Source organism: Procambarus clarkii, chromosome 30 (assembly GCF_040958095.1).
Source record: "Procambarus clarkii isolate CNS0578487 chromosome 30, FALCON_Pclarkii_2.0, whole genome shotgun sequence".
Lineage (NCBI taxonomy): Eukaryota > Metazoa > Arthropoda > Malacostraca > Decapoda > Cambaridae > Procambarus > Procambarus clarkii.
This window is the reverse complement of record NC_091179.1, coordinates 29,092,571-29,164,437: the sequence shown is the minus strand read 5'-3', so window position 1 is coordinate 29,164,437 and position 71,867 is coordinate 29,092,571. Positions and strand designations below refer to the sequence as shown.

Sequence of the window (71,867 nt, the reverse complement as noted above, 5' to 3'; positions counted from 1 at the left end):
AGAAGCAGAGAAAAATTTTGAAAATGATATAGCAAACAAAGCCAAGACCGAACCAAAGCTACTCCACAGTCACATCAGAAGGAAAACAACAGTGAAAGAACAGGTATTGAAACTTAGAACAGGCGAGGACAGGTATACAGAGAATGACAGAGAGGTGTGTGAGGAACTCAACAAGAGGTTCCAGGAGGTCTTCACAATAGAACAGGGTGAGGTCACTGTGCTAGGAGAAAGGGAGGTAAACCAGGCGGCCTTGGAGGAGTTCGAAATTACGAGAGAGGAGGTCAAGAGACACCTGCTGGATCTGGATGTTAGAAAGGCTGTTGGTCCAGATGGGATCTCACCATGGGTACTGAAAGAGTGTGCAGAGGCACTTTGCCTGCCACTCTCCATAGTGTATAGTAAGTCACTAGAGACGGGAGACCTACCAGAAATATGGAAGACGGCGAATGTGGTCCCAATATACAAAAAGGGCGACAGACAAGAGGCACTGAACTACAGGCCAGTGTCCTTGACTTGTATACCATGCAAGGTGATGGAGAAGATCGTGAGAAAAAACCTGGTAACACATCTGGAGAGAAGGGACTTCGCGACAAATCGCCAACATGGATTCAGGGAGGGTAAATCTTGCCTTACAGGCTTGATAGAATTCTACGATCAGGTGACACAGATTAAGCAAGAAAGAGAGGGCTGGGCGGACTGCATTTTCTTGGATTGTCGGAAAGCCTTTGACACAGTACCGCATAAGAGGCTGGTACATAAGCTGGAGAGACAGGCAGGTGTAGCTGGTAAGGTGCTCCAGTGGATAAGGGAGTATCTAAGCAATAGGAAGCAGAGAGTTACGGTGAGGGGTGAGACCTCCGATTGGCGTGAAGTCACCAGTGGAGTCCCACAGGGCTCTGTACTCGGTCCTATCTTGTTTCTGATATATGTAAATGATCTCCCGGAGGGTATCGATTCATTTCTCTCAATGTTTGCGGACGATGCTAAAATTATGAGAAGGATTAAAACAGAAGAGGACTGTTTGAGGCTTCAAGAAGACCTAGACAAGCTGAAGGAATGGTCGAACAAATGGTTGTTAGAGTTTAACCCAACCAAATGTAATGTAATGAAGATAGGTGTAGGGAGCAGGAGGCCAGATACAAGGTATCATCTGGGAGAGGAAATTCTTCAGGAGTCAGAGAAGGAAAAAGACTTGGGGGTTGATATCACGCCAGACCTGTCTCCTGCAGCACATATCAAGCGGATAACATCAGCGGCATATGCCAGGCTGGCCAACATACGAACGGCATTCAGAAACTTGTGTAAAGAATCATTCAGAACTTTGTATACCACATATGTCAGGCCAATCCTGGAGTATGCAGCCCCAGCATGGAGTCCATATCTAGTCAAGGATAAGACTAAACTGGAAAAGGTTCAAAGGTTTGCCACCAGACTAGTACCCGAGCTGAGAGGTATGAGCTACGAGGAGAGACTACGGGAATTAAACCTCACTTCGCTGGAAGACAGAAGAGTTAGGGGGGACATGATCACCACATTCAAGATTCTGAAGGGGATTGATAGGGTAGATAAAGACAGTCTATTTAACACAAGGGGAACACGCACAAGGGGACACAGGTGGAAACTGAGTGCCCAAATGAGCCACAGAGATATTAGAAAGAACTTTTTTAGTGTCAGAGTGGTTGACAAATGGAATGCATTAGGAAGTGATGTGGTGGAGGCTGACTCCATACACAGTTTCAAGTGTAGATATGACAGAGCCCGATAGGCTCATGAATCTGTACACCTGTTGATTGACGATTGAGAGGCGGGACCAAAGACCCAGAGCTCAACCCCCGCAAACACAACTAGGTGAGTAACTAGGTGAGTACATACATGCATACATACATGCATACATACATACATACATACATACATACATACATACATACATACATACATACATACATACATACATACATACATACATACATACATACATGCATACATACATGCATCCATACATATATACATGCATACATACATTCATGAGAGGTATGAGCTACGAGGAGAGGCTACTGGAATTAAACCTCACTTCGCTGGAAGACAGAAGTTAGGGGTTACATGATCACCACATTCAAGATTCTCAAGGAAATTGATAGAGAAGATAAGGACAGGCTATTTAACACAAGGGGCACACGCACTAGGGGACACAGGTAGAAACTGAGTGCCCAAATGAACCACAGAGATATTAGAAAGAACTTTTTTAGTGTCAGAGTGGTTGACAAATGGAATTCAATAGGATGTGATGTAGTGGAGGCTGACTCCATACACAGTTTATAGTGTAGATATGATAGAGCCCAGTAGGCTCAGGAATCTGAACACCTGTTGATTGACAGTTGAGAGGCGGGACCAAAGAGCCAGAGCTCAACCCCTGCAAGCACAATTAGGTGAGTACATACATACATACATACATACATACATACATACATACATACATACATACATACATACATACATACATACATACATACATACATACTGTTATGATCTCAGCCTACAGGAGAAACGAGTCTCCCCCTTGAGAGTTATTCGACAAGCCTGACCTAACTAGAAAATATAGGAAATATAGAGGCGATAACACATACGTAAAATAGTTGGTAAGATTTAAATAACAATTTGAGATTATGGGCAGTAAATAAAAAAGCAGATAAATGACTGGTTAGGATATGAGGATAATTTGCTGGAGACGTGAGGCTCGCTTCTGGAGGGCTTTGACCTCACTTGAGGCCAGATATCGCAGGGGGAAAGCCGCGCTCCGTTTGAGCTCCCGTCAGAAAGGAACCCCTAGTGATATATCTCCAAGAGAAGAGAAGTGTGCAGACGTGCCAGCTGTGGAATTGAGCTGAAAACGTTGTGGTCTTAAGTCCTGGTCGACGAGGAGAGTATTAAGCCGCCCAGAGACATTTTCGTGGGTTGTGAAAGCGCCCTGACCAGGCTCTGTCAGAGGGAGGAGCACCCTCGACGAGACAATCTGTGGTAAGCACGATTTAAGCCAGTTCATAGTGATTGCTTGTAGTTGGTCGTGTGCCCAGCGACAGTAGCAATGTTTATTGATGAGTTAGAAATGTTTTGATAAGGCAGAAAGCCTAAAATAAGAGAGTGGAGAGGGAGGAACATGGAGCGACGTCCGTCTCCTCTGAGTGCTGGCAGGTGACTGAGAGCTGACGGCGGAGGCCCCTCCCGGAGTGAGTGAGGCCCGCCGGGCGAGGTGGAGCATGGACCCGCCCAACGGGGGAGTCCACTCTCACAGTATGTAGAGGACAGATAGAGGTTGGAGGCAAACATATTGTGTGATTATTTTTGTTTATGTGTTAAAGGGGAAACATTTTTATTGGAGTGTCGATGGGTTGCAGGTTTGTCTTTGGGGAAGAAGTTGCTGAGAACTTCGAAGCCAGCACAGATGAAGTAATTGATGAGACTCCAAGGTAGTGGAGGAGAAGACCTCGAGCTGTGAGGAGAAGCAATGAAGAGGAGTGTCACATGCTTCTGTAGAGGTGGTGAAGCACCATAGTTGCTCGAGGGAACTTCATGGTGTAGCAGCCAAGAGAGCTGTGGAGGACCCTAGCAGAAGGGTGAAGCACTGTAGTTGCTCAAGGAAAACTACATGGTGTAGCAGCCTGGAAAAGCTGCAGAGGATCCTGGTAGTAAACCCGGAAGAACCTGAAGAGAGCAGGGTAGTGAACTTCCAGAGGTGGAAGGGAAGTTCTGGTGGATTACTTGTAGGGAGTTGATAGTGTTTGGTTGTCATTAGCGTGCAAGATGCAGTGAGAGGTGAGTGATTGTTTGCATTCTTATGTCAAGGAGTGTTTTATACTGAAGTTTAGAGTTACAAACGTAGGCTGGATTACCCATAGATGTATGTGTTCTAGGACTGATAGAGGGATCGATTGATCATTACTGTGTATCAAGGAACATTTATACTGATATATGTTATTGCATTCAGATGCTGATTTTCTTTGTACACATTTATAGATGCATATATATATTCTCTTGCTGATGGTGCAACAGTGTATGTAGACTTGATCAACTTGAGGAGGTTGATAGTATCAGGTGGCGAACCAGGAGATAGAATACCACTTGATAAGCTGAAGATAGAGTTCTGATGGTGTTGGAGTGCAACCTGATTGTAATAGTATAGAGTATAGGATTCATTATTGTTATATGTGTGTATGTGCTTTGTCCAGTAAATGTATTCCAATTTGCTGGTGTTTGCCCTTGTCCTAGTAAGGCTTTCCAGGAAATAGTAAAGGAAGAGAGAAAGAAAGAACCAAGAACCACCGCTGTGGACAGGGTAGGATAGAAAACTAGTAAGTTAAAGGGGATTGAGGAGATCATATCATATAAGGAGAGAGTGGGGAGTCACAGCGGCTCGAGTGGATGTGTGCACGTGACAATGAGGCTGAGTGTTGGAGCCGCATCCCCTAAACGTGTGACGTTGAGCCACTCTCCAAGAGCCAGAAGCGCCTAGTGTGATCTCCTAGTGAAGTATAAGCACTCTACCGAGTTGTGGGTTGGGTTGTCCATAAAGGAGGAACACGACGACAACACCACCAACCCACACTACAACAAATTGGGGGCCTGTCCGGGATAGTCAACTGACACACCCACACCCTGTCCAAGAGCGGATTGGTACACCCCTTGTTGAAATAGATAAACTGTGTGACCGCAGGTGTATACTCTCTCTCTTGGGAAGACTCACAGGACAAAGATGGATAAGGTGCAAGCGTTTGTGGAGTCAGGCATGCCTGAGGACTTGGAAGGTTGCATGAGGGATCAATTAAAACAAATAGCAGAAAAATGTGGCATTAGATTGAAAGCATCTAAAGTAGCTGGGATGAAGGATGAGATCCTGAGGCAGTTGAGAGCCAGAAGTGAAGCGGCAGAGCAAGGAGCCCAAAAAGAAGCTGAAAGTGGAAAGGAGGATGATGGGCAGGATGAAGTGAGATCCCAGGGATCGAGTAGGAGCAGCAAGAGTAGCCGCAGTAGTAGGAGTAGCCAGAATAGGAGCTTGGAGAGATTCCAGTTAGAGCTCCAGATGCAGCGTGAGGAGAGACAGTTCCAGCTGGAAAAGATGAGATTAGAACTCCAGATGAAAAATGAAGCCGAGAAGGAAAAAGAGAAAACTAGACTGGAAATAGAAAAAGAGAGAACAAAACAAATGCAGATTGAAGCGAATTGAACCTTGGCTGAGCAAAGGATTGAACATGGGTTGCCAGAGAGCACCACCCAGGTATCACACTCACCAGATGTTAGGGTTAGGGAGAAGGACATTCCCTTGTTTGTTCCCGAAGAGGCAGAGAGCTTCTTCGAGCATTTTGAAAAAGTAGCCAGTATCAAGGAGTGGCCACAGGAGGAATGGGCCCAGCTGGTCCAGTTAAGATTGACCGGTGCAGCCAGGGAGGCGTACACCCAATTGTCACTGGAAGAGTGCCAGGATTAGGCCACAGTAAAGAGCAGCATATTGCGCTCGTTTCAGCTAACCCCAGAAGCTTATAGGAAGCGCTTCAGAGAGATGATCAAAGTTGGAGCATGTACCTTTGCTGAGACAGCAAGAGATCTGGAAAGACGATTCCAGAAGTGGATTGAGGCTGCTGGAGTTGGATCTTACGCTGACCTGAAGCAACTGATGGTCATGGAGAAGTTCTTGGAGATGATGCATCCCGAAACGAAGTTCAAGATCCAAGAAGCAGGGATAAAGGAGGTGAAAGATGCCGCAGATAGGGCGGATATGATTACGGAAGCATATAGGAGCTTGAGGGAAAACAGAGTGAGAAGTAAGGCGAGATGTAGCAATGGCAGACCCAGTGGAGTCTGGGGAGGAAGAAATTAAGAAAGGCCAAGAGGAGTCTGGAGTGAGAAGAATTTCGATAAATGGGCAGATAAAAGTAAGTACCCTAAAACTCAGAAGAGTAGGTCGCGCACTTCGTCTGAAATTGAAGATGGAGGAGCTAAACGAGAAACTGATCGTTATCCAGGAAACCAAGAGTCCAGTAATGCCCCACAGAGTGCAGGTAGTGTGCCTGGCTCGAGGAACTCTCATGCGAGTGGACAAAGTCAGAGCCATTCTGGTACAAATAGAAGAGACTATACCCAGGTGAGGTGTTACAATTGTAACGGATTGGGTCACGTGATGCGAGATTGTAGGCAGGGCAAGAGAGTTGTGGCCCTGGCCATGTGTGACCCCCGAAGTAAATATACTAATGTGTTCCAAGACAAACCACAGAGAGCGAACTTAGTGAACGAGAGGTATAGGCCGTTCATGAGCAAAGGTTGGATTAGTACAGGAGGCCAACCTGAGGTAGAAGTTGGTATCTTAAGAGATACCGGAGCTAATCAGAGCTTGATTACGAGAAGCCTGATTGGGAATGATCGACGGTTAGCTGGCAGTGGGAAGATGAAAGTATATGGGTTATTGTCTGAGAGTGACATGTCCGTTTGTACTGTCCAGCTAAGGTCGGAATATGTGTCGGCAGAGGTGATGTTGGGAGTATGCCCCGACATACCTTTTCCAGGAGTCCAAGTGATCCTGGGGAATGACTTGTGCGGGACAAAGGTGTTGCCAAGAGTAATAGCGGAGACTGTGCCAGAGGAGTGCCCAGAGGGCCACGGCACGGGTGGGACACCTGAGAGTGTGAACCTGACTGACATCCGAGGAGATGAGTCAGGAGACCGCCAAGCCATTGAGTACCCTGTCTCGGTAGTGATGAAGGCAGAGATGGCCGACGAGGAAGACACTGGAGAAGGTGAGACAGTGTCGATTCAGCCGGTGGAAGATATCGATGTAGATATAGCGTGGCTGTTTGATGAAGGTCCAGCCCAGGGAAATGAAGTCTCGGTGAGGTCAAAAGTGAAGATGGCCCAGACGAAGAAGAATCATGTGAAGAGAGCGGACCTGAGTAGAATCCAGACCGCTGAAATTAAGAGTCGGAAGGTGAATGCAACTGTGCTGAGTAGGAATGAGGAAAGATGTGGACAGACTGAGGATGGGAGTAGAGCGTCTAGTGGTCCACGAGCACAGAGGCACATGGATAGTGGAGTTAAGTTGTGGGAGATGTCAAGAGTTGGCATGTTTCACAGAAAACGTGGAGGAGAGATAGTAAAGAAGAGTAATAGCCGAGAAAATGAAAGAAGAAGAGGCAGTATGTGTGGAGAGATGCATACGAGCACTCTAAGAGAGGTAAAGCAACATGTACGATCGAGTGCTGTTGGATGTAGTACAGTGCTCGAAGAAACTTTTAGGGAACGAAGAAGAATTGAAGGAGAAGAAATGGAGTTGTATAGAGGTGAGAGATGTGGGAAGAGGATGATGATACAAGCATGGAGGAATAGAAGAAAGCCGAGGACTCGATGGAAGTCAAACAGGATGAGGTCTCGGATAAATGAGGAGATGAAAGGGAGGATCGTTGGTGAAGACGAGGGAGTGAAGTATGATGACAGGAGACGGAAGTATAATGACAGTAGATGGAAGTGTGAAGACGACAGAGGAGGTACAGACAGTAGATGTCTGACTCTGGACGTGAAGAGAAGAAGACGAGGAAACGGACAGTGGAAACAATAAATAGAGTGGACCGATGGAGCGCAGGCGTCCAAGGAGGACAGCCTAGCCAAGAGGTGCCAGAGAGGTCAGAACGTTTATGAGAAGATCATGTTTCTGGCGAGTTGTGAGCCGTATGTTGAAAGGAGCAACGAACTAATTGTAGACTCCTAAGGGATTATATCGGTTGAAGAACGAGACAGTGAGGTGGCGGATGTATTATCCCGAGCTTTGCCACTGGCATAACTCTCAAAAATAAGGGGAGGGGAGTGTTATGATCTCAGCCTACAGGAGAAGCGAGTCTCCCCCTTGAGAGTTATTCGACAAGCCTGACCTAACTAGAAAGTATAGGAAATATAGAGGCGATAACACATACGTAAAATAGTTGGTAGGATTTAAATAACAATTTGAGATTATGGGCAGTAAATAAGAAAGCAGAAAAATGACTGGTTAGGATATGTGGATAATTTGTTGGAGACGTGAGGCTCACTTCTGGAGGGCTTTGACCTCACTTAAGGCCAGACATTGCAGGGGGAAAGCCGCGCTCCGTTTGAGCTCCCGTCAGAAAGGAACCCCTAGTGATATATCTCCAAGAGAAGAGAAGTGTGCAGACGTGCTAGCTGAGGAATTGAGCTGAGAACGTTGTGGTCTCAAGTCCTGGTCGACGAGGAGAGTATTAAGCCGCCCAGAGACAATTTCGTGGGCTGTGGAAGCGCCCTGACCAGGCTCTGTCAGAGGGAGGAGCGCCCTCGACGAGACAATCTGTGGTAAGCACGATTTAAGCCAGTTCATAGTGATTGCTTGTAGTTGGCCATGTGCCCAGCGACAGTAGCAATGTTTATTGATGAGTTAGAAATGTTTTGATAAGGCAGAAAGCCTAAAATAAGAGAGTGGAGAGGGAGGAACACGGAGCGACGTCCGTCCCCTCTGAGCGCTGGCAGGTGACTGAGAGCTGACGACGGAGGCCCCTCCCGGAGTGAGTGAGGCCCACCGGGCGAGGTGGAGCATGGACCCGCCCAACGGGGGAGTCCACTCTCACAGTATGTAGAAGACAGATAGAGGTTGGAGGCAAACATATTGTGTGATTATTTTTGTTTATGTGTTAAAGGGGAAACATTTTTATTGGAGTGTCGATGGGTTGCAGGTTTGTCTTTGGGGAAGAAGTTGCTGAGAACTTCGAAGCCAGCACAGATGAAGTAATTGATGAGACTCCAAGGTAGTGGAGGAGAAGACCTCGAGCTGTGAGGAGAAGCAGTGAAGAGGAGTGTCACGTGCTTCTGTAGAGGTGGTGAAGCACCATAGTTGCTCGAGGGAACTTCATGGTGTAGCAGCCAAGAGAGCTGTGGAGGACCCTAGCAGAAGGGTGAAGCACCGTAGTTGCTCAAGGAAAACTACATGGTGTAGCAGCCTGGAAACGCTGCAGAGGATCCTGGTAGTGAACCCGGAAGAACCTGAAGAGAGCAGGGTAGTGAACTTCCAGAGGTGGAAGGGAAGTTCTGGTGGATTACTTGTAGGGAGTTGATAGTGTTTGGTTGTCATTAGCGTGCAAGATGCAGTGAGAGGTGGGTGATTGTTTGCATTCTTATGTCAAGGAGTGTTTTATACTGAAGTTTAGAGTTACAAACGTAGGCTGGATTACCCATAGATGTATGTGTTCTAGGACTGATAGAGTGATCGATTGATCATTACTGTGTATCAAGGAACATTTATACTGATATATGTTATTGCATTCAGATGCTGATTTTCTTTGTACACATTTATAGATGCATATATATATTCTCTTGCTGATGGTGCAACAGTGTATGTAGACTTGATGAATTTGAGGAGGTTGATAGTATCAGGTGGCGAACCAGGAGATAGGATACCACTTGATAAGCTGAAGATAGAGTTCTGATGGTGTTGGAGTGCAACCTGATTGTAATAGTATAGAGTATAGGATTCATTATTGTTATATGTGTGTATGTGCTTTGTCCAGTAAATGCATTCCAATTTGCTGGTATTTGCCCTTGTCCTAGTGAGGCTTCCCAGGAAATAGTAAAGGAAGAGAGAGAGAGAGAAAGAACCAAGAACCACCGCTGTGGACAGGGTAGGATGGAAAACTAGTAAGTTGAAGGGGATTGAGGAGATCATATCACATAAGGAGAGAGTGGGGAGTCACAGCGGCTCGAGTGGATGTGTGCACGTGACAACGAGGCTAAGTGTTGGAGCCGCATCCCCTAAACGTGTGACGTTGAGCCCCTCTCCAAGTGCCAGAAGCGCCTAGTGTGATCTCCTAGTGAAGTAAAAGCATTCTACCGAGTTGTGGGTTGGGTTGTCCATAAAGGAGGAACACGATGACAACACCACCAACCCACACTACAACAATACATACATACATACACATACATACATACATACATACATACATACATACATACATACATACATACATACATACATACATACATACATACATACATACATACATACATACAAATATGCATACATACATGCATGCATGCATGCATACATACATACATACATACATGCATACATACATACATACATATATACATACATGCATACATACATATATACATACATATATACATACATGCATACATACATACATATATACATACATGCATACATGCATGCATGCATACATACATACATACATACATACATACATACATACATACATACATACATACATACATACATACATACATACATACATACATACATATACGTCCAGTCAGCATATAGCTATTTCGTGACAAAATCCAATACAGCATTGGTGAGACGCCACTGTTTTGAGGAGTTTAAATATCACAGGAACTGTAGGTTAATGCGTGACATAAGTGAGGTTAGATGAGGCATATACAAGCACCAGATGGAGGCTGGGGAAGTGTTGTGGAGGCTTCTGGTACAATGCCCAGATGTTGGAGGGTGTGTTTGACCCCCCACCCTTTCCACGTTGACCGCAGAACGTCTAAGGTTACCTGCCACTCTCGCTTACCAAGGGTATCAACCCCCCCCCCCCACACACATGCATCAACAAATACAAATACAAATATTTATTCAGGTAAAGTACATAAATACAAAGTAAGATATGAACGTTAATGGATTTATAGATAGAGCTAGTACATACAATGCCTAAAGCCACTATTACGCAAACCGTTTCGGGCAGGAACAGCACTAAGACTAAAACTTAATACTAATTGAGATTAAAGTATAAATTGTGTTGAGAAAAAATAAGAAAAAAAATTGAAAAAAGGGGGGGGGAAACATGGCAGAAAAAAAAACAGAAATACAATTTGGTCAACAAACAGCATTGTTTAAAATAGAAGACATGGGTTGACATTTTGGGGGTGAGGTAGTAGGTTACATTGAGTTAATTAGGTAGTACTTAATTTTTAACTTAAACTGGTTGGGAGAGGCACAGTCTTTAACATTATTGGGAAGGTCATTCCACATTAGAGGTCCCTTGATTTGTAAAGCATTTCTAGTTTGACTAAGTCGTACTCTTGGAATATCAAATGTGTTTCTGGTGTGGTTTCTGAATATTTCTGAATAAATATTTGTATTTGTATTTGTATTTGTATATGTTGATGCATGTGTGTGTGTGAGGGTGGAGGTGATACCTCTGGAATTTGTTTCTGGTGTGGTGCTCATGGGATCTGTTACAACCTTCTAGGAAGCTTTTAAGGTCAGGATTGACATTACAGTTCAACGTTTTATATATATAAAATACACATGAGAGTATGTGCAGGGACTTAATATCTAACATATTCAGAGATTTGAGTAAAGGTACCGAGTGATGTCTGGGGCCAGAGTTAGATATTGTCCTAATAGCAGCTTTGTGTTGATTAATTAGAGGACGTAAATGATTTTGGGTAGTAGAACTCCAAGCACAAATACCATATTTGAGATAAGGATAGATGAGAGAATAATAGAGTGTCACCAGGGCAGGGCGAGGTACATAATATCTGATTTTAGAAAGAATGCCAACAGTTTTTGAAACTTTTTTTTGATATATTTAGAATGTGTCCCTGGAAATTCAGCTTGCGGTCAATGAGAACGACAAGGAATTTGCCATCTACTTTGTTACAAATTTGGGTATTGTTAATCCTGAGATTTATTTGATTTGAGGATTTATTGCCAAACAAAATATAGAAAGTTTTGTCAATATTGAGGGTGAGTTTGGTGGCAGTTAGCCAGTGATGGACTTTATTTAGCTCAGTATTCACTGCGACATTTAGAGCAAGGGGGGTCAGGACTGGAGTAAATGAAGGTCGTGTCGTCAGCAAATAGAATTGGTTTGAGATGTTGGGAGGCATTTGGAAGGTCATTAATGTAGATGAGAAAGAGGAGAGGGCCACGTATGCTGCCCTAGGGAACACCAATTTTGATGGGTAGGGAGGGAGAAATTGAATTACTCACAGAAACATACTGGAGCCTGTCAGATTCTTAACTTACAATATTTATGATTTACCAATTTATGTTACTACATAGACTCCCAATTTCACAATATGTATAAACTTGGAACTTAAAATTTGTCAATGTTTCAATAATTGATAACTTTGTGGTAGTGGACCCATACCCATCATGTGGGCGGTAGTGGACTCCATACCCATCATGTGGGTGGTAGTGGACCCCAAACCCATCATGTGGGTGGTAGTGGACCCCATACCCATCTTGTGGGTGGTAGTGGACCATATACCCATCTTGTGGGTGGTAGTGGACCCCATACCCATCATGTGGGTGGTAGTGGACCCCATACCCATCTTGTGGGTGGTAGTGGACCATACACCCATCTTGTGGGTGGTAGTGGACCCCATACCCATCATGTGGGCGGTAGTGGACCCCATACCCATCATGTGGGTGGTAGTGGACCCCATACCCATCTTGTGGGTGGTAGTGGACCATATACCCATCTTGTGGGTGGTAGTGGACCCCATACCCATCTTGTGGGTGGTAGTGGACCCCATACCCATCTTGTGGGTGGTAGTGGACCCCATACCCATCATGTGGGTGGTAGTGGACCCCATACCCATCTTGTGGGTGGTAGTGGACCATATACCCATCATGTGGGTGGTAGTGGACCCCATACCCATCATGTGGGCGGTAGTGGACCCCACACCCATCTTGTGGGTGGTAGTGGACCCCATACCCATCCTGTGGGTGGTAGTGGACCACATACCCCTCATGTCGGTGGTAGTGGACCCCATGCCTATCTTGTGGGTGGTAGTGAACCCCATACCTATCTTGTGGGTGGTAGTGGACCCCATACCCTTCTTGTGGGTGGTAGTGGACCCCATACCCATCTTGTGGGTGGTAGTGGACCCCATACCTATCTTGTAGGAGGTAGTGGACCCCATACCTATCTTGTGGGTAGTAGTGGACCCCATACCTGTCTTGTGGGTCGTTGTGGACCCCCATACCCATCTTGTGGGTGGTAGTGGACCCCATACCTATCTTGTGGGTGGTAGTGGACCCCACTACCAATCTTGTAGGTGGTAGTGGACCCCTTACCCATCCTATGGGTGTTAGTGGACCCCATACCCGTCATGTGGGTGGTAGTGGACCCCATACCAATCTTGTGGGTGGTAGTGGACCCCATACCTATCTTATGGGTGGAAGTGGACCCCATACCCAACTTGTTGGTGGTAGTGGACCCCATGACCATCTTGTGGATGGTAGTGGACCCCATACTCATCTTGTCAGTGGTAGTGGACCCCTTACCCATCCTGTGGTTGGTAGTGGACCCTAAACCCATCCTGTGGGTGGGTAGTGGACCCCATACTCATCTTGTGGGTGGTAGTGGACCCCATACCCATCCTGTGGGTGGTAGTAGTCCCGATACCCATCATGTGTGTGGAAGTGGACCCCATACCCATCTTGTGGGTGGTAGTGGACCCCATATCCATCTTGTGGGTGGTAGTGGACCCCTTACCCACCCTATGGGTGTTAGTGGACCCCATACCCATCATGTCGGTGGTAGTGGACCCCATACCCATCTTGTGGGTGATAGTGGACCCCATACCTATCTTGTGGGTGGAAGTGGACCCCATACCCATCTTGTGGGTGGTAGTGGGCCCCATACCTATCTTGTGGGTGGTATAGTGGACCCCATACCCATCTTGTGGGTGGCGGTGGAACCCATACCCATCTTGTGGGTGGTAGTGGACCCCACACCCATCTTGTGGGTGGTAGTGGACCCCATACCCATCCTGTGGGTGGTAGTGGACCACATACCCCTCATGTCGGTGGTAGTGGACCCCATGCCTATCTTGTGGGTGGTAGTGAACCCCATACCTATCTTGTGGGTGGTACTGGACCCCATACCCTTCTTGTGGGTGGTAGTGGACCCCATACCCATCTTGTGGGTGGTAGTGGACCCCATACCTATCTTGTAGGAGGTAGTGGACCCCATACCTATCTTGTGGGTAGTAGTGGACCACATACCTGTCTTGTGGGTCGTTGTGGACCCCCATACCCATCTTGTGGGTGGTAGTGGACCCCATACCTATCTTGTGGGTGGTAGTGGACCCCACTACCAATCTTGTAGGTGGTAGTGGACCCCTTACCCATCCTATGGGTGTTAGTGGACCCCATACCCGTCATGTGGGTGGTAGTGGACCCCATACCAATCTTGTGGGTGGTAGTGGACCCCATACCTATCTTATGGGTGGAAGTGGACCCCATACCCAACTTGTTGGTGGTAGTGGACCCCATGACCATCTTGTGGATGGTAGTGGACCCCATACTCATCTTGTCAGTGGTAGTGGACCCCTTACCCATCCTGTGGTTGGTAGTGGACCCTAAACCCATCCTGTGGGTGGGTAGTGGACCCCATACTCATCTTGTGGGTGGTAGTGGACCCCATACCCATCCTGTGGGTGGTAGTAGTCCCGATACCCATCATGTGTGTGGAAGTGGACCCCATACCCATCTTGTGGGTGGTAGTGGACCCCATATCCATCTTGTGGGTGGTAGTGGACCCCTTACCCACCCTATGGGTGTTAGTGGACCCCATACCCATCATGTCGGTGGTAGTGGACCCCATACCCATCTTGTGGGTGATAGTGGACCCCATACCTATCTTGTGGGTGGAAGTGGACCCCATACCCATCTTGTGGGTGGTAGTGGGCCCCATACCTATCTTGTGGGTGGTATAGTGGACCCCATACCCATCTTGTGGGTGGCGGTGGAACCCATACCCATCTTGTGGGTGGTAGTGGACCCCATACCCATCTTGTCAGTGGTAGTGGACCCCATACTCTTCCTGTGGGTGGTAGCGGACCCCTTACCCATCCTGTGGTTGGTAGGGGACCCTAAACCCATCCTGTGGGTGGGTAGTGGACCCCATACTCATCTTGTGGGTGGTAGTGGACCCCATACCCATCCTGTGGGTGGTAGTGGACCCCATACCCATCTTGTACGTGGTAGTGGACCCCATACCCATTATGTGTGTGGTAGTTGACCCCACACCCATCTTGTTGGTAGTAGTGGACCCTATACTCATCCTGGGGGTGGTAGTGGACCCCATACCCATGTTGTGGGTGCTAGTGGACCCCCATACCCATCTTGTAGGCGGTAGTGGACCCCGATACTCATCCTGTGGGCATTAGTGGACCCCATACGCATTCTGCAGGCGGTAGTGGAATCATGTTGCAAGGAACTGTTGGAATGATGAGCGGTGTGGCCACTGTGCCGGAAAGCATGCAACGTCTGTGTGTGATGCTAAAAAGGGTGGTGCACTAAAACTGAGGTCTGCAAACTGTCACGTGGAGGGAGTTCCCGCCTGGCATGGGGACTGTGCCTCACTCCCGCCGAGACGGGCTGCCCGGGGTACACCAGCTGGGGGCGCCAGTAACCACCCTGGCTCATCTGCTGTGCCCCCACCAGTCACTCCGTCACACTCCCCTCCCTTACCCAACCACTCCAACGCCACGGCTAGTAGCTCGAGTGACACAGTTGTAGGCCCTACCAATTCATGTTGGTCAGGGGGCCTGGATCAGGCACAGAAAATTAGTAAGCTTATGCACACAGTAGAAAAACAAAACAAAATTGTGGAAAACCTGACCAAGCAGATAACCGAACAAAATAAGGAAATCATGCACCAATAGACGATGATAACCACTCTTCAGGACACTGTGAGAGTATTAATAGCTGAGTGCAGGCCACACCAACCTGGGGTACCACCATGTGCTCCCATGCGGCCAGTACCCCAGGGGAGACCCCAGCAGGGGGTGTCCCAGCCCTCACACCAGCTGGGCTCTCCCACCACGGCTCCCCACACCCCAGCCTCATCAACGCAGTGCGCTATGAACAGAGGTAAACTATTCCACGTAGAAACGCATAGTGCTGTCGATGAGTATTATGGCGCAACTGATCCTGATGATGAACGTAGTGACACTGAGGGTGAGAACTTTAATGGTGATGATGATCAAGATGTTGATACCGGGTCTAATAAACTCTGTTTGAAGGAATACAGTAGTAGAAATGTTGAAAGTGATTGTGGTAAAGAACAAAGTGAAACCAGTGACGCTTGTAGTGATAGTGACGAAGTTCAACTGGACGTGGATGTCCGCCTCGGGCCGCGCACGCCACATCCCAGATGGTTCCGCCGTGACACATTTAAAGAAATGGTGACAGGTGATGTGCTGACTGAAGAGGAAAAAGAAGCTGTAATAAAGCACTACAACCGGTATGTAGACATACTTGCTTTCCTGAAACTGCAGACTGATAAAGTACAAAAGAACAATGGCGGCCTCTGAATCTCATAAAAACAAGTACAGTGTCATACCCACATTTTGCTTCCAGTAGATGAACGACATATGAGATTCAGAAACAAGTAGTGTATTGTGAGGACTAATAATAAACAGAAGCTCCCCTATGACTGTAATATCCCCATTGGCCAAACTATTATGTATTAGCGATAAAACCTACCATTAATGTATGATGACTTACTGTAAATATGTAGCTCTTGTAATAGCACTTTCTCTGTAACTAGCTGACATTGTATCTATAAGGTGTGAAGGATTGAAGAAATTGTTTATGTAATAATCTAAGATGAGGTCTGATAAAGACCTTTTGTGCCCTCTGTAATGCTTTTGCGCTACCGCTCACAGGATGAGTATGGGGTGCACAATAAACTAGCCGCCTTCGGCGGCAACAATCAGGCGGTAGTGGACGCCATACACATCGTGTGTGTGGTAGTTGACCATATACCCATCCTGTAGGCGGTAGTGGACCCCATACCTATCCTATGAGTAGTTATTGGGCCCAGACCCATCCGACAAGTGGTATTGACCCCCTTACCCACCTAACAGGTGGTAGTGGACCTGTAGTTTAGTGTAGTGTTTGCAGTAGTTTTCCCAATAGACATTCCAACGTAACATCGTTTTCTATTGACCTTCCTACAATGCATTCTTTCAAAATTTTAAAGCACAAACTAGTGTATGTAATGTTGATTGGTAAAGCACTATTATTCTATGTAGTAATTTTTAGTGCTTATTATAATTTACTAAGAGCAACTAATATTTCTCAAAACAAAACTTCGAAACTTCAATAGGATGTAGCTGATCTGTAATATTCTATGAGCATGGGCAATAGTAGGTAAATTTCACAACCCATGTGGGACCTGAAAACTACAATTTTCATTATAAGTGAACCAATCACGTCTATTCTGCTGTCTACGGCGATGGACGGGAACTGTGAGACGTAAATTAGTACGTGAGGAAGAGTTTGGGCCTGGAAAAATGTAACTGGGAATATACCACATATGTACTAATTCATATTCAACATATTGACTTTAAGCATTAAGTCATATATGTGCTGTCTTGTGCGAGAGCGGGTTGTACTGTACAGTGGCGAAATTATCCACTCACAGTCGAGGATCCCCTGACGGGACAGAAATAGTTGAACACGTTTCGTTTCATCTGATGCATCTGTTCACCTAGCAGTAAATATGTACCAGGAAGTTAGGCAACTGTTGTGTGGGTATCATCCTGGGGAGGGTCAGTAGTTTGACCATGGTGGGGGGGGGGACTTTTATTCAACCCTTAAGTATATATATATGTATGGTTCCTGATCCTGACAAAACGAATTATTATTATGCTCTTCTATATGTGACTATTGTTATTATTTTCCTGAGGTTCGAGTCTTTTGCTTTATCAAGTTACTAAGCTGTGGATGGCGGGGGCTTCTACAACTTCTTCTTTAAGTGCATTGCACTTATTGACCATCCACCAGTTTTTTAATATTTCTTCGACCCATTTCCGTTTCCACTTTCCACCTATGATCTCTTCTCTCACTTTAAAGTGGCTGTCCCGGCCAACTTTGAAAAATTCCTTTATTATCTAGTATGACGTGATCATGTCTTCTCTGTTGCCTATGCCCACTAGGGTTGTGGGACTAAGCTGATTTACCCTATGCACGTAACTTAGTCCTCTTTTTTCAAGTCTTAATCTTGCCGCAATCAACTCCACATTTCAATTCTTGTGTATTAAGAGGTAAGGGCGCAGCGTACTCTAGATTATCCTCAGAAGAGGCTATATGGATTGATGTGGAAGATCCGTATTTAGTTTTTTTAGTTCTAATGACTATGGCTTCATGTACACTGCTGATGTTATCTTGTCTATGTTTCTCTGGTGATAGCGTTTGACTTCTAGCTTCTCCCATATTTTTGGCCTTTAGAATACGAAGTTGTCTTCTTCCTATTGTGTTGACTTCGTCTGACCTCTTGTCTGCCTGTTCTATCTTCATTACATTACACTTGTTGTAGGTGAACTCTAACCTACATTTCTTTCTGTTCAATCCTGCAGTTTGTAGAGGTCTCCCTATTATTCACAGTCCTTTATCTCAGGATATACATTACACATTACCTTTACGTCCTCTGTAAATTTGAAATTACATTTCAACAGTCCCAGGACCGAGCCTTGATGGACCCCACCTGTCACATCTCTTCAACTCGACTCTGACCTTTAACCTTTGTTTTTAGCCAGTCAGGTACTCGTTTACCTAATCCAGTCTTCACCATACTTCAGTTTTTCATGAGGAAATAGTATAAATATTTTTGGACAATGTACGAAGTTTCAGTTTAACCATCCATCTTTTTTCAGTTTCATTTTAATGAATTTTTCATATTCCTCTAGTAATTAAGATTTTTGTCATGACATTACCGACCTTAACCTGTGTTGATTTTCTGTTTAAAGTTTATCTTTTCCAAGTGATCCATTATTCATATTTTGATTACCTTCTCCAGCGTTTTATAAGGAACTGAGAAATTATAATTTGTCTGTTCCCCCTCTGTTTAATACCTGATACCTCCAGCTTGTATCTCTAGCGTGACAAAATATTCCCTGAGCCTACTCCAGTGTCTCTAACACTGTGTTAGTGTCTCTAACACTGTGTTAGTGTCTCTAACACTGTATTAGTGCCTCTAATACTGTGTTATCAATGCATCTAACACTGCGTTAGTGCCTTCTCCTCCCTGTCTTCCTTCTCCTCCCTGTCTCCTTTCTCCTCTCCGTCTTTCTTCTCCTATAAATCATCTTCTCTTCCTCCTGCTTTTCCTCCACGCCCTCCTCCTCCACCTCCTCCTCCACCTCCTTCTCCTCCACCTCCTCCTACTTCTCCTCCTCCTCACAAAACTAATGGTGTTCGGCCTCCGGAATAATTTGTGAAAGGTTTCGACTTTCATAAATCAAATTACGACAGTTTTGCTATTTTTCTTTGTGTTCTTAATGGCTTTTAATGGGAACTTTCTCCCAGAACGTGTGTTCCTTGACTGATGGCTCCCATGACGTCTCACCTGTTTTGTCGGCTGGTGGCCCATACGCCTCATCTTTCTCATAAATTAGCGCTCCTAACGTTGCTTTTCTCATAAATGATCGCTGTAAACGTTCTCCTTCTCATACATAATCGCTCAAAACGACCCGTTTCTCGTAAGTGATCATTCTGAACGTTCTATTGCTCTTAGATTAATGCTATAAATGTTCTCTTTCTCATAGATGATCGCGCTAAACGATCACTTTCTCATAAATGATCGCTCGAAACGTTCACCTTCTCAAAACTCATCGTTGGAAAGTTAGTGTTGTGAGGTATTTTCCCAGAAGGATGTTGTACTTGTGCATATATTTAAGTATAACTTTATTGAGTTATTAGACTTAATTTAATTTATTATTATTAATTGAAAGTGGACTGTAAGTTCTGTGGTTATCGTGTCAGGTGTTTTCTGTTCACCCGGAAATAAATGGGGATGGTATATGTAAGAAGCCTATTAATCAAATAATTGATTAACATAATAGGTTACAATGTTAGTCTACAGCTAAAATGGATTAGTATAATAATATACATAGCTTATCTGTTAGGGGCATGACGGCTGAGTGAACAGCACTAGGGTTTCGTAGTCTTGAGGTTACGAGTTCGATCCCCGACGGAGGTGGAAATAAATGGGCAGAGTTTCTTTCACCCTGATGGACCTGTTCACCTAGCAGTAAATAACTGCCTGGGAGTTAGACAGCTGCTACTGACTGCTTCCTGGTGATGTGTAACAAAAAGGAGGCCTGGTCGAGGACCGGGCCGCGAGGACGCTAAGTCCCGAAATCATCTCAAGATAGGTTAAGTATAGCCTAGTAATAGGCACTGAACTTTCATGAGTCACGAGTGAGAAACTCGTCGTGTTAAGCCATAATGGTGACCGTGAATGTTTCCTGTTGCACCAGGACGACTTGCTGTGATCTCTTCTTCCCTTGAGCTGCACCCGCCCAGTAATTTGAGTGTAGTGAACGACTACTAAAGTGCACTACATATAGCAGGGGGGAAGGATTATATATTATTGGAACAAGAGCTTCCCCGTTCCGGGTGGTTCTCGGGCATCATTACCGGTTAAAAGATACACATATAATTAATGGCCACTCATATATATAGTAGTAGTAGGCATCCATCAGTCATAGCGCTCCATCAGCGCTCTGGTTGTGGGTCTGGAGTGGCCTCTCCAGGGCGCATAGCCAGAGTAGGTCGATATGGAGGAGAAGCTGTCACCCAAGCAGCAGGTCCCCCCCCCCTCTCCACGACGCGGGAAGTCTCCAATGGAAAAAGAAACGCCAATACGATTGGTTCCAGTGCCCTCGCAGGAACTGTCAGAACGAGGTTGAAGACGACAACGAACTCGAAGTTGGTAAAAGAAGGCACAAGGAAGCATATAACACTATTAATTTGAACAGGGCGCAATACTTCCCAAGATTAGCGAGGTCTTCGGTTGATCGGAGACTCAGTGGTTCCTTTGTCGCAGCGCTTGGGAAGTGTTGGAGATCTGCACGTGTCGACTAGAGAGGGACGCTAGTCTCTGTGTTGTCGTCTGTGAGACCCCTAGACTCAACAATGGCGTGATGTCCCCTTCCCGACGTGGTCATGGACCCTTCCAACACAGCGGTTCTGAATTTGTCAATTTTGACCTAGGGGGGGGGAAGTAGACGTTGGTTGTGATTATGTTCGAATTAAATCCAGTCATGGTGAATACTTTTCTATCATATTTAGTTCCCAGACTGGTGTTTTAAGGACACATGGTGCCGTGTAAATATATATGTTGGTGACCTGGTGAGCCTCCCATTCTCTCTGAGAAGCCACTGAAACTCATTTTCTTCTAATGAAGATATTAGTGGTTAGTGTGTTCATAACATAACTGTTTTGCTAAAAACGGACCCTGGAGGTCCCAGAAAAGGGTTGCTCAAGGCGTTAGGTTCTGCTGATATTAAACACTCAGTCGGGTCTTGATTGTGTGTGTATGGTGAGTAAATTTAAATGTGTGTATGGTGACGCTTCGGTGTTGTGTATGGTGACGCTTCGGTGTTGTGTATGGTGACGCTTCAGAGATCTGTATAGTGACGCTACAGTGATCTGTAGGGTGACGTTTCAGTGACGTGTATGGTGACGCTACAGTGATCTGTATGGTGACGCTAAAATGATGTGTATAGTGACGCTACAGTGATCTGTATGGTTACGCTACAGTGATTTGTATAGTGACGCTCCAGTGATCTGTATGGTTACGGTACTGTGATGTGTATGCTGACGCTGCAGTGATGTGTATGGTGAAGCTACAGTACTGTGTATGGTGACGCTACACTGATGTGTATGGTCGCTAAAGTTATGTGTATAGTGAAGCTACAGTGATGTGTATGGCGATGCTACAGTGACGTGTATGGTGACGTTACAGTGATGTGTTTGGCGACGCTACAGTTATCTGTATGGTGACGCTACAGTGATGTGTATGGTGACGCTACAGTGATGTGTATGGTGACGCTACAGTGATGTGTATGGTGACACTACAGTGATCTGTATGGTGACGCTACAGTGATGTGTATGGTGACGCTACAGTTATCTGTATGGTGACGCTACAGTTATCTGTATGGTGACGCTACAGTTATCTGTATGGTGACGCTACAGTGATGTGTATGGTGACGCAACAGTGATGTGTATGATGACGCTACAGTGATGTATATGGTGACGCTACAGTGATGTGTATGGTGACGCTACAGTGATCTGTATGATGACGCTACAGTGATGTGTATGGTGATGCTACAGTGATGTATATAGTGACGCTACAGTGATCTGTATGATGACGCTACGGTGATCTGTATGGTGGCGCTACAGTGATGTGAATGATGACGCTACAGTGATGTATATAGTGACGCTACAGTGATCTCTATGATGACGGTACAGTGATGTGTATGATGACGCTACAGTGATGTGCATGGTGGCGCTACAGTGATGTGTATGATGACGCTACAGTGATGTGCATGGTGGCGCTACAGTGATGTGTATGGTGGCGCTACAGTGATGTGTATGGTGACGCTACAGTGATGTATATAGTGACGCTACAGTGATCTGTATGATGACGCTACAGTGATCTCTATGATGACGCTACAGTGATGTGTATGATGACGCTACAGTGATGTGCATGGTGGCGCTACAGTGATGTGTATGGTAACGCTACAGTGATGTGTATGGTGTCTGCTCTTCACTGGTTCTATTCTGCATTTTCTTCCATGTCGTTCACTCCAGTACGTTGTTATTTTACTGTGTAGATTTGGGACCTGTCCCTCCAGTATTTTCCATTGTGTATATTATTTGGTATCTCTCTCGTCTCCTTTCTAGTGAGTACATTTGGAGAGCTTCGACACGATTCCAATAATTTAGGTGCTTTATCTCGTCTATGCGTGCCGTATATATTCTCTGTATTCCCTCAATTTCAGCAATCTCTGCTGCTCTGAAGGCGTAAGTGAGCACTGAGCAGTATTCAAGACGGGACAACACAAGTGATTTGAACAGTACAACCATTGTGATGTGATCTCTGGACTTGAAGGTTCTCGTAATCTATCCTATCATTTTTCTGGCTGACGCAATACTTGCTTGGTTATGCTCCCTAAACGTTAGGTCGCCCGACATCATTATTTCCAAATCCTTGACATGCTGTTTTCCTACTATGGGCAGATTCGATTGTGTTTTGTACCCTATATTATGTTTAAGAACCTCATTTTTGCCGTATCTGAGTACCTGGAATTTATCACCGTTAAACATCATGTTCTTTTCTGCTGCCCAATCGAAAACTTTGTTAATATCTGTTTGTAGTTTATCAATGTCTTCAGCAGAGGTAATTTTCATGCTGATTTTTGTATCATCTGCAAAGGATGACACGAAGCTGTGACGTGTTTTTGTCTATATCTGATATGAGAATAAGGAACAGCAGTGGTGCAAGGACTGTACCTTGAGGTACTGAGCTTTTAACTGCGCTCGGACTCGATTTTACTTGATTGACTGTTACTCTTTGTGTTCTGTTCGACAGGAAATTGAGTATCCAGCGTCCTACTTTACCAGTTATACCCATTGACCTCATTTTGTGTGCAATCACTCCATGGTCACATTTGTCGAATGCCTTTGCAAAATCTGTGTATACGACATCTGCATTATGTTCTTCTCCTAATGCCTCAGTGATTTTGTCATAGTGCTTAAGTAGCTGTGAGAGGCATGATCTTCCTGCTCTAAATCCATGTTGGCTTGGATTGTGGAGGTCATTGGTTTCCATGAATCTAGTGACCTGACTCCTGATCACTCTCTCAAATACTTTTATTATGTGGGACGTTAGTGCAACTGGTCTATAATTCTTTGCCAATGCTTTGCTACCACCCTTGTGTAGTGGGGCAATGTCTGCTGCTTTAAGCACATCTGGTATCTCCCCTGTGTCCAAGCTCTTCCTCCACACTATACTGAGTGCCTGTGCTACTGGCACTTTGCATTTCTTTATAAATATTGAATTCCATGAGTCTGGACCCGGGGCTGAGTGCATGGACATATTGTCAATTTCTCTTTCAAAATCTTCCACGCTCGTGTTGATATCAGTTATATTTACAGGTGTTTGAGTATCATTCATAAATAAACTGTCCGAATCTTCCACGTTCATGCTGAGTATCGGAGTGCTAAACATGTCCTTATACTGTTTTTTTTAGGATTTCACTAATTTCTTTGTCATCCTCATTGTATGAACCTTCACTAATACGAATAGGTCCAATACTGGCAGTGGTTTTCGCTTTTGATTTAGCATATGTGAAGAAATATTTTGGGTTTTTCTTTATTTCTTGAAACGCTTTCTGTTCTAGTTGCCTTTCTTCAGTCTGATAGGAATGCTTCAGTCTCTGTTCGATTTCTTCAATCTCCTTGTTTAAATTATTTCTTCTTTGTATGGAGAGTCGCGTCTGCTTAAGCATTTCCGTTAATTTCTTCCTCGTTTTGTAATGTCATGTGCGTTCTTTTTCTACATTGGACCTCTTTCTGACTTTCCTCAAAGGAACATGTTTCAGACAGATTTCATATGCTTCAGAAGTGAGTTTTTCTATTCCTTGTGTAGGATTTTAATTTCTTAGAACATTTTCTCATTGAATGTTTGTAAGTTCCCTGTTTATTTTCTCCCAGTCTATCCTCATATTATTAAAATTGAATTTATTGAATAACCCTTCTCGCTTGTTGTTTGTCTTGGGCCCACTACCCATACTGTTGTGTATGGTCCCCAGCACCACCCATAGTGTTGTTGTATGGTCCCCAGCACTACTTCTAGTGTTGTGTATGGTCACCAGCACCACCCATAGTTTTGTTGTATGGTCCCCAGCACCACCCATAGTGTTGCTGTATGGTCCCCAGCACCACCCATAGTGTTGTGTATGGTCCCCTGTACCACACATACCGTTGTGTATGGTCCCCAGCACCAGCCATAGTGTTGCTGTATGGTCCCCAGCACCACCCATAGTGTTGTTGTATAGTCCCCAGCACCACCCATAGTGTTGCTGTATGGTCCCCAGCACCACGTATAGTGTTGCAGTATGGTCCCCTGTACCACACATAGCGTTGTGTATGGTCCCCAGCACCAGCCATAGTGTTGCTGTATGGTCCCAGCACCACCTAGATTGTTGTTGTATAGTCCCCAGCACCAGCCATAGTGTTGCAGTATGGTCCCCAGCACCACCCATAGTGTGGCAGTATGGTCCCCAGTACCACCCATAGTGTTGCTGTATGGTCCCCAGCACCACGTATAGTGTTGCAGTATGGTCCCCAGCACTACCCATAGTGTTGTGTATGGTCCCCTGTACCACACATAGCGTTGTGTATGGTCCCCAGCACCAGCCATAGTGTTGCTGTATGGTCCCAGCACCACCTAGAGTGTTGCTGTATGGTCACCAGCACCACCCGTAGTGATGTTGTATGGTCCCCAGCACGACCCATGGTGTTGTATGGTCGCCAGCACTACCCATAGTGTTGTGTATGGTCCCCAGCACGACCCATAGTGTTGTTGTATGGTCTCCAGCACCAACCATAGTGTTGTGTATGGTCACCAGCACCAACCATAGTGTTGTGTATGGTCTCTAGCACCAATAATAGTGTTGTGTATGGTCTCTAGCACCAATAATAGTGTTGTGTATGGTCTCTAGCACCAATAATAGTGTTGTGTATTTTAACCAGTACAACCCAATAATGTTTTTGTATGGTCCCCTGCACCACTCATAGTGTTGCAGTATGGTCCCCAGCACCACCCATAGTGGTGTGTATGGTCCCCAGCACCACCAATAGTTTTATGTATGGTCCCCAGCACGATCCATAGTGTTGCAGTATGGTTCCCAGCACCACCCATAGTGGTGTGTATGGTTCCCAGCACCACCAATAGTTTTATGTATGGTCCCCAGCACGACCCATAGTGTTGCAGTATGGTCCCCAGCACCATCCATAGTGTTGTGTTTGGTCCAAAGCACGACCCATAGTGTTGCAGTATGGTCCCCTACACCACCCATATTGTTGTGTTTGGTCCCCAGCACGACCCATAGTGTTGCAGTATGGTCCCCTACACCACCCATATTGTTGTGTTTGGTCCCCAGCACGACCCATAGTGTTGCAGTATGGTCCCCTACACCACCCATATTGTTGTGTTTGGTCCCCAGCACGACCCATAGTGTTGCAGTATGGTCCCCTACACCACCCATATTGTTGCAGTATGGTCCCCCAGAACCAACAATAGTTTTGTGTATGGTCCCTTGCACCAACCATAGTGTTGTGTATGGTCACCAGGACTACCCATAGTGTTGTTGTATGGTTTCCAGCAACACCCATAGTTTTGTTGTATGGTCCCCAGCACCACCCATAGTGTTATTGTATAGTCCCCAGCACTACTCATAGTGTTGTGTATGGTCCTCAGCACTACCCATACTGTTGTGTATGGTCCCCAGCACTACTCATAGTGTTGTGTATGGTCCCCAGCACTACCCATACTGTTGTGTATGGTCCCCAGCACTACTCATAGTGTTGTGTATGGTCCCCAGCACTACCCATAGTGTTGTGTATGGTCCCCAGCACTACCCATAGTGTTGTGTATGGTCCCCAGCACTACCCATACTGTTGTGTATGGTCCCCAGCACTACCCATACTGTTGTGTATGGTCCTCAGCACTACCCATACTGTTGTGTATGGTCCCCAGCACTACTCATAGTGTTGTGTATGGTCCTCAGCACCACCCATACTGTTATGTATGGTCCACAGCACCACCCATGATGTTGTTGTATGGTCCCCAGCACCACCCATGATGTTGTTGTATGGTCCCCAGCACCTCCCATTGTGTTGTGTATGGTCACCAGCATCACCCATTGTGTTGTTGTATGGTCCCCAGCACCTCCCATAGTGCTGTGTATGGTCCCCAGCACTACCCATACTGTTGTGTATGGTCCTCAGCACTACCCATACTGTTGTGTATGGTCCCCAGCACTACCCATAGTGTTGTGTATGGTCCCCAGCACTACTCATAGTGTTGTGTATGGTCCCCAGCACTACTCATAGTGTTGTGTATGGTCCCCAGCACTACCCATAGTGTTGTGTATGGTCCCCAGCACTACTCATAGTGTTGTGTATGGTCTCCAGCACGACCCATAGTGTTGTGTATGGTCCCCAGCAACACCCATAGTGTTGTTGTATGGTCCCCAGCACGACCCAATAATGTTGTTGTATGGTCCCCAGCACGACCCATAGTGTTGTGTATGGTCCCCAGCACGACCCAATAATGTTGTTGTATGGTCCACAGCACCACCCATACTGTTATGTATGGTCCCCAGAACCACCCATAATATTTTTGTATGGTCCCCAGTACCACCCATAGTATTGTTGTATGGTCTCCAGCACCACCCATAGTATTGTTGTATGGTCCCCAGCACCACCCGTAGTATTGTTGTATGGTCCCCAGCACCACCCATAGTGTTGTTGTATGGTCCCCAGCACCACCCATAGTATTGTTGTATGGTCTCCAGCACCACCCATAGTGTTGTTGTATGATCTCCAGCACCACCCATAGTGTTGTTGTATGGTCTCCAGCACCACCCATAGTATTGTTGTATGGTCTCCAGCACCACCCATAGTGTTGTTGTATGGTCTCCAGCACCACCCATAGTATTGTTGTATGGTCCCCAGCACCACCCATAGTATTGTTGTATGGTCTCCAGCACCACCCATAGTATTGTTGTATGGTCTCCAGCACCACCCATAGTATTGTTGTATGGTCTCCAGCACCACCCATAGTATTGTTGTATGGTCTCCAGCACCACCCATAGTGTTATTGTATGGTCTCCAGCACCACCCATAGTGTTATTGTATGGTCCCCAGCACCACCCATAGTGTTGTTGTATGGTCTCCAGCACTACCCATAGTGTTGTGTATGGTCCCCAGCACCTCTCATAGTGTTGTTGTATGGTCCCCAGCACCACCCATAGTGTTGTGTATGGTCCCCAGCACCACCCATAGTGTTGTGTATGGTCCCCAACACCACCCATAGTGTTGTGTATGGTCCCCAACACCACCTATATTGTTGTGTATGGACCACAGCACCACGCATAGTGTTGTGTATGGTCACCTGCAACACCCATAGTGTTGTGTATGGTCCCCAGCACCACCCATAATATTGTTGTATGGTCCCCAGCACCACCCATAATATTTTTGTATGGTCCCCAGAACCACTCATAGTGTTGTTGTATGGTCCCCAGCACCACCCATAGTGTTGTGTATGGTCACCTGCAACACCCATAGTGTTGTGTATGGTCCCCCATCACCACTAATAGCTTTGTTGTATGGTCCCCAGCACCACCCATAATATTGTTGTATGGTCCCCAGCACCACCCATAATATTTTTGTATGGTCCCCAGAACCACTCATAGTGTTGTTGTATGGTCTCCAGCACCACCTATAGTATTGTTGTATGGTCTCCAGCACCACCTATATTATTGTTGTATGGTCCCCAGCACCACCCGTAGTATTGTTGTATGGTCCCCAGCACCACCCATATTATTGTTGTATGGTCCCCAGCACCACCCGTAGTATTGTTGTATGGTCCCCAGCACCACCCGTAGTATTGTTGTATGGTCCCCAGCACCACCTATATTATTGTTGTATGGTCCCCAGCACCACCTATAGTATTGTTGTATGGTCTCCAGCACCACCTATAGTATTGTTGTATGGTCCCCAGCACCACCCGTAGTATTGTTGTATGGTCCCCAGCACCACCCGTAGTATTGTTGTATGGTCTCCAGCACCACCCATAGTATTGTTGTATGGTCTCCAGCACCACCCATAGTATTGTTGTATGGTCCCCAGCACCACCCATAGTATTGTTGTATGGTCTCCAGCACCACCCATAGTATTGTTGTATGGGTCTTCAGCGCCACCTATAATATTGTTGTATGGTCCCCAGCACCACCCATAGTGTTGTTGTATGGTCTCCAGCACCACCCATAGTATTGTTGTATGGTCTCCAGCACCACCCATAGTGTTGTTGTATGGTCTCCAGCACCACCCATAGTGTTGTTGTATGGTCTCCAGCACCACCCATAGTGTTGTTGTATGGTCCCCAGCACCACCCATAGTGTTGTTGTATGGTCTCCAGCAACACCCATATTGTTGTTGTATGGTCTCCAGCACCACCCATAGTGTTGTGTATATTCCCCAGCACCCCCCATATTGTTGTTGTATGGTCCCCAGCACCCCCCATATTGTTGTTGTATGGTCCCCAGCACCACCCATATTGTTGTTGTATGGTCCCCAGCACCACCCATAGTGTTGTGTATGGTCCCCACCACCACCCATAGTGTTGTTGTATGGTCCCCAGCACCAACCATAGTGTTGTGTATGGTCCCCAGCACCAACCATAGTGTTGTGTATGGTCCCCAGCACCAACCATATTGTTGTTGTATGGTACCCAATACCACCCATTGTGTTGTGTATGGTCACCAGCAACACCCATAGTGTTGTTGTATGGTCCCCAGCACCACCCATAGTGTTGTGTATGGTCCCCAGCACCAACCATAGTGTTGTGTATGGTCCCCAGCACCAACCATATTGTTGTTGTATGGTACCCAATACCACCCATTGTGTTGTGTATGGTCACCAGCAACACCCATAGTGTTGTTGTATGGTCCCCACCACCACCCATAGTGTTGTGTATGGTCCCCAGCACCAACCATTGTGTTGTGTATGGTCACCAGCAACACCCATAGTGTTGTTGTATGGTCCCCAGCACGACCCAATAATGTTGTTGTATGGTCCCCAGCACCACCCATAGTGTTGTGTATGGTCTCCAGCACCACCCATAGTGTTGTTGTATGGTCCCCAGCACCACCCATAGTGTTGTGTATGGTCTCCAGCACCACCCATAGTATTGTTGTATGGTCCCCAGCACCACCCATAGTGTTGTGTATGGTCTCCAGCACCACCCATAGTATTGTTGTATGGTCCCCAGCACCACCCATAGTATTGTTGTATGGTCTCCAGCACCACACATAGTTTTGTTGTATGGTCCCCAGCACCACCCATAGCATTGTTGTATGGTCTCCAGCACCACCCATAGTATTGTTGTATGGTCCCCAGCACCACACATAGCATTGTTGTATGGTCTCCAACACCACCAATATTATTGTTGTATGGTCTCCAGCACCACCCATAGTTTTGTTGTATGGTCCCCAGCAACACCCATAGTGTTGTTGTATGGTCACCAGCTCCATCCATAGTGTTGTTGTATGGTCACCAGCACCACCAATAGTGTTGTTATATGGTCCCCAGTACCAACCATAGTGTTTTTGTATGGTGTCCAGCACCACCCATATTATTGTTGTATGGTCCCCAGCACCGCCCAGAGTGTTGTTGTATGGTCCCCAGCACCACCTATAGTGTTGTGTATGGTCCCCAGCACCACCCATAATGTTGTGTATGGTCCCCAGCACCACCCATAGTGTTGTTATATGGTCCCCAGCACCACCCATAGTGTTTGGGGTTGAGTCAATGTCGAGGGAGGGGGAAGACGTACCGTGCGCGCTCCGTTAAAATCGTGACATAAACCGGGATTTCTTAGGACTACAGCCATGGATTACTGATTACAGACATCACAAAGTGCATAGTGACCCGCTGGAAAATTGAAAACAGTCATTAACAAGGGAACTTTGTGTTATATAGAGAATAAACGGGGGACCACTTGGGAGCCAGTGCACGAGGCTCTGTGTACGTGCGTGTGGGCGATATGAGGAAAAAATAGTGAATAGTGAACAGTGATTCGTGGAACAGTGAAGTGGAAAGGGTATCACAACACACATATAAGTTGGAAGTTGAGGAAAATCGTGCATAGAATATTATAAATATAGAATAGTGGCAAGAGGCGGCATCAGCTAGGCTGTTTACACAAGCCACAAGGCTTACCCCAGGGCACGTCCCACAGTGATAAAATACGAAAAATATATAGTGTAATATGGAAATGTGGATCTAGGAATTAGTAATAACGTGAGTGAGTACCATTGCAAGCCGGAAATTAGGCAGTAAATTCCTTGTAAGAATACAAGCAAAGAATAAATCAGTGTTATAAATCGGGTAACTGGAAGCTGTTGACATCAACCTGGGACAACAAGAGGTCAACTGTATCACACCGGGGACCAGCTTCGGTACCATACGCTAAGTACCTGCCATAAAGTTTAAACAAAATAACATACATAATATTACAAATATACGGTATACATATAATATTATAAATATTAAATATATAAATATATACATATAATTTTATAAAGAGTTAAAAGGACTGACAACAACAAGTGATCAATACAGTGAAGCACAAACACAATACAATACATCAGACAATGGAGAGGTGTGGCGAGTGTTCGGGTGTATTAGGAAGACGTAATGTAGGCGTCAAGTGTTGCATCTGTAACATAAAATTTCACCTGGGCTGTGCAGAATTATCTCCAGGGTGCACAAAAAGGCAAGGAATTTACTGGGTTTGCAAAGATGACAGATTAATGTTGGAGAACATAACTAAACTGATGAAAAACATTCCCGAGTCACAGCGATTTTCATTCACAGAAAAGCTACCCGTGATATATGCGGACTGGGAAAAGACAACATTGGATAACGACCAAAACCCAGGAACAGATAGTTTAGAGAACCGCAGCAGTAGTGTGGAGGAAGAGGGTATTGTGGTACAAAATAACAGCAATATTACAGAGCCAGATAATATAAACGATGAGAGCAACAGTGAGACAGAGGGCGTAAATGAAGGAATTTGGACGAAAGACGGAGATGGCTCCAATAAAGATGTAGACAAGACAGACATAGGTATAAATACCTTGAAAAACGCAAAACCTGAACATATTTGCAAATTCTACACTAAAGGAATATGCAAATATGGAAAATTAGGACCAAAATGCAATTTTCTGCATTCTCGAAAATGCAGGAACATGTTGGAGAGGGGTACATGCCGTTTTGGGACAAGGTGTAGATACTTTCACCCTAAACTATGTCAATTTTCAATTAGGGATAAAAAAATGCTACAATCTTCAGTGTCCGGGAGTCCACGTGAGAGGTACACAGCGTTATAGACGGGAAGATCAATATGACACTTCTGGAATTTTTTTAGAGGAAGGCAGAAACAGAGTAGTAAATATAAGAGAGAGGAAAAGTCAGATGGAACCACTACAGGATTACAGAGGGGAAGGGAGATACCCACAAGACTGGAATACAAATTATCAACAAGCACACAGGTACTACACCACCCGTCGGACTATCAAAACTGGACGAATCACTTCCAAAACAACACACTCTGGACCTGGGTAGAGTGGGGGGAGAACTACCAAAGCCCACCAGAAATGACACGCAGTTTGGGAAATCATTCATATTTGCAAACATACAAGGCTTGAAATCAAAATCAAGAAATAAAGTTAAGTTCATAAATGGCCTCCTAATAGAATCGAACTCAATTTTGGTGCATTTACAGAAACCCACACAAAAGACCGCATGGATAGTGAAATCTGGATTCCGAATTATAATCTATATAGATGTGACAGAGTAATTAGGTCAAGTGGAGGAGTAGGTCTGTATATCAAAGAGGAGCTAGCATGCACAGAGCTCCTGAATTCGTCCAAGGAGGTGGTAGAGGTACTTGGAATCAAGGTAGAAAATATGAATCTACTCATTATTTTAATATACAAACGTCCAGATGCAACAGTTGAGGAATTCACTGATCATATCCACAAAATAGAGAATATCCTTGATAACCTAGCAAACCCAGTACCAGACATAATCTTCCTTGGAGACTCCAATCTACCCAGTTTAAAACGGAGAATAGTAAACTATAACATTTTAGCAGGAAGTCAACCTGGAAATAACCAACCACAGGTCAGAGAACTACTAAGATTCTGTGACAAATTCTCGCTCAGTCAGCAGATTACAGAACCAATTAGGAACGAAAACACGCTGGACCTGATATTCACGAACAATGAGGAGCTAATCAGAAACATCACTCTCTCAGACACTACGTACTCGGACCACAAGCTCATTGAAGTGCAAATTAACATTAATAATGGTAGTAGGCCCAAGAGAAACAACAAGCGAGAAGGGCTATTCAATAAATTCAATTTTAATAATAAAGGGATAGACTGGGAGAAAATAAACAGGGAACTTACAAACATTCAATGGGAAAATGTTCTAAGAAATAAAAATCCTACACAAGGAATAGAAAAACTGACTTCTGAAGCATATGATGTCTGGCTGCAACATGTTCCTTTGAGGAAAGCCAGAAAGAGGTCCAATGTAGAAAAAGAACGCGGACGACATTACAAAACGAGGAAGAAATTAACGGAAATGCTTAAGCAGACGCGACTCTCCATACAAAGAAGAAATAATTTAAACAAGGAGATTGAAGAAATCGAACAGAGACTGAAGCATTCCTTACAGACTGAAGAAAGGCAACTAGAACAGAAAGCAATTCAAGAAATAAAGAAAAACCCAAAATATTTCTTCACATATGCTAAATCAAAAGCGAAAACCACTGCCAGTATTGGACCTATTCGTATTAGTGAAGGTTCATACAATGAGGATGACAAAGAAATTAGTGAAATCCTAAATATGCAGTATGAGGACATGTTTAGCACTCCGATACTCAACATGAAAGTGAAAGATTCGGACAATTTCTTTATGAATGATACTCAAACACCTGTAAATATAACTGATATCAACACGAGCGTGACAGATTTTGAAAGAGAAATTGACAATATGTCCATGCACTCAGAACCGGGTCCAGACTCATGGAATTTAATATTTATAAAGACATGCAAAGTGCCAGTAGCACAGGCACTCAGTATAGTGTGGAGGAAGAGCTTGGACACAGGGGAGATTCCAGATACACTTAAAGCCGCAGACATTGCCCATCTACACAAGGGTGGTAGCAAAGCATTGGCAAAGAATTATAGACCAGTTGAACTAACGTCCCACATAATAAAAGTATTTGAGAGAGTCATCAGGAGTCAGGTCACTAGATTCATGGAAACCAATGACCTCCACAATGCAGGCCAACGCGGATTTAGAGCAGGAAGATCGTGCCTCTCACAGCTACTTGACCACTATGACAAAATCACTGAGGCATTAGAGTAAAAACATAATGCAGATGTCATATACACAGATTTTGCAAAGGCATTCGATAAATGTGACCATGGAGTGATTGCACACAAAATGAGGTCAATGGGTATAACTGGTAAAGTAGGACGCTGGATACTCAATTTCCTGTCGAACAGAACACAAAGAGTAACAGTCAATCAAGTAAAATCGAGTCAGAGCGCAGTTAAAAGCTCTGTACCTCAAGGTACAGTCCTTGCACCACTGCTGTTCCTTATTCTCATATCAGACATAGACAAAAACACAAGTCACAGCTTCTTGTCATCCTTTGCAGATGATACAAAAATCAGCATGAAAATTACCTCTGCTGAAGACATTGATAAACTACAAACAGATATTAACAAAGTTTTCGATTGGGCAGCAGAAAATAACATGATGTTTAACGGTGATAAATTCCAGGTACTCAGATACGGCAAAAATGAGGATCTTAAACATAATACAGGGTACAAAACACAATCGAATCTGCCCATAGTAGGAAAACAGCATGTCAAGGATTTGGGAATAATGATGTCCGACGACCTAACGTTTAGGGAGCATAACCAAGCAAGTATTGCGTCAGCCAGAAAAATGATAGGATGGATTACGAGAACCTTCAAGTCCAGAGATCCCATCACAATGGTTGTACTCTTCAAATCACTTGTTTTGTCCCGTCTTGAGTACTGCTCAGTACTCACTTCCCCCTTCAGAGCAGGAGAGATTGCTGAAATTGAGGGAATACCGTGTGAGGAAGTGCCGGACCAACCGGGCTGTGGTGGGTATGTGGGCCTGCGGGCCGCTCCAAGCAGCAGCCTCGTGGACCAAACTCTCACAAGTCAAGTCTGGCTTCGGGCCGGGCTTGGGGAGTAGAAGAACTCCCAGAACCCCATCAACCAGGTATCAACCAGGTAACCCATAGTGTTTTTGTATGGTCCCCAGCACCACCCAATAATGTTGTTGTATGGTCCCCAGCACCACCCATAGTGGTGTGTATGGTCCCCTGCACCACCCATAGAGTTATTGTATGGTCCCCAGTACAACCCATAGTGTTGTTGTATGGTTCCCAGCACCACTCATAGTGTTGTTGTATGGTTCCCAGCACCACCCATAGTGCTGCAGTATGGTCCGCAGCACCACCCATAGTGTTGTGTATGGTTTCCAGCACCACCCATAGTGTTGTGTATGGTCCCCAGCACCAACCATAGTGTTTTGTATGGTCACCAGCATCACCCATAGTGTTGTTGTATGGTCCCCAGCACCACCCATAGGGTTGTATGGTCCCCAGCACCACCCATAGTGTTGTTGTATGGTCCCCAGCACCACCCAATAATGTTGTTGTATGGTCCCCAGCACCACCCATAGGGTTGTATGGTCCCCAGCATCATCCATAGTGTTGTGTATGGTCCCCAGGCCCACCCATAGTGTTGTGTATTGTCCCCAGCACCACCCATAGAGTCTAGAAGAAGCGTGGGGTGAGGACGACTCTAGAAGAAGCAAGATCATTTTGAAGATCATCATTACTTGGCCAGGAATACATGAAAATCTGGGGCCAGATTCACGAAGGAGTTATGAACTCACTTCGCAAGCACTTATGAACTCACTTCGCAAGCACTTATGAACTCACTTCGCAAGCACTTATGAACTTGCAAATATCTTCTTAATCTTTGACGGCTTTGTTTACAGTTATTTAACAGTTAATGAACATTGAAACACCAGGAGGATATTTATTACAATAACAATAAGTTTGAGAAGTTTTCATTCATGTAAACTCTTTAATAAATGTAACGAAAGCCGTCAAAGATTGAGAAAAGATGTGACCGTTCGTAGGTGGATGCGTAACTGCTTCGTGAATCTTGCCCCTGCTATTTGACAAGAAAAAACACTTAAACATTTTGAATATCACAGACTCCTAATTTCTGGACCTAGTAAGACGTGTTCCACACCGGCGTCAACACGTGGCTCACAAGGAGACCAGGAAAAATATACTCATTTCTTATCTCAGCTGAACAGAGTATCTTTTAAAGAACTCTAGATTTACCGAGGAAATGAATAAAATATCCACAATGGTTGTGATTACTATTAAACTTGACGCGGTAAAAGCCAATAATCAAACTATTATTGTACGATTTATTTAGGATGGTACTGATGTGCCCAATGAATTTGCCTGTTATAGTCATCTATTGATGCAGACAATAGGCAATAATATAGATTATTTTAAGACGTCATCGAAGTTATTGTTCCACAGGAGTAACTTGAGCTCCGTGGTATGCACTCGTCTGAATGGTAAGTTCGTAGGAGAACATTCCTCCTGCATATATATACTTCAGGCTTGCATCGAGGCACCACAAAGGTCGAACTACTACTACTCACCTTCACCACGGACCGTCCACACAACAATTGCCTAAACCACCGGGTAACTATTAACTACATGACGAGCAGATGAATTAGGTGAAAGGAAACGTGGCCAACCATTTCTGTCTTGCCTGGGACACAAATACGGAATATCCGATTGTGAGTCGAAAACGTTTTGGATGAATATCTAAGAGAGAATCTCAAATAATTCATTAGGATTATTTATTTATTTTAAAGATCTGAAGCAAGTGATAATTTACATGGTGTCACATACAAATTATAACAGAGACGCAGCAACATTAATGGACAAGTTTGTTAGTCGGAGGTTTCCTGACTCCTTTTCGACTTGAAGCCTCGACCTAATTACGTACTTTTGTCAAATGCGAGTGAAAAAAACCCACCAGCTTTCATTAGCCAGGAAGGAGAAAAATACAGTCAAAGTGTTTTTCATTTTTTTCTCCTCTATCATGGTTTTCGTTGTTGAAGGTGAAAGTTTGCCGTTATGATATTGAGGCAAGTATTAAATGACAGAATTGACCGTTTCAACGTGAATTAGGTGAGTGAGGAGCGTAACTATTTAATGAGTGCTGCGTCGGCTGCCTATTCTTAGCTTAATTGCGAAAATGACTTGTTAAGTGACCTTTGACAAAACTAATATAAGTATTAGATTATGATTTGGATTTAAGGACAAGTCAATAACAGTTTCTCAAGGAGTAGAAAATCGAAAATCATGCATCTGAGAACAAGCCATCATGACCAACCTGCACATCAGAAGATGGAGAGACGAAGACGTTTCGGTCCGCCCTGGACAATTATCAAGTCGTGTGGAGAAGGCAAGCAAGAGGTGGACCACACTCAACAAGTACTTAAAGACAACCGAAGAAAATTAATGACTATATATGGACAAGTTATGGGAAAGTTGCAGAATTTGAGTGAAAAAAAAAAATACTGCTGCACTGATCAAATTATCAAGAATCAACGTCAGATAAACAATGGTGAATGTGTGAAGAAAACAGAATAAAAAAGTTAGGAATTTTTAAAACCTTGGGATTTACAAGCGAGTTACAAGGTATTAAATTTCGTTACGAAGAATATGAAAAATTACGTGTTGATAAGCTTTCTTGGGACAAGAATTCGTGATTTAATTGATAGGATGAACACTGTTTTCAGTTTTAAAGGCATTTTATTTGTTATCTGCCTCAGTGGACAAGGACATTGTAAAAATGACTTAAGAATTGCTTACTAATTTTATCACATTTACAAACAAAATATTGAACATTGAAAAACACACAACTTTTCCAACTAAGAACGATACATATGTATCATTGTTTATTCAAGTAGGCAGAAGTACTTCATCATTTATATCCATGTTAAGATATCAGTGGTCACATTATCAGTGTTCTTAAAATTACATACAGTAAAGCTGCATGGAGTCTCATAAACTGTAGAAACAAAGAATCTTCCCTCCTCCCTCACTCCTAAACACTACGAGATTGACATATGCCAGCAACGGTAGTAGTAAGCACTTCTTAGGGGTATAAACTGCATTAGCAAACTTCTTTTGATAATTACTTGCTTGAACAAACAATATTGGGAATCTAAACTTTATTGTCAGATGGAAATTTTTTTAATCTAGCATCTTGGCTACACAATGTTAAATGATCACAAAGTAACTAAAGCAATACTCCTGAAATGACACTATAAATACCTCCATCAAGTCACAGTTTTCACCGTTTCCTATTACAACTAAATAAATACTCTATACCTAGACTTGCATTTAACATTAGCACGTCTCATCACTGTCAATTTCAACACCACCAAAACACTGTTAGTGGTACTCCCTCTTTTACTTCGTCAGGCTCTTAACAATCAATATTTACAACGAGTTCACAAGTCGTGTGTTTTTGACGTTTAAAATGTTTAAGATGGTGTCCAGCAAGTTTTGGACAGTGACATTAGTCGTAAGGTGTACACCAAGCAGATGTACAGTGATAGTTCATGGCATTACACAGAATTAACATCTTTTTCCGTTTGACTGTACCATTGCCCATCGACTTTGACTGGTCGGAAAAACGATGCTTTCGCTTCCTTCTTGCAGTGTCGAATTTCTATTCTCGATGATCCATTCAGGCAGAAGCTCATGCCATAAACAGTGGGTGTAGGATGACATTCACGGTGTTGGACCCGTTATTGTCTCGGCGAGATCTAGTTCAGCCTATCCAGTTCAGTATTAGCTTCCTTGCTATTATAGAACACCTGTCGACGATGTGGTTGAATAACTAGGAAAACATCCGAGTTGATGTGAAGATGTTCTTTGCTACCAGTGAAGCAGTCTAAGGATTCAAAATAGTTTAGAAAAAAAAAAATTTCAACTAAGCAATTACATTGTACACGGATTTGACTGCAATAGCGTCAGAATACTGGAGGAACCTCCTAATTTGGCTGAACCCTCTTTACGCACCTAACAGCGTGGAATATATTCAATGACTGAATCTTGACAGAAAGCTCCGGTCACTGGCAAAACTAACTTTGAAACAATAAATTATAAATTTATTATAGTGGCCCTCAACAGTGGTGGCAGTGATTGATCAAATGTTAATGAAAACACTGAGTCGCGTACCGACGATGAATCCTATAGTCTCGATTGTTTAGAAGATCATTCTTTTATGTGATTACTTGTTCTCCATAAATATATATCACATTCACTGTTCTCCGAGAGTGGTGTGATGGAAATAAGTAGTGTAGGTGTTCGGCAGTCCTCTCAATGGCTGGTGTCAATGCCTATCACATTTAAAAAAAAAAAGATGACTGCGTAGCTGTTGTGTCCTGTGGCAAAGGAAGGCAAAACAAGCAAAACAAATAGTATGAACAATGAAACTTTAATTAAATTTAAAACAAATTATAAATAAGACAATTCCTTGGCCATTTACAGTGCAAACTCACAAGAATCAAAAAATAACAAAACAATATAATGGTGACGTTACTCTAAAATGGATAAAGACAAAATGAAATTAACAGGTGCTGAGAATAAAGCGCTGGCTGAGAACATCCACTAATAGACAGAGCGTATATCAGATGGTTGTTTCAGTTTGAGAGCACAGAATATTCTAACTCCAATGGCTGGTGCAGGCCCAGACATCGGCTAGGCAGATGGCGCTGAGGTGCAGAAGTACAGTGGTGCAGACGTCGATTCACCAATCAGAAGCGGGCAGGCTGGAACTGCTAGTTTGGTGATCGGCGACGAGGGAGGGGGGAGGTGGAGAGCGAGTGTGATACGTTTGCGCCTGACAAAACGTGTCTGACCAAATATGTACTACACTTGCTTGTAGTATCTAGATGTTGTAGATGTACTGAAGTAACATGACGATAGGAAAGAGCAGGCCAAATCTCTCTTGAAGGAGATTATCGTAACAGTTGTTATTATGGTATGTGCCTCCTTGCCCGAAACGCTATGCGTACTAGTGGCTTTAGGTATTGTATGTACTACCTCTATCTTTAAATCAAACAGAATGTTTGTACTGTAGCTCTGCAACTATGTATGTACTTATTCTAAATAAATTATTATTATTATTATTATTTGAACAATTTTAATATTCTGGAAATTAGATAATATTGCATTTGCCTCAACCCTGTAAGTCGATGGGCTCACAGGTCTGCTGAGTACACCGCAAAGGTCAGCAGACAGCTCTTCGTTGTAATATATGGCGTTGTGTTTACTGTAAGTTTATTACCTGGCAATGTAAATATTGATTGATCTACAGCTGTGAACCTTTTATTTTTGCCCTGGTGATTATCTTCGCCCACTCTTATCCTCGTTGCTAGTGTGGGGTTGATGGCTGCTGGAAAGTGGACATACAACCATTACTTGGTTGTCGTACTCTCAGGTAAAACCACTCTAAGGTAAACTCCGGTAAACTCGCCCATAATGCTTATATACTGATGCGTGTCTAGTTGTTGTTGATTTAGGGGCGACGACGATCGTGGGATCGGATGCGCCCCGGCGTACCCGTTAAGGGGGCATTAGGTTCCAAAAATGCAATAAATGAAAACTCGTTCGATTTCAATCAAACTTTTTTTACAAGTTCTATATGAAAAGTGTTTCATCTGGTCCAAGTTTCAGCATCGTAGCATAAATAGGAAGGGAGAAAAAAATATTGAAGTAGTTGTGAAAATTATGCCAAAATGGTCAAAATCGATTATCAATCAAAAGTGTCAACTGAAATCATAGCTATGACTCTTTGCTATCAAAATAGCATATATTAAACAAATATTATAATTAGTTTAATTGAAAAAAAAAATAAATAAAATGTATTTTTTTTTCAAATTTGTTTTTTTCATTTTTTTCCGGGCGATTTGCATCAAATTTACACACCTGATTGTACGTAAGCCTATCTGTAAGGATGCCAATTTTGGAGAAAATTGGTTGATGTCAACCTCAGCCACAGATTTTAGAACCTCAGACTTTTTTTTTTTTTTTTTCAATTGACACAAACGTTTACAAAACTGATTCATTTTTTATTCAATTTACATGAAGCTTACACAGTATATGTGGAGGGCATGTCTCTACATTGGAGAGTTTTCATTTTTCTCTAAGTTCATTTATTGATTTTATAATAGCAATAAACATGCCATATTTGCATAATTTTTGGGGGGAACTTTGAACATTTGTATTAGGAAAACTAAAGATGTTTTGGAAATTCTATATGTCAAGGTACTTTATTATATGCTAATGTGTCAGAAAATTGTCACAGAATAATTATATCTGAAACGTGTGTTCTGAAGTGTAGACTTGAAAATGTGTAAAAAACGTTGACAAAAAAATCTCCCTTTCTATTTACGCTGCCGTACTGAAACTTGGGACAATTTCAGCACTTTTCATATACAACTAGTCAAATAATATTGGTTGACATTCAACAACTTTTTCAACACCAACCTAATGCTTCACGATTAAGGGTGAATCGCGAAGCCAGGTAAGGTGGAACGCCAAGCCAAATCCCAAAACGAGTGACACCAATCACTAGAAACTAATATGCCATACGGCAAAAAAACGCACAGACGGGCAGATGATTGGGGAGTCACACAGGGTGACAAGAACCGGCCCCACCCCACACAGAGAACACCAGGTAGCAAAATCAAAACTCAGCCCCCAACCAAAACGCAAAAGTCATCCAGTGTCCTCCAGCAGATCAGAAGCCAGCTGCCCACCACGACCGAGGGCACACCAGGAGCGCACCAAGACCCACCAACCCCCGGCACCTCTCGGCCAAGCCGGCCCCCAAACACCGTCACCCCGCCGGAAGAACCAACCAGTACACGTCAAAAAAATAACTATCAAAAATCCTGTGACCCAAGGCGATATGTGCGACAGGCGTCGTACAATCGGAATGCTGAAAAGGGATGCCAAACGGCAGTAGCAAAGCCCAAACGCGAAAACAACACGTGATCAGGTGGCTTCCAGGCAGAGGAGGTGCCAAGACGTCCGCTCGGCTTCAAGGTTGAACCAGGAGTCGATGCGTGTCTAGAGAGACTGAGTGTGGAGGACGTTGTGCTATGTTTATATAACTAGCGTATAAAACGCAACGGTATGCAAACGCGTATCATTGTTTGCTCTCAACATGACAACATGCATTGCCGTCTTATTAGGAATCTACATTAGCAGTGTTAAGTGTTGACAGCTATATAAAGTTACCCCTCTGTATTTTATATAGGAAAACCAACAATTTCAAAGAAAATGGAAACGTTCAGGTAAACGTTTCATGAGAGTTTCTTTCAAGTTGAGGTTTAGAACTGTCCGAGCTTCCAATGTATTTAGTCACTGAATTTATGATATACAATATAAGATAAGTAAGCAATTTAATGCAGGCGATGAGTCACAATAACGTGGCTGAAGTATGTTGACCAGACCACACACTAGAAATTGAAGGGACGACGACGTTTCGGCCCGTCCTGGACCATTCTCAAGTCGATTGTGATGAAAAGGTAGGGTCAGGCAATAAATAGGCAAGAGAGAGCTGAGGAGGAAAGTCAGGTGTAGGGGATAGTAGTAATGAGAACTGCAGCAGGCCTATTGGCCCATACGAGGCAGCTCCTATTATAACCACCGAAGGAGATAGTAATAGGAATAAGAAGAGGATAGCAAGGGAGCGTAGGAGAAGACAATGAACAGAAAAAGGGAGAAGAGAGAAAGAAAAGGAAAGAGAAAGAAAGAAATGGAAGGGGGAAAGCTTATGTTAAGTCACGTTTGTAAGAAAGATTAGAGCATTTGAGTATATTCTGTGAAAGGGAAGAGTCCACAGCAACAAAGCCAGGACTCAAGTTCATGTTGGGTACATTGTTTATAAGAGCCGATTCTACAAGACGGCGTCTGTGTAGAGTAGAGGCAGGAAAGATTATTTTGGAGGAAGACCAATCAATGGGATGATTAGAATCCCTCACATGGCAGAAGAGAGCATTGTTAGTGTCTGCAGACTTAACACTTCTCTTGTGTTCTTTAAGTCTGTCATTCAGTGTACGGCCAGTTTCGCCAAAGTATTGGAGAGGACAAGATGAACGGGAAATAGAGTAGACACCAGCAGCATTAGAAGCAGGAGGAGCAGTGTGAACTAGATTGCTACGAAGTGTGTTAGTTTGTCGAAAGGCGAGTTTAATGTCAAGAGGACGAAAGGTATTGGTAAAAGTTTTGAGTTCAGATATGAAGGGAAGGCATAGCACAGTGCTACTAGTGTTGGAAGCAGGTTTAGGATGAAAGAAATTTCGTTTAGCTTGAGAGTGGGCACAGTTGATGAAATGCAAAGGATAACCAAGGCGAGAGAATGATTTGTAGATAAAGGCAATTTCAGAATCAAGAAACTGAGGGTCGCTGATGCGTAGAGCGCGGAGGAAGAGAGAGACGAGGACACTTTTCTTAACAGAAGGAGGATGGTAGGAAAAGAAGTGAATGTACATGCCACTATGCATGGGTTTACGGTAGACAGAGAAAGAGAACCCAGACACAGAGCTGTGAACATGAACATCAAGAAAAGGAAGGAGGGAATTAGATTCCCACTCAACTTTGAAATGGATAGAAGGAGCCAGATTGTTAAGAGAGGCGAGGAAAGGCTGGAAAAGATTAAGGTCATGAGGCCATAAAGCAAAAATGTCATCAACATATCGAAGCCAGAGAGAGGGACGAGTATCAATAGAAGGAAGAAGAACAGTTTCGAAGTATTCCATGTAGAAATTAGCAAGAACAGGGGAGAGAGGGGAACCCATAGCGACAGAGAGAGAGAGGGACAGCGAGAGAGAGAGAGAGAGAGAGAGAGAGAGAGAGAGAGAGAGAGAGTGAGAGAGAGAGAGAGAGAGAGAGAGAGAGAGAGAGAGAGAGAGAGAGAGAGAGAGAGAGAGAGAGAGAGAGAGAGAGAGAGAGAGAGAGAGAGAGAGAGAGAGAGAGAGAGAGAGAGAGAGAGAGAGAGAGAGAGAGAGAGCGAGAGAGAGAGACACAGAGAGAGAGACAGACAGAGAAACGAAAGGAGGAGGAGGAGGGGTACAGTTAGACAAACACATTGTGAGCTCAACTCTGGTGTGTGGGCGAGAATAAAATGCACTGAATCATTGTTTGAAGAAACCTGCAGGTTGAGGGAGGGGGGGCGGAGGGCATGGGAAGAATGGCGGGTCTGTGGTAAGGACGGAAGTGAAGGGGGGGGGGGTGATAGGGGGGGTTGATATATAGCGGCTGGAGTAGGGTGCAGGGGAGGGGGAGGGAAGATGTAAAGGAAAAGTGGGAGTTTATTATCCTCCTATTCTATTTTCTCAATATTTTGTTGGTGATGTTATCGAGCGAGCTTATATCCTTCATGGCCTTGGTCTTCGTTATTATGTACTGCTCTCCTTCTCTCATCTAGGACTCTTAGATTATTGAATCTTGTCCTCGAAGCTTCGTTCTTCTCATTCCAGAATATTTGGTTTCTGTCAACCATTGTACTTTTTATTTACTTCTTAGAATATGACGAGGTGCGATTCAGTGCCTGTGCTGCATATTCTAGTACTGGTCTGATGTTTGGTGTGTCAGTTGTCTTTAACGAGTCCTAGAGTGTGTGTACTCACCTATTTGTGCTTGCAGGATCGAGTATTGACTCTTGGATCCCGCCTTTCCAGCCATAGGTTGTTTACAGCAATGACTCCTGACCCATGTCCCTATCTTACCTAATTTTCAAAATATGAATAAAGTTTGCTTCCACAACCTGCTCCCCAAGTGCATTCCATTTTCCCACTACTCTCACGCTAAAAGAAAACTTCCTAACATCTCTGTGACTCATCTGAGTTTCCAGCTTCCACCCATGTCCCCTTATTTTTTACTATTACGTGTGAACATTTCATCTATTTCCACTTTGTTAATTCCCCTGAGTATTTTATATGTCCATATCATATCTCCTCTCTCCCTTCTTTTCTCTAGTGTCGTAAGGTTCAGTTCCCTCAGACGCTCTTCATATCCCATCCCTCGTAACTCTGGGACAAGCCTCGTCGCAAACCTCTGAACCTTCTCCAGTTTCCTTGTATGTTTCTTCAGGTGGGGGCGCCATGATGGTGCGGCATACTCTAAGACTGGTCTCACGTAGGCAGTGTAAAGCGCCCTAAAAGCCTCCTCACTTAGGTTTCTGAATGAAGTTCTAATTTTAGCCAGTGTAGAGTACGGTGCTGTCGTTATCCTATTTATATGTGCCTCGGGAGTTAGATTAGGTGTTACGTCCACTCCCAGGTCTCTTTCTCGAACCGTAACAGGTAAGCAGTTCCCCTTCATTGTGTACTGTCCCTTTGGTCGCCTATCACCTGATCCCATTTCCATAACCTTACATTTACTCGTGTTGAAATCCAGTAGACATTTCTCTGGCCATCTCTGCAACCTGTCCAGGTCCTCTTGGAGGGACCTGGACAGGTTGCCAATCCTCATCTGTCACAACTCTTCTCATTAATTTTGCGACATCTGCGAACATTGACGTGTAGAATTCCACTCCTGTAAACATTTCATTTACGTAAATTAGAAAGAGGATTGGTCCCAGCACCGATCCTTGAGGTACTCCACTCGTTACTGTTCGCCATTCCGACTTCTCGCACCTTACCATTACTTTCTGGCTCCTTCTTATTAGGTAGTTCCTTACCCATGCTAGGGCCTTTCCGCTTACTCTTGCCTGCCTCTTAAGTTTGTATAGTAGTCTCATGTGCGGTACTGTACCAAAGGCCTTTTGGCAGTCAAGAAATAAGCAGTCTGCCCAGCCTTCTCTGTCCTGCCTTATCCTTGTTACTTCATCATAGAATTCCAAAAGGTTTGTTAGGCATGATTTCCCTGTCCAGAACCCATGTTGGTGTTTGTTTACAAACCCAACGCTCTCCAGGTGCTCAACAAGTCTTAGCCTAATTATTTTTTCAAGTATTTTGCAGGGGGATGCTTGTCAGTGATACAGGTCTGTAGTTAAGTGCCTCCTCCCTATCTTCTATCTTGAAAATCTGTACGACATATGCCTTCTTCCAGCATCTGGGCAATTCTCCCGACATAAGTGACTCATTAAAGATCATTGCCAGAGGCACGCTGAGGGCCTGCACTGCCACTTTTAGTATCCACGGTGATACTTTGTCTGGTCCAACCGCTTTAGTTGCATCCAGTGTTGTCAACTGTTTCATGACCTCCTCTGCTGTCACCTCTATATCTGATGAATGATTCATCTAGACTAATGAATGATTCATCTAGAAGTGTATGGCAGTTTGAAAAAAAAAACATATTTTTCCTGGTAGCTGGAGAGTTGCCAGTGCATCATTTAATGATCTTTTATTGGCTAAGCCGCTTGATAGCTGCCAAAGGCGGCGGGTGCCAGTGCTGTCTCTGAGGTTTCCCTGGGAGGGTTGTGGGTCGAGGCACCACCTGCAGCATTGCTTGCAACGCTTTTTTTAAGTGTAGATTAGACGGCATATAGACATGTCTTGACTCGTGAATGTATACTTTTGGATTAATCTCAGTTGTTAAACAATAAGTTAAATTAATCCAGATATTAACGGGAAGAAAACACCATCAAATAAGTGAGTGTTCCTTCAAGTGTTAAGATTTTTATTGAACATAAATTATATATATATATATATATATATATATATATATATATATATATATATATATATATATATATATATATATATTTATATATATATATATATATATATATATATATATATATATATATATATATGTATATATACACACACACACACACATATATATATATATATATATATATATATATATATATATATATATATATATATATATATACATATATATATACATATATATATACATATATATATATATATATATACATATATATATATATGTCGTACCTAGTAGCCAGAACGCACTTCTCAGCCTACTATGCAAGGCCCGATTTGCCTAATAAGCCAAGTTTTCATGAATTAATTGTTTTTCGTCTACCTAACCTGCCTAACTTAACTTAACCTAACTTTTTCGGCTACCTAACCTAACCTATAAAGATAGGATAGGTTAGGTTAGGTAGGGTTGGTTAGGTTCGGTCATATATCTACGTTAATTTTAACTCCAATAAAAAAAAATTGACCTCATACATAATGAAATGGGTAGCTTTATCATTTCATAAGAAAAAAATTAGAGAAAATATATTAATTCAGGAAAACTTGGCTTATTAGGCAAATCGGGCCTTGCATAGTAGGCCCAAAAGTGCGTTCTGGCTACTAGGTACGACATATATATATATATATATATATATATATATATATGTCGTACCTAATAGCCAGAACGCACTTCTCAGCCTACTATTCAAGGCCCGATTTGCCTAATAGGCCAAGTTTTCATGAATTAATGTTTTTTCGTCTACCTAACCTACCTAACCTAACCTAACCTAGCTTTTTTTGGCTACCTAACCTAACCTTACCTATAAATATAGGTTAGGTTAGGTTAGGTAGGGTTGGTTAGGTTCGGTCATATATCTACGTTAATTTTAACTCCAATAAAAAAAAATTGACCTCATACATAGAGAAAAGGGCAGCTTTATCATTTCATAAGAAAAAAATTATAGTAAATATATTAATTCAGGAAAACTTGGCTTATTAGGCAAATCGGGCCTTGAATAGTAGGCTGAGAAGTGAGTTCTGGCTACTAGGTACGACATATATATATATATATATATATATATATATATATATACATATATATATATAAATATGTCGTACTAGTAGCCAGAACTCACTTCTCAGCCTACTATGCAAGGCCCGATTTGCCTAATAAGCCAAGTTTTCATGAATTAATTGTTTTTCGACTACCTTACCTACCTAACCTAACCTAACCTAACTTTTTCGGCTACCTAACCTAACCTAACCTATGAAGATAGGTTAGGTTAGGTTAGGTAGGGTTGGTTAGGTTCGGTCATATATCTACGTTAATTTTAACTACAATAAAAAAAATTGACCTCATACATAATGAAATGGGTAGCTTTATCATTTCATAAGAAAAAAATTAGAGAAAATATATTATTTCAGGAAAACTTGGCTTATTAGGCAAATCGGGCCTTGCATAGTAGGCTGAGAAGTGCGTTCTGGCTACTAGTTACGACATATATATATATACATATATATATATATATATATATATATATATATATATATATATATATATATATATATATATATATATATATATATATATATATATATATATATAAATGACGGCAAATTGATTTTTTAATTACCTCCAACAGTGAAAAGAAATGTACGAAAGATTGAGAAAATTCGTGTTAGAATTATTAATCTTACTTTTTCGGTCATATTTAATAATATATATATATATATATATATATATATATATATATATATATATATATATATATATATATATATATATATATATATATATATATATATATATATATATATATATATATATATATATATATATGTCGTACCTAGTAGCCAGAACTCACTTCTCAGCCTACTATGCAAGGCCCGATTTGCCTAATAAGCCAAGTTTTCATGAATTAATGTTTTTCGTCTGCCTAACCTACCTAACCTAACCTAACCTAGCTTTTTTTGGCTACCTAACCTAACCTTACCTATATATATAGGTTAGGTTAGGTTAGGTAGGGTTGGTTAGGTTCGGTCATATATCTACGTTAATTTTAACTCCAATAAAAAAAAATTGACCTCATACATAGTGAAAAGGGTAGCTTTATCATTTCATAAGAAAAAAATTATAGTAAATATATTAATTCAGGAAAACTTGGCTTATTAGGCAAATCGGGCCTTGAATAGTAGGCTGAGAAGTGAGTTCTGGCTACTAGGTACGACATATATATATATATATATATATATATATATATATATATATATATATATATATATATATATATATATATATATATATATATATATATATATATATATATATATATATATATATATATTGTATGTCACACCCAGTCCAGGTGCCGGGAGTCTCGCACACAAGACCCCACGTAATTAGTGACGCAGGATAGAGCCTTCTGAAGGTCATAACTTCCACGTTGTTCACGGCTGAACAACTCCTTGCAAGTCAGTGTTTGCGTCGTGACGGCAAATGATCAGCACAAATGTCTCAACAAAAGATCTCGTGTTTGGAAAAGTTAAATATTCAGTACATTTTGAAATCTTATCGTTGCAATTTTCTCAAGTGCGACGACACTGCAAAATATTTAGAGTAATGACTCGGGGTGGAGTGACAGATGTGTGGGAGCAGCCAATGAGCTAGTGTAACGAGTGAACTAGAGAAACTAATGAACAATAGTAAATAGTGAACTAGAAAAACCCGTGAACTAGAGTAACTAGTGAACTAGAGAATTAGAGAAACTAGTGAACTAGAGTAACCAGTGAACTAGAGTAACCATTGAACTACAGTAACTAGTGAACTAGAGTAACCAGTGAACTAGAGTAACCATTGAATTACAGTAACTAGTGAACTAGAGTAACCAGTGAACTAGAGTAACTAGTGAACTACAGTAACTAGTGAACTAGAAAAACCCGTGCAATCACTATGATTGCATCATAGTGATGCAATCTCCATACCTGAGGCACTCTCCACACCTGATGCACTCTCCATACTTGATGCACTCTCCATACCTAATGTACTCTCCATACCTGAGGCACTCTCCATACCTGATGCACTCTCCATACCAGATGAACTCTCCATATCTAATGCACTCTCCATACCTGAGGCACTCTCCACACCTGATGCACTCTCCATACCAGATGAACTCTCCATACCTAATGCACTCTCCATACCTGAGGCACTCTCCATACCTGATGCACTATCCATACCTGTGGCACTCTCCATACCTGATGCACCCTCCATACCTGAGGCAATCTCCACACCTGATGCACTCTCTATACCTGAGGCACTCTCCATACCTGAGGCACTCTTCATACCTGATGCACTCTCCACACGTGATGCACTCTCCATACCTGAGGCACTCTCCATACCTGAAGCACTCTCCATACCTGATGCACACTCTCCATACCTGATGAACTCTCCATATCAGATGCACTCTCCACATCTGATGCACTCTCCATACCTGAGGCACTCTCCATACCCGAGGCACTCTCCATACCTGATACACTCTCCATACTTGATGCGCTCTCCATACCTGATGCACTCTCCGTACCTGATGCACTCTCCTAACCTGATGCACTCTCCATACCTGAGGCCCTCTCCATACCTGATGCAATCTCCATACCTGAGGCACTCTCCACACCTGATGCCCTCTCCAAACCTGAGGCACTCTCCATACCTGAGGCACTCTCCACACCTGATGCACTCTCCATACATGAAGCACTCTCCATACCTGAGGCACTCTCCATACCTGATGCACACTCCATACCTAAAACACTCTCCATACCTGATGCACTCTCCATACCTGAGGCACTCTCCATACCTGATGCAATCTCCATACCTGAGGCACTCTCCACACCTGATGCACTCTCCATACTTGAAGCACTCTCCATACCTGAGGCACTCTCCACACCTGATGCACTCTCCATACATGAAGCACTCTCCATACCTGAGGCACTCTCCATACCTGATGCACACTCCATACCTGATGCACTTTCCATATCTGATGCACTCTCCATACCTAATGCACTCTCCATACGCGATGCACTCTGCATACCTGATGCACTCTCCATACCTGATGCACTCTCCATACCTAATGCACTCTCCATACCTGAGGCAGTCTCCATACCTGAGGCACTCTCCACACCTGATGCACTCTCCATACCTGAGGCACACTCCATACCTGATGCACTCTCCATACCTGAGGCACTCTCCATATCTGATGCACTCTCCATACCTGAGGTACTCTCCATACCTGATGCACTCACCGTACCTGATGCACTCTCAATACCTGATGCACTCTCCATACCTGAGGAACTCTCCATACCTGATGCGATCTCCATACCTGAGGCACTCTCCACACCTGATGCACTCTCTATACTTGATGCACTCTCCATACCTGATGCACTCTCCATACATGATGCACTCTCCATTCCTGAGGCACTCTCCATACCTGATGCACTCTCCATACCTGAGGCCCTCTCCATACCTGATACAATCTCCATACCTGAGGCACTCTCCATACCTGACGTACTCTCCATTCCTGAGGCACTCTCCATACCTGATGCACTCTCCATACCTGAAGGACTTTCCACACCTGATGCACTCTCCATACCTGAGGCACTCTCTATATCTGATGCACTCTCCATACCTGAGGCACTCTCCATACCTGAGGCACTCTCCATACCTGAGGTACTCTCCATACCTGATGCACTCTCCATACCTGATGCACACTCTCCATACCTTATGCACTCTCCATACCTGATGTACTCTCCACACCTGATGCACTCTCTATACTTGATGCACTCTCCATACCTGAGGCACTCCCCATACCTGAGACACTCTCCATACCTGATGCACTCTCCATACTTGATGCACATTCTCCATACCTGATACACTCTCCATACCTGATGCACTTTCCATATCTGATGCACTCTCCGTACCTAATGCACTCTCCGTACCTGAGACACTCTTCATACCTGATGCACACTCTCCATACCTGATACACTCTCCATACCAGATACACTCTCCATACCTGATGCACACTCTCCATACCTGAGGCACTCTCCATACCTGAGACACTCTCCATACCTGATACACTCTCCATTTCTGATGCACTCTCCATGCCTGATGCACTCTCCATACCTGATGCACACTCTACATACCTGATGTACACTCACTATACCTGATGCAGGCTCTCCATACCTGATGCACTCTCCATACCTGAGGCACTCTCCACACCTGATGCACTCTCCATACCTGAGGCACTCTCCATACCTGAGGCACTCTCCATACCTGATACACTTTCCATACTTGATGCGCTCTCCATACCTGAGGCACTCTCCATACCTGATGCAATCTCCGTACCTGATGCACTCTCCTAACCTGATGCACTCTCCATACCTGAGGCACTCTCCATACCTGATGCAATCTCCATACCTGAGGCACTCTCCACACCTGATGCCCTCTCCAAACCTGAGGCACTCTCCATACCTGAGGCACTCTCCACACCTGATGCACTCTCCATACATGAAGCACTCTCCATACCTGAGGCACTCTCCATACCTGATGCACACTCCATACCTAAAACACTCTCCATACCTGATGCACTCTCCATACCTGAGGCACTCTCCATACCTGATGCAATCTCCATACCTGAGGCACTCTCCACACCTGATGCACTCTCCATACTTGAAGCACTCTCCATACCTGAGGCACTCTCCACACCTGATGCACTCTCCATACATGAAGCACTCTCCATACCTGAGGCACTCTCCATACCTGATGCACACTCCATACCTGATGCACTTTCCATATCTGATGCACTCTCCATACCTAATGCACTCTCCATACGCGATGCACTCTGCATACCTGATGCACTCTCCATACCTGATGCACTCTCCATACCTAATGCACTCTCCATACCTGAGGCAGTCTCCATACCTGAGGCACTCTCCACACCTGATGCACTCTCCATACCTGAGGCACACTCCATACCTGATGCACTCTCCATACCTGAGGCACTCTCCATATCTGATGCACTCTCCATACCTGAGGTACTCTCCATACCTGATGCACTCACCGTACCTGATGCACTCTCAATACCTGATGCACTCTCCATACCTGAGGAACTATCCATACCTGATGCGATCTCCATACCTGAGGCACTCTCCACACCTGATGCACTCTCTATACTTGATGCACTCTCGTTACCTGATGCACTCTCCATACATGATGCACTCTCCATTCCTGAGGCACTCTCCATACCTGATGCACTCTCCATACCTGAGGCCCTCTCCATACCTGATACAATCTCCATACCTGAGGCACTCTCCATACCTGACGTACTCTCCATTCCTGAGGCACTCTCCATACCTGATGCCCTCTCCATACCTGAAGGACTTTCCACACCTGATGCACTCTCCATACCTGAGGCACTCTCTATATCTGATGCACTCTCCATACCTGAGGCACTCTCCATACCTGAGGCACTCTCCATACCTGAGGTACTCTCCATACCTGATGCACTCTCCATACCTGATGCACACTCTCCATACCTTATGCACTCTCCATACCTGATGTACTCTCCACACCTGATGCACTCTCTATACTTGATGCACTCTCCATACCTGAGGCACTCCCCATACCTGAGACACTCTCCATACCTGATGCACTCTCCATACTTGATGCACATTCTCCATACCTGATACACTCTCCATACCTGATGCACTTTCCATATCTGATGCACTCTCCGTACCTAATGCACTCTCCGTACCTGAGACACTCTTCATACCTGATGCACACTCTCCATACCTGATACACTCTCCATACCAGATACACTCTCCATACCTGATGCACACTCTCCATACCTGAGGCACTCTCCATACCTGAGACACTCTCCATACCTGATACACTCTCCATTTCTGATGCACTCTCCATGCCTGATGCACTCTCCATACCTGATGCACACTCTACATACCTGATGCACACTCTCTATACCTGATGCAGGCTCTCCATACCTGATGCACTCTCCATACCTGAGGCACTCTCCATACCTGATGCACTATCCATACCTGAGGCAATCTCCATACCTGATGCACCCTCCATACCTGAAGCACTCTCCACACCTGATGTACTCTCCATACCTGAGGCACTCTCCATACCTGAGGCACTCTTCATTCCTGATGCACTCTCCACACCTGATGCACTCTCTATACCTGAGGCACTCTCCATTCCTGAAGCACTCTCCATACCTGATGCACACTCTCCATACCTGATGCACTCTCCATATCTGATGCACTCTCCACACCTATTGCACTCTCTATACCTGAGGCACTCTCCGTACCTGATTCACTCTCCATACCTGATGCACACTCTCCATACCTGATGCACTCTCCATACCTAATGCACTCTCCATACCTGAGGCACTCTCCACACCTGAGGCACTCTCCATACCTGAGGCACTCTCCATATCTGATGCACTCTCCATACCTGAGGCACTCTCCATACCTGATGCACTCTCCGTACCTGATGTACTCTCCATACCTGATGCACTCTCCATACCTGAGGCACTCTCCATACCTGATGCAATCTCCATACCTGAGGCACTCTCCATACCTGATGCACTCTCCGTACCTGATGTACTCTCCATACCTGATGCACTCTCCATACCTGAGGCACTCTCCACACCTGATGCACTCTCCATACTTGATGCACTCTCCATACTTTATGCACTCTCCATACATGATGCACTCTGCATTCCTGAGGCACTCTCCATACCTGATGCACTCTCCATACCTGAGGCCCTCTCCATACCTGATGCACTCTCCATACCTGAGTCACTTTCCACACCTGATGCACTCTCCATACCTGAGGCACTCTCCATATCTGATGCACTCTCCATACCTGAGGCACTCTCCATACCTGATGCACTCTCCGTACCTGATGCACTCTCCATACCTGATGCACTCTCCATACCTGAGGCACTCTCCATACCTGATACAATCTCCATCCCTTAGGCACTCTCCACACCTGATGCACTCTCCATACTTGATGCACTCTCCATACCTGATGCACTCTCCATACATGATGCACTCTTCATTCCTGAGGCACTCTCCATACCTGATGCACTCTCCATACCTGAGGCACTCTCCATACCTGATGTACTCTCCGTTCCTGAGGCACTTTCCATACCTGATGCACTCTCCATACCTGAGGCACTTTCCACACCTGATGCACTCTCCATATTCGAGGCACTCTCCGTATCTGAGGCACTCTCCATACCTGAGGCACTCTCCTCACCTGATGCACTCTCCATACCTGAGGCACTCTCCATACCTGATGCACTCTCCATACCTGATACACTCTCCATACCTGATGCACTCTCCATACCTGATGCACTCTCCGTTCCTGAGGCATTCTCCACATCTGATGCACTCTCCATACCTGATGCACACTCTCCATTCCTGATGCACTCTCCATACCTGATACACTCTCCGCACCAGATGCACTCTCCACACCTGATGCACTCTCCATACCTTAGGCACTCTCCATACCTGATGCACTCTCCATACCTGAGGCACTCTCCATACCTGATGCACTCTCCATACCTGATGCACACTCTCCATACCTGATGTACTCTCCACACCTGATGCACTCTCCATACCTGAGGCACTCTCCATACCTAAGGCACTCTCCATACCTGAGGCACTCTCCATACTTGATGCACTCTCCGTACCTGATGCACTCTCTATACCTGATGCACTCTCCGTACCTGAGGCACTCTCCTTACCTGATGCAATATCCATACCTGAGGCATTCTCCTAACCTTATGCACTCTCCATACCTGAGGCACTCTCCATACCTGATGTACTCTACATTCCTGAGGCCCTCTCCATACCTGATGCACTCTCCATACCTGAGGCACTTTCCACACCTGATGCACTCTCCATACCTGAGGCACTCTCCATATCTGATGCACTCTCCATACCTGAGGCACTCTCAATACCTGATGCCATCTCCGTACCTGATGCACTCTCCATGCCTGATGCACTCTCCATACCTGAGACACTCTCCATACCTGATATAATCTCCATCCCTGAGGCACTCTCCACACCTGATGCACTCTCCATACTTGATGCACTCTCCATACCTGATGCACTCTCCATACATGATGCACTCTCCATTCCTGAGGCACTCTCCATACCTGATGCACTCTCCATGCCTGAGGCACTCTCCATACCTGATGCACTCTCCATACCTGAGGCACTCTCCTAACCTGATGCACTCTCCATACCTGAGGCACTCTCCATATCTGATGTACTCTCCGTTCCTGAGGCACTTTCCATACCTGATGCATTCTCCATACCTGAGGCACTTTCCACACCTGATGCACTCTCCATACCTGATGTACTCTCCACACCTGATGCACTCTCCATACCTGAGGCACTCTCCATACCTAAGGCACTCTCCATACCTGAGGCACTCTCCATACTTGATGCACTCTCCGTACCTGATGCACTCTCTATACCTGATGCACTCTCCGTACCTGAGGCACTCTCCTTACCTGATGCAATATCCATACCTGAGGCATTCTCCTAACCTTATGCACTCTCCATACCTGAGGCACTCTCCATACCTGATGTACTCTACATTCCTGAGGCCCTCTCCATACCTGATGCACTCTCCATACCTGAGGCACTTTCCACACCTGATGCACTCTCCATACCTGAGGCACTCTCCATATCTGATGCACTCTCCATACCTGAGGCACTCTCAATACCTGATGCCATCTCCGTACCTGATGCACTCTCCATGCCTGATGCACTCTCCATACCTGAGGCACTCTCCATACCTGATATAATCTCCATCCCTGAGGCACTCTCCACACCTGATGCACTCTCCATACTTGATGCACTCTCCATACCTGATGCACTCTCCATACATGATGCACTCTCCATTCCTGAGGCACTCTCCATACCTGATGCACTCTCCATGCCTGAGGCACTCTCCATACCTGATGCACTCTCCATACCTGAGGCACTCTCCTAACCTGATGCACTCTCCATACCTGAGGCACTCTCCATACCTGATGTACTCTCCGTTCCTGAGGCACTTTCCATACCTGATGCATTCTCCATACCTGAGGCACTTTCCACACCTGATGCACTCTCCATATTCGAGGCACTCTCCGTATCTGAGGCACTCTCCATACCTGAGGCACTCTCCTCACCTGATGCACTCTCCATACCTGAGGCACTCTCCATACCTGATGCACTCTCCATACCTGATACACTCTCCATACCTGATGCACTCTCCATACCTGATGCACTCTCCGTTCCTGAGGCATTCTCCACATCTGATGCACTCTCCATACCTGATGCACACTCTCCATTCCTGATGCACTCTCCATACCTGATGCACTCTCCGCACCAGATGCACTCTCCACACCTGATGCACTCTCCATACCTGAGGCACTCTCCATACCTGAGGCACTCTCCATACCTGATGCACTCTCCATACCTGAGGCACTCTCCATACCTGATGCACTCTCCATACCTGATGCACACTCTCCATTCCTGATGCACTCTCCATACCTGATGTACTCTCCACACCTGATGCACTCTCCATACCTGAGGCACTGTCCATACCTAAGGCACTCTCCATACCTGAGGCACTCTCCATACTTGATGCACTCTCCGTACCTGATGCACTCTCCATACCTGATGCACTCTCCGTACCTGAGGCACTCTCCTTACCTGATGCAATATCCATACCTGAGGCACTCTCCACACCTGATGCACTCTCCATACTTGATTCACTCTCCATACCTGAGGCTCTCACCATACCTGAGACACTCTCCATACCTGATGCACTCTCCATACCAGATGCACATTCTCCATACCTGATACACTCTCCATACCTGATGCACACTCTCCGTACCTGATGCACACTCTCCATTCCTGATGCACTCTCCATACCTGATGTACTCTCCACACCTGATGCACTCTCTATACCTGAGGCACTGTCCATACCTAAGGCACTCTCCATACCTGAGGCACTCTCCATACTTGATGCACTCTCCGTACCTGATGCACTCTCCATACCTGATGCACTCTCCGTACCTGAGGCACTCTCCTTACCTGATGCAATATCCATACCTGAGGCACTCTCCACACCTGATGCACTCTCCATACTTGATTCACTCTCCATACCTGAGGCTCTCACCATACCTGAGACACTCTCCATACCTGATGCACTCTCCATACCAGATGCACATTCTCCATACCTGATACACTCTCCATACCTGATGCACACTCTCCATACCTGATTCACACTCTCTATACCTGATACACTCTCCATACCTGATACACTCTCCATTTCTGATGCACTCTCCATACCTGATGCACTCTCCATACCTGATGCACACTCTACATACCTGATGCCCACTCTCCATACCTGATGCACACTCTCCATACCTGATGCACTCTCCATACCTAATACACTCTCCTCAGACAACCCAACCTCGTGTACAGACAGTACTTTTTTAACACAGTGCTCTGTAGTGTAAACATTGACGTTCTAAACAATTTGACAGTAGAACTTTTTCTTTTCAATAATATAAAGAACTGAGGATAGAATCACTAGGATACAGTTTTATGATTTCAATATTGGTACTTTGTACCAATATTGAACTCATAAAACTGTGTAATAAAGATAATTATTTCTTTTATAATGATTCATTTTATAATCAAACATTGTTATGGCGATGGGTACTCCCCTCTCCCCGGTGTTGAGCAATTTGTACATGGAATGTTTTGAAACGAATATCTTACTTAGGAGTTTTCCTTCGAATTTGGTGTGGTATAGGTACGTTGACGATATTTTGTGCTGGTGGCCGGTTAACCATGACCAAACTGATTTTCTCATTCAACTTAATTCGCTGGGTCCGTCAATTAAATTCACAATTGAGAATAAAGAGAATAATGTTCTGCCATTTTTAGACACCATGATTCATAGAATCGGTAGGAGTCTCAAATTCAATGTGTATAGGAAACCTACCAATGTGCGCTCGTATGTTCATTTCTACTCAAATCATCATGATCAGGTTAAGCGGGCAGTATTTTCTGGAATGTTTCTCAGAGTGTTGAGAGTTTGCAGCCCGGAGTTTTTTGATGAAGAAATAACTAGATATTTGAAATTGGGTAGAAGTTAAAACACCCAAAATCGGTCTTGGATGTCGCTTTTGGTCAAGCAAAAAAAGACGTTCAACAAACAGGTTCCCAAGTCTATGCCAGAAATAAAAAGCTCGTTAATATTACCAACGAGCTATTATTATTATCGTTCTACTAGCAGTACCCGGCCACGCGGTGTTGTGGCTCCGCAACGCATGTGCGTTGCGGAGCCACAGCAACCTTCCCTGTCCCCCTGTCCTTCCCACCATTCCCCCCTCACCCGTCTCCTCAGCCTCCCAACCCTTCCCTACTTCACCTTCCCCTCGTCCTCCCCACTATTCCTCACTCCACCACCCCCCTCTTCCTTCCCCAACTCGTCCTCTTAAAAATAACGTCGCTTTTCGCTCGTATGTGCGCTATGGCCAAAAGTGGACGTAATTTGAAATGAAATCGACTCACAAAAGTGAAGTAATGTCCCGTTTTCTGTTTGAGTCGTCTTGCCAACTCAGAAAGGTTAGGAGAGGAAACTTTCAATTAACATTTTTCATACAAATTTGAAACTTTATGAGAATTTCCTGCCCACCTAACCTACCAGAGGACCCTTAACTTACTGATGTTTAAAAAAAAAAATATTTTCATTTTCAACTTACGTCCACTTTCAGTCATACGGGCAAACGGCCAGAAGCGACGTTATTTTTAAGAGGACAGATTGGCCCACCATGCCCCACTCCCCTGTCCCTTTGTCCTCCCGACCATTCTCCATTCCCTCATCCTCTCGTCCCCACCATCCCAAACTCCCCTTTCCCTCATCCTTCCCCACCATTACCCCCACCCTTGTCCCCTCGTCCTTCCCACCATCTCTCACTTCCGTCCCCTTGTCATCCCCAAAATTCCCCACTGCCTCGTCTGATGCCTTCCCAAATGGTCTGATGTTCCCATTAGAAAATTGGGAACATCAAGTGATCTGATTGTCCCTTCACTGAAATATAAGAAAAACATTTAAAAATGAAATGAAAATATGAAAAAAAAACTATACTCACTAAATGAATGGTATGGTAAACAACACAGCTCAATTCCAATGCAATTCACACAAAATAATTTATTTAAAACGAAAATAAATCAAAATCTATGAAAATTTAATTTATCAATGCAATCAGAAACATTGAAATGGAATAGTAACATATATAGTATAGCATGTATGTTGCTCTTACATGCAACAGATGGCACTGTTTTTCAAGAGAAGCATCGTTTTACCTGTCACAGGTGTGGCATCTATTCTTATACTTACAAAATGAACGGTATGGTAAACAACAAAGCTCAATTCCAACACAATGTCACACAAAATAATTCAATAAAAAATAAAATAAATCAAAATCTATGAAAATAAAATTTATCAGTGCAGTCGGAAACATTGAAATGGAATTCGTGACATAGTATAGCGTGCATGTTGCTATTATGTGCAACAGATGGTGCTGTTTTTCAAAAAATCTATGTTTTTACCTGTCAGAGGGGCCCCTCCGTAGTGCCTCCCTGCCATGGTGAGGGGCTCATGTACACCTCCCTGGGACCGGTGTGGGTTGCCTGTGCCTCGTCTTTGGGTGGTGTACGTGCTGAAGGGCACCATGTAGGGGCCTTGTGAGACATCGGACCACTCGCTGCAGGGGTCGCCTGTGAGAGGCCGCCCTGAGTGGATGGTTGGGTGTCCAGGCTGGGGCAATAGGGGGAATGGGGTCTTAGCACCAGTGTGGGAGAATGGACGAAGTAGTAGGACTCCCTTGTTGAAAAGGGGGAGCACCGTTGGGGACAACGCACCCTTCCTGCACTGGCACACGCTCGGCCTCCCTGGCTGCCCTGGTAGGTGGTATCCCTTGGTTCCACGCCCCATTCTTTAGATATTGGTTTGCAGCATGTATGACGACTTGACTACTCATACCCAGGCTCATAGGGTGGGCAACCAGGCCCCTGAGTCGGACCGTCCTGGAAGACCGGGATCTGTAGCCCCCACTACAGGACCCGGTTTAGGCCCAGACCGGACTCTTCCTCCCTGTTCCCCTCCCTCCTCTGTGGTCGGGTCGAACCCCAAGCCTGCTGTGGTGACCGTCTCGTCCCCTTGCACGGCTCCATCTCTTCTTATGACTACTGCACCTTTTGACCCGTCTCTCTCTAAAGGTTCTCATCGCCGTCCCCGCCACGACCACTCTCGTGTGCTCCCTTTCCATACTAATTCGTTCCATGCTTTGTTTGGTCCTGCTACATGGACTAAGTACTTTGACCTCTATCCTTTGGATTCCACTCCTCTTGACGATTTTTCCTTTCATAGGCATCTTGTCGGTTCCATAGATGCCTCTGTCACCTTCAACCCCACCCGTCTTGGTACCTGTGTCGTTGCTGCTCCTTCTCAGGATGCGGCCACCCGCTTGGCAACCTTATTCTGCCTTGACGAGACCCCTGTTAGGATCTCGAAGAACGCTCGGTTGAATGCCAGTGTTGGCACTGTTATCCTCCCGTACCATATTGCGACCGGTGTTAGGGATCTCAAGGACTGCCACGAGGATATCAAGCATATCCTCGAGGCCCAGGGTTATTCTGTCCTCCAGGTGGATACGTTTACTCGTCCCCCTCGTAGTCATCGCCGTCTGCCCCTTCGGGTTGTGAAGGTTACCTTTGATAGTAGAACCCTTCCGCCCTCTGTCATTCTTGCTAGTGCCAGATGCTCCGTTCAGGAGTATATAGTTCATCTCCTTGGCTCTGCAGTAAGTACTGGCGGTTTGGGCATGGTGCCCTCAAATGCTCTAGTCCTGTCTCTCTGTGTCCCTTGTGTGGAGGCGAGGGTCATTCTAAGCTGGAGTGCACTTCTTCCCAGGCACGTTCCCTCAACTACGGTGAGGTCCACCCTACCTTCTCTCGTACGTGTATTCGTTACAAACTTGAGGCGGCTGTCTTCAACTTAAAGCACCGGGACCGTTTGTCTTTTCCTGAGGCTCGGCGCCAAGTTCGTCATCTCCCCTCTTTCGCTGGTGTCTCCTACGCTCGCGTGGTGCGCTCTTCCTCTCCTCGTCCATCCCACCTTCCTCAGTCTCACAATCGTTTCCAAACCTTAGACCCGGACACGCCCACCACTACCTCCCCTATTTTCCTCCATTGTGTCCTGGATGGTCCCCCCTCCTGGTTCTCTGTCTAGGGCTCCCCTTCTCTCTACCCAGTCTGTCACGTCTCCTGTGTCTTCTTTCTCCTCTCACTCTGGTCCTCCTTCCCGTCATTCTCCTCCATCTCTTGGCTCTCCACGCCGCCTGACTGCGCGGGCCGATGTCCATCGCTCTCTCTGTGGTTGTGTTGTTCTTTCTCGCTCTTCTTCTATCGAGACGCCGGAGTCAGTTGCCCAGTACATTGCTGCTGGGACGCCTGTCTCTTTGAGTCAGAAATGGAAACCTAGCTCCTCTCCTTCCTCTTTCCCGGTCGGTAAGAAGGCTTCACTTTCTTCTTTGCCCCTGTTACCTAGCAGTAAAATAGGTACCTGGGTGTTAGTCAGCTGTCACGGGCTGCTTCCTGGGGATGAAGGCCTGGTCGAGGACCGGGCCGCGGGGACACTAAAAAGCCCAAAAATCATCTCAAGATAACCTCAAGAAGATAACCCTCTATCTCTGATTCTATCGTTCCTTCCCCTCCTGCTTTGGTGGTGGGGCCCCCTGTTCCTACTGTGGGGGTTTCTTTAGCCCCCAGTTCCATCTCTGTTACTGCCCTTGCTGAGGTGCACTCCCCTCTTTCTGCCCCTCCCCCTACTCTTCCTTCTGCTCCAGACCCTGCTCGTCCACCTCTGGTCTGGCCTCCTGCTTCTTCCCTCCTTCTTAACTCAGTTTGCCCCTGCCCCCTAACCCTGACTTTGCAGACCCTGATCCTAACCCTGTGCTTTTTTAGCGTGCTGTGTTCCTTCTTCACCTTTGTTTCTTCTTTGCTCTCCTCTCTCTCTGTCGATGTCTATTTTTCAATGGAACATCTATGGATATTGCGCTAATTTCCTTGACCTCCAACTTCTCATTTCACAGTTTTCACCCCTTTGTGTCTGACTCCAGGAGCCGATGCTTGGTGCTCGTCCTGATCGCTTCCATGGCTATTCTTTTCAATCCCCCCCCCCCCAGCTGTTGCTGGGGCTCATAATTCTTCTGCTCTCTTGATTCGCTTCGATGTTTCCTTTGTCCCCTTACTTTTTTCCTCGCCTCTCCACTGTTCTGCTGCCTGTGTCTTTGTGCGTAGATGGTACACGGTTTGTTCCATTTATCTCCCCCCCCCCTCTGTCCCACTTTCTTTTCCCGATCTTAAACACCTCCTAGACTCCTTGCCAGAGCCTGTGCTTCTGCTCGGTGATATCAGTTGTCGTCATGCCCTGTGGGGTGATGTGCAGACAAACACCCAGGGTCGCCTCCTTAAACCTTTCATCCTCTCTTCTTCCCTGTCCCTTCTTAATTCTGGTGAGCCCACTCATTTGGACTCTCGGACTCGCTCTCTTTCTTGTCTCGATCTTTCTCTGTGCTCATCTTCCTTTTCCTTAGATTTCGGGTGGTGGGTCCTTGATGACCTCCATGGCAGTGACCATTTTCCTATCCTTGTCTTTTCACCCTCCTCTCTCCTTCCCTAGGTGGCGGTTTGCCGAGGCTGACTGGTGCCTCTTTACTCTCCGTGCTACTATTTCCGACCTCTCCATTCTGCCTCTCCCTCGCGCCCTCCTTCTTTATCATGACACTGTCTTTGACGCTGCCCTCCACTCTATTCCTCGCTCTTCCTCTCGGGAAACGCGGAAGTGCATTCCCTGGTGGAATGTGGACTGTGCTCGGGCTGTCCGCTGTAAGCGTGCAGCCTGGAAGAAACATCGCCGCCGGCAGATGGTTGAGTCTTTTCAACCATCTTTTGTTTCTGAAGGTCTTTTGTTTCTGAAGGCGAGTGCAGTGGACCGTAGGACCATCCGTGTGGCTAAACGTGCTTGCAGGAAGTCTTATGTCTCCATCGTTACGTCCGAAACTCCTCTCCCACTGGTCTAGAAGCGTATCCGCAAGATTGCGGGTAAGTTCGTTCTCGATGTCTCACCGGTCCTTTGCCTCCATGGTGCTCTATTGGCGGACCCGTTGCAGGTCACAACCGAACTGGGTTCCCATTTTTGATCTGTTAGTTCTGGTTCTCATCTTCCCCAATCCTTCCTTCTTCGTCAGCCTATTCTTGAATCTCATCCTTTAAATTTCTGTACTTATCTTCACCTTCCCTATAATGATCCCTTCTCTCTCTCTGAGCTTCAGTCTGCCCTAGCCCTTTGCGGTTCTACTGCAGCGGGCTCCGATGGCATTCATTATGAAATGCTTCGCCATCTCCCTCCGTGCACGTCTCAGTACTTACTGAGTCTGTACAATCAGGTCTGGGAGTCGTCGTCAATCCCTGAAGAATGGCTCGATGCTGTTGTCCTCCCTGTTCGGAAACCAGGGTCTTCTATTGATAGTTACTTACTCGGAAACCAGGGTCTCTCGGGTCATCCCCCATGGATATATATACATATATATAAATATATATATATATATATATATATATATATATATATATATATATATATATATATATATATATATATATATATATATATATACATATATACATACATATACAGGCTTCTTGTCCCAGCAAAATGACATAAATTCTTTCCTATCTGCAAAAATCCTCTCATATGTCTTCACTAAAGGGGTTCTTCCACAAGTAAATAAATGTATCCAATAAGAAAAAAATTACATAAAAAGTATTTTTTTAAATTCTTATATCGATTTCAACGCAAACTGTGTTACTAAAGTTTTCATCAACATGGCAGTAGCGTTGTCCTCATATATTCTAACAGCCACCGGAAAAGCCTTATCTCAACGGCACAGATAGGCAGTGTTGACATAACAGTTGACATATCTCCACGTGTCACTACTATAGATGACACGTCTCCACTATAGATGACTTGTCTCCACTATAGATGATAGGTCTCAAGTGTAGATGACATATCTCCACTACAAATGACAGGTCTCCACTATTAATGACACGTCTCCACTATAGATGACAGGTCTCCACTATAGACGACTTGTCTCCACTATAGAGGACCTATCTCCAATATAGATGACTTGTCTTCCCTATAGACGATTTGTCTCCACTATAGATGACTTGTCACCACTATAGATGACGTGTCTCCACTATAGATGACTTGTCTCCACTATAGATGATTTTTTCTCCACTATAGATGACTTGTCTCCAATATAGATGACTTGTTCCCACTATAGATGAATTGTCTCCACTATAGATGACTTGTCTCCACTTTATAATGACAGGTCTCAACTATAGATTACACGTCTCCACTATAGATAACACGTCTCCACTATAGACGACACGTCTCCACTATAGATGACTTGTCTCCACTATACATGATTTGTCTCCACTATAAATGACAGGTCTCCACTATAGATGACACGTCTCCACTATAGACAACAGCTCTCCACTATAGATAACACGTCTCCACTATAGACAACAGCTCTCCACTATAGATGACTTGCCTCCACTATAAATGAAACGTCTCCAATACAGATAACACGTCTCTACTATAGATGACTTGTCTCCACTATAAATGACACGTATCCACTATAGATTACAGGTCTCCACTATAGATGACACGTCTCCACTATAGATGACACAACTCCATTATATATGACAGGTCTCCACTATAGATAACAGGTCTCCACTACAAATGAAAGATCTCCACAGTAAATAACTTTTCTCCACAGTAGATGACAGGTCTCTACTATAGATGACAGATCTCCACTATAGGTGACAGGTCCCCACTATAGATGACACGTCTCCACTATAGATAACAGGTCTCCACGATAGATGACAGGTCTCCACTACAGATGACTTGTCTCTACTATAGATGACACGTCTCCACTATAGATGACTTGTCTCAATTATAGATGACCCGTCTCCATTATAGATGACACGCCTCCACTATAGATGACACGTCTCCACTACAGATGACTTGTCTCCACTATAGATGACAGGTCTCAACTATAGATGACAAGTCTCCACTACAGATGACAAGTCTCCACTATAGATGACAGGTCTCCAATACAGATGACCCATCTCCACTATAGATGACTTGTCTCCAATATAGATGATTTGTCTCCACTATAGATGATTTGTATTCACGATAGATGGCAGGTCTCCACTATAGATGACTCGTCTCCACTAAAGATGACAGGTCTCCACTATAGATGACTTGTCTCAACTAAAGATGACTTGTCTCTACTGCAGATGATTTGTCTTCACTATAGATGACAGGTATCCACAATAGATGACTTGTCTCCACTGTAGATGACAGGTCTCCACTATAGATGGCAGGTCCCCACTATAGACGACTTCACTCCACTATAGAGGACTTGTCTTCACTATAAGCTAACTTGTCTCCACAATAGATGACACGTTTCCACTGTAGATGACAGGTCTCCACTATAGATGACAGGTCTCCACAGTAGATGAGTTTTATCTACTACAGATGACAGGTCTTCACTATAAACGACTTGACTCCACTATAGAGGACTTGTCTTCACTAGAGCTAACTTGTCTCCACTATAGATGACACGTTTCCACTGTAGATGAGAAGTCTTCACTATAGATGACTTGTCTTCACTATAGATAACTTATCTCCACTATAGATGACAGGTCTCCACTATAGATGACACGTCTCCAATATAGATGACTTGTCTCCAATATAGATGACTTGTCTTCACTATAGTTAACTTGTCTCCACTGTAGATGACAGGTCTTCGCTATAGATGACTTGTCTTCACTATAGATATCCTGTCTCCACTATAGATGACAGGTCTCCACTATAAATGCCTTGTCTCCACTATAGATGACTTGTCTCCTCTATAGATGACAGGTCTTCACTATAGATAACTAATCTTCATTATAGATATTTTGTCTCCACTATAGATGACAGGTCTCCACTATAGATGACACGTCTAAAATATAGATGACAAGTCTCCACTATAGATGACAGGTCTCCACTATAGATGACAGGTCTCCACTACAGATGACAGGTCTCCACTATAGATGACAGGTCTCCACTATAGATGGCAGGTCTCCACTATAGATGACAGGTCTCCACTACAAATGACAGGTCTCCAATACAGATAAATTTTCTCCAATATAGATGACAGGTCTCCACTATAGAAGACAGGTCATCACTATAGGGGACAGGTTCCCATTATATATGACACGTTTCCACTATAGATAACAGGTCTTCATTATAGATGACAGGTCTCCACTACAGACGACTTGTCTCCATTTTAGATGATACGTCTCCACTAGAGATGACACGTCTCCACTATAGATGACACGTCTCCACTACAGGTGACTTGTCTCAATTATAGACGACAGGTCTCCACTATTGATGAGAAGTCTCCACTGCAGATGACAAGTCTCCACTATAGATGACAGGTCTCCAATACAGATGACACGTCTCCACTATAGATGACTTGTCTCCACTATAGATGATTTGTTTCCACTATAGATGATTTGTCTTCACGATAGATGGCAGGTCTCCTCTATAGATGACTCGTCTCCACTGTAGATGACAGGTCTCCACTATAGATGACACGTCTCCAATATAGATGACTTGTCTCTACTACAGATGATTTTGCTTCACTATAGATGACAGGTCTCCCCAATAGATGACAGGTCTCCACTAAAGGTGTCTTGTCTCCACTATAGATGAATTATCTCCACTGAAAATAACAGGTTTTCACTATAGATGACTTGTCTCCACTGTAGATGACACGTCTCCACTATATATGACAGGTCTCCACTATAGATGACAGATCTCCACTATAGATGAAAGGTCTTCACTATAGATGACTTGTCTTCACTATAGATAACTTGTCTCCACCATAGATGAAAGGTCTCCACTATAGATGACACGTCTAAAATAAAGATGACAAGTCTCCACTATAGATGACAGGTCTCCACTATAGATGACAGGTCTCCACTAAAGATGATAGGTCTCCACTATAGATGACAAGTCTCCACTATAGAAGACAGGTCTCCACTAAAGATGACACGTCTCCACTACAATTGACACAATTCCACTATAGATGACAGGTCTCCACTATAACTGACAGGTCTCCACTATAGATGATAGGTCTCAACTATAGGTGACAGGTCTCCACTATAGATGACATGTCTCCAATACAGATGACTTGTTTCTACTATAGGTGATACGTCTCCACTAGAGATAACTTGTCTCCAATATAGATGACTTGTCTCCAGTACAGGTGACAAATCTCTACTATAGATGACACCCCTCCACTACAGATGACACGTCTCCACTACAGATGACTTGTCTCCACAATAGATGACAGGTCTCCACTATAGATGATAAGTCTCCACTATAGATGATAAGTCTCCACTATATATGACAGGTCTCCACTGTAGATGGCAGGTCTCCACTATAGATGACACGTCTCTAATATAGATGACACGTCTCCAATATAGATGACACGTCTCCACTACAGATGACACGTCTCCACTGTAAATGACAGGTCTCGACTGTAGATGACACGTCTCCACTATAGATGATTTGTCTCCACTATAGATGATTTGTCTCCACTACAGATGATACTTCTCCACTACAGATGATTTGTCTCCACTATAGATGATTTGTCTTCACGATAGATATCAGGTCTCCAATATAGATGAATCGTCTCCACTATAGATGACATGTCTTCACTAAAGATGACTTGGCTCCACTACAGATGATTTGTCTTCACTATAGATGACAGGCCTCAACAATAGATGACAGGTCTCCACTATAGATGACACGTCTCCATTATAGATGACACGTCTCCACAATAGATGACAGGTCTTTACCATAGATGACAGGTCTCCACTATAGGTAACAGGTCTGCAATATAGATGACAGGACTCCACTATAGATGACAGGACTCACTATTGATGATTTGTCAACAATATAGATGAATTGTCAACAATATAGATGAATTGTCTCCACTATAGACAACAGGTCTGCACTATAGATGACAGGTCTCCACTATGGATGACAGATCTCCACTATAGATGACAGGTCTCCACTATAGTTGACAGGTCTCCGCTACAGATCACTTGTCTCCACTATAGTTGATACGTCTTCACTATAGATGACACGTGTCCACTATTGATGACTTGTCTCCACTAGAGATGACACGTCTCCACTATAGATGACAAGTCTGCACTGTAGATGACACGTCTCCACTGCAGATGACTTGTCTCCACTATAGATGATTTGTCTCCACTTTAGATGACTCGTCTCCACTATAGATGACAGGTCTCCACTATAGATGACTTGTCTCCATTTTAGATGACTTGTCTCTACTCCAGATGATTTGTTTTCACAATCGATGACAGGTCTCCACAGTAGATGACAGGTATCCACTATAGATGACACGTCTCCACTATAGAGGTTACCTTGAAGTTACCTTGAGGTGCTTCCGGGTCTTAGTGTCCCCGCGTCCCGGTCGTCGAACAGGCCTCCTGGTTGCTGGACTGTAGATGGACTACAGATGACACGTCTCCACTGTAAATGACAGGTCTTGACTGTAGATGACACGTCTCCACTATAGATGATTTGTCTCCACTATAGATGATTTGTCTCCACTACAGATGATACTTCTCCACTACAGATGATTTGTCTCCACTATAGATGATTTGTCTTCACGATAGATAGCAGGTCTCCAATATAGATGAATCGTCTCCACTATAGATGACATGTCTTCACTAAAGATGACTTGGCTCCACTACAGATGATTTGTCTTCACTATAGATGACAGGCCTCAACAATAGATGACAGGTCTCCACTATAGATGACACGTCTCCATTATAGATGACACGTCTCCACAATAGATGACAGGTCTTTACCATAGATGACAGGTCTCCACTATAGGTAACAGGTCTGCAATATAGATGACAGGACTCCACTATAGATGACAGGACTCACTATTGATGATTTGTCAACAATATAGATGAATTGTCAACAATATAGATGAATTGTCTCCACTATAGACAACAGGTCTGCACTATAGATGACAGGTCTCCACTATGGATGACAGATCTCCACTATAGATGACAGGTCTCCACTATAGTTGACAGGTCTCCGCTACAGATCACTTGTCTCCACTATAGTTGATACGTCTTCACTATAGATGACACGTGTCCACTATTGATGACTTGTCTCCACTAGAGATGACACGTCTCCACTATAGATGACAAGTCTGCACTGTAGATGACACGTCTCCACTGCAGATGACTTGTCTCCACTATAGATGATTTGTCTCCACTTTAGATGACTCGTCTCCACTATAGATGACAGGTCTCCACTATAGATGACTTGTCTCCATTTTAGATGACTTGTCTCTACTCCAGATGATTTGTTTTCACAATCGATGACAGGTCTCCACAGTAGATGACAGGTATCCACTATAGATGACACGTCTCCACTATAGAGGTTACCTTGAAGTTACCTTGAGGTGCTTCCGGGTCTTAGTGTCCCCGCGTCCCGGTCGTCGAACAGGCCTCCTGGTTGCTGGACTGATCAACCAGGCTGTTAGACGCGGCTGCTCCCAGCCTGACGTATGAGTCACAGCCTGTTTGATCAGGTATCGTCTAGATGACACGTCTCCACTATAGATGACACGTCTCCACTATAGATGACACGTCTCCACTATAGATGACACGTCTCCACTATAGATAAAATGTCTCCACTATAGATGACGTTTCTCCACTATAGATGACACGTCTCCACTATAGATGACTTGTCTCCACTATAGATGACAGATCTCCATAATAGATGACAGATCTCCACTATAGATGACAGGTCTCCACTATAGGTAACAGGTCTGCACTATAGATGACAGGTCTCCACTATAGATGACAGGTCTCTACTATAGATGTCTTGTCAACAACATAGAAAAATTGTCTCCACTATAGATAACAGGTCTCCATTATAGATGACATGTCTCCACAATAGATTATTTTTCTTCACTATTGATTATTTTTCTTCACTATAGATTATTTTTCTTCATTATAGATGACAGGTCTTCAATACAGATGACACGTCTCAACTATAGAGGACTTGTCTCCATTATAGATTATTTATCTCCCCAAGAGATGACATGTCTCCACTATAGATGACTCGTCTCCACAATAGATGACTTGTCTTCACTATAGATGATTTGTCTCCACTACAGATAATTTGTTTTCACTATAGATGACAGGTCCCAACAATGGATGATAGGTCTCCACTATAGATGACACGTCTCCACTATAGATGACACGTCTCCACAATAGATAAAATGTCTCCACTATAGATGACTTGTCTCCACTATAGATGACTTGTCTCGACTATAGATGACTTGTCTCCACTGTAGATGACAGGTCTCCACAATAGATGACAAGTCTCTACTGTAGATGACAGGTCTCCAATATAGGTGACAGGTCTCCAATATAGGTGACAGGTCTGCAATATAGATGACAGGACTCCACTATAGATGACAGGACTCACTATAGATGACTTGTCAACAATATAGATGAATTGTCTCCACTATAGGTGACTTGTCTTCACTATAGCTAATTTGTCTCCACTATAGATGACACATTTCCACTATAGATGGCACGTCTCCACTATAGATGACAGGTCTCCACTATAAATGACTGGTCTCCACTAGAGATGACTTGTCTCCACTATAGATGACAGGTCATCACTATAGATGACTTGTCTTCACTATAGATAACTTGGCTCAACTATAGATGCATGGTCTCCACTATAGATGACATGTCTCCACTATAGATGACAGGTCTCCACTAAAGATGACAAGTCTCCACTATAGATGACAGGTCTCCACTATAGATGATACGTCTCCACTACAGTTGACACAATTCCACTATAGATGACAGGTCTCCACTATAGATGACAATTTTCCACTATAGATGATAGGTCTCCACTGTAGATGACAATTTTCCACTATAGATGACAGGTCTCGACTATAGATGACACGTCTCCACTACAGATGACAAGTCTCCACTATAGATGACAGGTCTCCCATACAGATGACAC

General features: G+C 44.4%; 9 protein-coding genes across 9 annotated transcripts; all 9 read right to left on the bottom strand.

Moving 5' to 3' along the window:
- Positions 1–49,463: 49,463 nt before the first annotated feature.
- On the bottom strand, positions 49,464–51,409 carry LOC138370000 (uro-adherence factor A-like). The gene is made up of 4 exons (XM_069333767.1): positions 50,821–51,409; positions 50,479–50,640; positions 50,119–50,370; positions 49,464–49,918 (listed from the first exon to the last, which is right to left on the bottom strand). The coding sequence occupies exons 1-4, from the start codon at positions 51,407–51,409 to the stop codon at positions 49,464–49,466; spliced, it is 1,458 nt and encodes a 485-aa protein (XP_069189868.1).
- A 93-nt stretch (positions 51,410–51,502) lies between these two features.
- Positions 51,503–53,064, bottom strand: LOC138369999 (uro-adherence factor A-like). Its single transcript, XM_069333766.1, has 3 exons — positions 52,599–53,064; positions 52,257–52,392; positions 51,503–52,094 (listed from the first exon to the last, which is right to left on the bottom strand). The coding sequence occupies exons 1-3, from the start codon at positions 53,062–53,064 to the stop codon at positions 51,503–51,505; spliced, it is 1,194 nt and encodes a 397-aa protein (XP_069189867.1).
- A 23-nt stretch (positions 53,065–53,087) lies between these two features.
- On the bottom strand, positions 53,088–53,486 carry LOC138369998 (uro-adherence factor A-like). The gene has a single exon (XM_069333765.1). The coding sequence runs from the start codon at positions 53,484–53,486 to the stop codon at positions 53,088–53,090; it is 399 nt and encodes a 132-aa protein (XP_069189866.1).
- Positions 53,487–53,522: 36 nt separating this feature from the next.
- LOC138369997 (clumping factor A-like) lies at positions 53,523–54,450 on the bottom strand. Its single transcript, XM_069333764.1, has 3 exons — positions 54,309–54,450; positions 53,985–54,218; positions 53,523–53,782 (listed from the first exon to the last, which is right to left on the bottom strand). Exons 1-3 carry the CDS (start codon positions 54,448–54,450, stop codon positions 53,523–53,525), a joined length of 636 nt encoding a protein of 211 aa, XP_069189865.1.
- A 93-nt stretch (positions 54,451–54,543) lies between these two features.
- Positions 54,544–55,336, bottom strand: LOC138369996 (clumping factor A-like). The gene is made up of 2 exons (XM_069333763.1): positions 55,195–55,336; positions 54,544–54,974 (listed from the first exon to the last, which is right to left on the bottom strand). The coding sequence occupies exons 1-2, from the start codon at positions 55,334–55,336 to the stop codon at positions 54,544–54,546; spliced, it is 573 nt and encodes a 190-aa protein (XP_069189864.1).
- Positions 55,337–55,402: 66 nt separating this feature from the next.
- On the bottom strand, positions 55,403–55,786 carry LOC138369995 (clumping factor A-like). Its single transcript, XM_069333762.1, has one exon. It carries the CDS (start codon positions 55,784–55,786, stop codon positions 55,403–55,405), a length of 384 nt encoding a protein of 127 aa, XP_069189863.1.
- A 15-nt stretch (positions 55,787–55,801) lies between these two features.
- On the bottom strand, positions 55,802–56,110 carry LOC138369994 (clumping factor A-like). The gene has a single exon (XM_069333761.1). It carries the CDS (start codon positions 56,108–56,110, stop codon positions 55,802–55,804), a length of 309 nt encoding a protein of 102 aa, XP_069189862.1.
- Positions 56,111–56,176: 66 nt separating this feature from the next.
- On the bottom strand, positions 56,177–56,560 carry LOC138369993 (clumping factor A-like). Its single transcript, XM_069333760.1, has one exon. The coding sequence runs from the start codon at positions 56,558–56,560 to the stop codon at positions 56,177–56,179; it is 384 nt and encodes a 127-aa protein (XP_069189861.1).
- Positions 56,561–56,575: 15 nt separating this feature from the next.
- LOC138369992 (uro-adherence factor A-like) lies at positions 56,576–58,022 on the bottom strand. The gene is made up of 2 exons (XM_069333759.1): positions 57,087–58,022; positions 56,576–56,950 (listed from the first exon to the last, which is right to left on the bottom strand). The coding sequence occupies exons 1-2, from the start codon at positions 58,020–58,022 to the stop codon at positions 56,576–56,578; spliced, it is 1,311 nt and encodes a 436-aa protein (XP_069189860.1).
- Positions 58,023–71,867: the final 13,845 nt, after the last annotated feature.

What these genes read in the sequence shown, in the direction of transcription:
- LOC138370000 (XM_069333767.1), bottom strand. Translation starts at nt 51,409, where the DNA reads ATGTGCATCAAGTATGGAGAGTGCATCAGGTATGGAGAGTGTCTCAGG. An exon ending in AGGTATGGAGAGTGCCTCAG is followed by an intron (nt 50,371 to 50,478) that starts GTATGGAGAGTG and finishes AGAGTGCCTCAG; the next exon opens with GTATGGAGATTGCATCAGGT. An exon ending in AGGTATGGAGAGGGCCTCAG is followed by an intron (nt 49,919 to 50,118) that starts GTATGGAGAGTG and finishes AGTGTGCATCAG; the next exon opens with GTATGGAGAGTGCTTCAGGT.
- LOC138369999 (XM_069333766.1), bottom strand. Translation starts at nt 53,064, where the DNA reads ATGGAGAGTGCATCAGGTATGGAGAGTACCTCAGGTATGGAGAGTGCC. An exon ending in AGGTACGGTGAGTGCATCAG is followed by an intron (nt 52,393 to 52,598) that starts GTATGGAGAGTA and finishes TCAGGTATGCAG; the next exon opens with AGTGCATCGCGTATGGAGAG. An exon ending in ATGTATGGAGAGTGCATCAG is followed by an intron (nt 52,095 to 52,256) that starts GTGTGGAGAGTG and finishes AGTGTGCATCAG; the next exon opens with GTATGGAGAGTGCCTCAGGT.
- LOC138369998 (XM_069333765.1), bottom strand. Translation starts at nt 53,486, where the DNA reads ATGGAGAGTGCATCAGGCATGGAGAGTGCATCAGAAATGGAGAGTGTA.
- LOC138369997 (XM_069333764.1), bottom strand. Translation starts at nt 54,450, where the DNA reads ATGGAGAGTGCCTCAGGTATGGAGAGTGCATCAGATATGGAGAGTGCC. An exon ending in AGGTATGGAGAGTGCATCAG is followed by an intron (nt 54,219 to 54,308) that starts GTATGGAGAGTG and finishes AGAGTGCATCAG; the next exon opens with GTGTGGAGAGTGCCTCAGGT. An exon ending in AGATATGGAGAGTGCCTCAG is followed by an intron (nt 53,783 to 53,984) that starts GTATGGAGAGTG and finishes AGTGTGCATCAG; the next exon opens with GTATGGAGAGTGCTTCAGGA.
- LOC138369996 (XM_069333763.1), bottom strand. Translation starts at nt 55,336, where the DNA reads ATGGATATTGCATCAGGTAAGGAGAGTGCCTCAGGTACGGAGAGTGCA. An exon ending in AGGTATGGAGAGTGCCTCAG is followed by an intron (nt 54,975 to 55,194) that starts GTATGGAGAGTG and finishes AGTGTGCATCAG; the next exon opens with GTATGGAGAGTGCATCAGAT.
- LOC138369995 (XM_069333762.1), bottom strand. Translation starts at nt 55,786, where the DNA reads ATGGAGAGTGCATCAGGTATGGAGAGTGCCTCAGGCATGGAGAGTGCA.
- LOC138369994 (XM_069333761.1), bottom strand. Translation starts at nt 56,110, where the DNA reads ATGGATATTGCATCAGGTAAGGAGAGTGCCTCAGGTACGGAGAGTGCA.
- LOC138369993 (XM_069333760.1), bottom strand. Translation starts at nt 56,560, where the DNA reads ATGGAGAGTGCATCAGGTATGGAGAGTGCCTCAGGCATGGAGAGTGCA.
- LOC138369992 (XM_069333759.1), bottom strand. Translation starts at nt 58,022, where the DNA reads ATGGAGAGTGCATCAGGTATGGAGAGTGTGCATCAGGTATGGAGAGTG. An exon ending in GAATGGAGAGTGTGCATCAG is followed by an intron (nt 56,951 to 57,086) that starts GTATGGAGAGTG and finishes TGGTGCGGAGAG; the next exon opens with TGCATCAGGTATGGAGAGTG.